The sequence below is a fragment of the Sprattus sprattus genome (genome assembly GCF_963457725.1).
Source record: "Sprattus sprattus genome assembly, chromosome: 3".
NCBI lineage: Eukaryota > Metazoa > Chordata > Actinopteri > Clupeiformes > Clupeidae > Sprattus > Sprattus sprattus.
Window position 1 is genome coordinate 34487009 of NC_137922.1, and position 72089 is coordinate 34559097.

The window sequence follows — 72089 nt, forward strand, 5'->3', positions numbered from 1 at the left end:
GGTGCGCCATACACTGCTAACAGTAGGGGGTAAATTGGAGCTTGGAGATGAATTATCAAACAATTACAAAGTCCAACCCGCGCCAAAAGGAGAAAAAAAAATAGAAAGCCAAACCACAGACATAAGTGGTTAGGTGAAAAAGATGGTCTTTTTTCCCCCTTGTATAAGCCTTAAGTTTGGTCTTTCAGTAATTTTCCCCTCTGGCTTCTTAAAGAATCTATTTGCTGCCAATTCACACATGATCTGAAGTTTAGTACAGAGCAGTTAAATTGCATTAGTTACCACCAGATGGGTGGAACTATAATGGTCCTTTCGGGCAATCTGAAGACAAAATATCAGCTTAGGGTTTGAAATTAGTATTGACTTCATTATTGTCATGTCTTTTGATGCCATCTGTTGGGAACGGTTAAGTTTGAGACCCACGCACACTCAAGCTTTTCTGGGGTTACGTACTGGGTTGTGCTTATTTGCTTTTCAATTAGAGAACTTGGGCTCCAACGCTGAAACTGCCTCCCTTTCTAATTAGCTCACACTGTATAAGTTTGAGAATGCAATTGTTTTTTTTTTTTTTTTTTCAGTCTCGGGTGCAGTTTCAATTTGGTGAACGAGGCACCCCATTTCATAGCTTTGATTGAATGAGGTTGCTAGCCAATTACAGTCTTTGTCCTGCAAATGGTTTTCTTATGCAGAAATGATGGAATGATATTTATTGTCTGTCATGTTGTCTTTTGAATATCTTGGCTACATTCCGATTGTAATTTGTTTGAAAGAGTGTGTGTGTGTGTGGTGAGTAAATGCAAAAGTGAATTCTTGCATTTGCCTGAGTGTGTGTATGTTTGTCTGTGTGAATGCATACAAACAGGTAGGAAAACAAACATTTGTGTTTGTGTGAGTCTACAGTGTATGTAGTATACAGTATATGGATACAGTATATGTAGTATATATATGCATACAGTGTATGCTACTGCTTGTGTATTTATGTTAGTAGGAGCCTTGACAAAAAAATGAAATCCTTTAAGGTGTAGACTTGATTTATAGTTTAGCCAATGTGTGTCAGACGATGGTGTAGTAGTTTCCTTTCTATGTCTGTGACTACAGTTCAGCCTTTGAAGAAGCCAACATCAGTACATCAGTATCTCATATATAGATGTTGCAAAACCTTGTTATTGTAGTTTGATATTTTTACATTTATACTGTAAAGTGACAACGGTAAACAAATCACAGGTATGTGGAGAGTCTGAGCTTGGGTGCCGGCGGTGTGTTTATGTGCGTGTATATTTGTGTTTGTGTGTGAGAGAGCGAGAGAGAGAGAATGAGAGACTGTGGGCACAAGCGAGTGACTGAGCTGTTGTTTTTTTTCTCCTCCTTCGTTCATTAGCTGCAGGTGGGCTTCTCCCCAGCGCTAATAAAGAGGTCAGGCAGACCAAGATCCATGGAGCTGCCGCTACTGCGGCCAGCTGGTCAATAATCTATTACAGCATATCCCTCTCCCTGGAGTGACTAATGCCTCACTCTGAGATGGGCCGTCAAGAGGTCAATGCTGGCCCACTGACCCCTCAAGTCACTTATGACAAATACCACCGCTGGGTACCGCTGCCCGACTCCCACAGACTGCAGAGTGATAGGTGGTGTGGGGGTGTGTGCCCAATGCCAGTGCTGTCCCTGCGGGCTGAAGGGAATGGCATTATGCTGAACAGAGAGGCCTGGCGGTTGTACAACACGATGCTTGGGATATTTTCTGTGGGTGCTGGGTGAAGTGAGGTCGGATTAATTTGTGGCTTTGCTTGGATTTCGAGTTATGGCTTATCTCTTTTGTTCAAGTTTGTCTTTTTGAGTCACAATGCTTTCATGCAAAGATAAAAGATAATTTGTTTTCCTTCATCAAGCATTATTGTTGTGAAGACTCCATAGGTAAGGAACAATCCGTATCAATGGCATAACTGTATATTTTGCCATGTGTCGAGCTGATCGTGCAATGCTGGTTTCACAGTAGAAATGAACAGGAGATGTGGGCATGACTGAATAGAGGAGTCCCACTTAGCATGGTGGGTGGCGCGCTATGGCACCATCGCGGTGATGAACAGTGCCTCCTTACTCGCCTCTGATTGGTATAACATGGTGTTATTCTGCCAGCGTGCCGCACCAATCAATTTATGCCGCAAATTCGAACTCGCCTCCACTCAAGCATTTCCTATAGCCCTGTTCCTCCACTTCCCCTCTCCACCGCGCTAACGGCTCTCGCTCTCCTTTGCTCACCCCCCCTCTCTTCCTGGCCGTCAGTTCGATAAACAGCACTCAACGTGACAAAAAATTTATCAGCCCACCTTTATCACCCCCTCGACAAATCAATCCGGAAATCAAGCACACCCACCATTTTTACGGCTTGGAGAATTTACATCTAAATCATGCCGGCTTGCTGTACGGCACTTCTCAAACTGTAAATAAAACTGTAAGTAAAAGGGAATTGCTGTGTGTGTAAAGCGGTTTTGTGCTCTGTGCCATCGAGGCAGTGGTGCCATCAGGAAGACATCTTTGGTGGCTGTTCATCCGCTACTAATCTTACGTTATCAACGTTTAGTTCAAATTTAAATGAAATATTGAAAATTGAAGGTAGAAATGAAGGCTCATTAGTGAGTCGTTGGGTGACTGGACTTCAGTGGTGGACGTTCTTTAATAACTGTTATGTGGCTACAGGAATCTAGCAACAGGCTGTCAATAGATTCCCTAATTGCTGTGACTCCAATGACAATTCATTGTGGGTATCTTGAGGTAACAGAGAATACGAATGGTGTATGCAGGAATTTGGACACTGAACTAATATAAATACAGATAAATGTTCTTTTTTGGATCCCTGTGACCATGAGGACCATAACTGATTCCTAACCTGCATGTTGCAAACCCCCCCCCCCAACACTAAGACTAACAGAACCCACCCCTAGCACTTAGACTTACAGTAATAGTATAGAAGCTATATCTAGGAAGAGAACAGCCCAGTACAACTCTAGGTGATATCTCAAGAGAACAGTTTGGGTCAGTCTCTTGGTCTTGTGTTTAAAGATATCATTTTGAAATCCGTGACAGAAAAGGAATATGGAATATGAAATGTGCATATGCATATGCATCAAAACAAAGTAAAAAAGTTGATTGGGGAAAAAAAGTAGTTGTATATGAATCATCATTGTATAGGTCTGAGTCCCTGAGCCCCTCTCTCTTAGACTCTTGTACCCCTCCCTATTTGACTCCCCCCACACGCACACACACAAACACTCTACCCCCAGCTGAGGGGCCAGCACCCGCATGTGTCACCCAGACGGAAATTAGCCGCACCTGAATGACAAGGCAGAAGCCCCCAGTGGGGCTGTGATCTGCGCGCAAACTCCCTTTTAATAGACTTACACCTCATTTGGCCTCTGAAGCTGGCTGAAGGGTCCCCCGAGGATGGAGGGGTGGGGGTGTAAGGGTGCGAGGGGGCGGTGGAGATGGATGGGGGGCCTCAGGAGGGTCGGTCGCAGCAACCCCACCCCGCTCCACCCTGCTGTAAAGCAGCTGTGTTGAAAAGGGGCTCGGCCTGATTAGACGCCTGCGCGCCACCAGAAGGGGACCGCTGGGGACAATACAGATTTTTCACCCCTTCTTCTGTTTAACCCTCCTCCTCTTCTCATCTCTCTGTCTTTCTTTTCCCACCCTTCTCTTTTTTTGGGGGGGGGGGGGGGGGGGGGGGGGATGTAGGAAGGGTAGACGACGCAAGCGTTTTGTTCAACCTGTCATAGACAATGTATGTCATGCCGACATCAGAGAATCCTGGAAACACCTCGCGGTTCTATAAGAGATGGCCAATCGCATTCGGAGCGTTTACCAGGGTGTAATTAGTCTGGGCACAGTCTCATTTATAATCCTTACAGTCCTGTCAATACAGACTAAGGGCCAAGCTACATGCGGGCTTCATGTCACTAATCACTGTAACGCCATGTGATGAGGGGGTTTTCAGTGTCTTTGAAATGCTGTTGGGCACAAGACAAGCAATTCATTCCCTACAAAACCTGCTACATGTTATGGTCAACGCAATAAAGGTCAACTGGGAATGGATTTAAATATAAGATGCTGTATGGAAGATGCGCCTTCAAGGAATAAGCCATAGCCTGCCCCCCCTGTCTGTTTTATCTCCGCGGGGGCAGTATGATCATGACATGATCTCACGTGTTTGTCTGGGACTGCTGAAGAAGGAAATCAGAGTCAGTGGGAAATCTATGTCTACGACTCCTGCCAACTGGTCCTGAGAGGTGCAGTTAAACATGCATTGTTATGATTGAACGTCCGGAATCCACGCACCCATTTGCTAAGAGTTTAATCAATCCTTAGCCTTGCAAAGACAAACAATAATTGATTTAGCTTTAATATTGCTGGGGAGACTGGCCTACATACAAACACGCCGTTCGCTCTACATATCTTGCTGTTATCATTGATGTGTTTGGCTGTTTAGTCCATTGTGAAACAGGCGGCACTCATCCATGTCCTCTTGTGCGGCGGCTCTTTCTGTGGAGAGACTTGATGCTACCCCACAAATCCTGGAGGAGGCCCTTCTTAATGGAGTCATTGTTTTTTCTCTCCCCCCCCCCCCCCCCCCTTCTCAGTCCATTCATTGACGCGCTGGCAGTTGATGGTTAATTATGTCTGAAGAAGTTCTTGTACCTCTCTTGTGTTGCTTGGCTTAATTCAGATGCATTCTCTCTCTCCTTCTATCTCTCTCTCCCTCTTCCCTTCTCTCTCTCTCTCTCTCTCTCTCTCTCTCTCTCTCTCTCTCTCTCTCTCTCCCTGCCTCCTCCACTCGTCCCCGTGGGTGCATGGTTTGCATTTCAAGTGAGGCCCCCCCGCCACCGATTTCCAGCCGCATCTTAACTTCCTGAGCTGGAGTGCGGTTGGGGTTAAGTGGTCCCCGAGCTCATGGCACCTATCGCTGCCCAAACATGACAGCTGGGGACCTCACTGTTGCTATGGAAACCAACCCCCTCCCCCCAATCCATCCCCCCACCCCACCCCACATACACCCCCCCCCCCCCCCCCCTCAACACACACAGCATGTAAATGCCCCCCAAAAGCACTCGTTTGAGACAATGCAATGCCCCTCTCCACTCTATCCTTAACAACTCTGCTTCTCTTTCTCTTTCCCCCTCTCCACAGTTGGTTTTATGGTGTGGATATGGAGAGTGGTGTGTAGAGGCAGCATGTTGGTGTTCGTCTCCCGTGGTGCCACAGCTGGGGGAATGTTGGGAGCCGATCCAGCGATGGATGAATCAAGGCATCTCTCCTCTCTCCCCACCACGGAACATCTTGCACTCACCGCTCTCTGTGCCTTCTTGTTAAATTGCATTTGAACACTAAAACCAAAAGAAAGTGCTGACTCTGGAACACATCTGGCTCTCTTGTGCCAAATCCGTGCCAAGTCCGTTCCAGGTTCGTGCCAGATGTGATGCACGGTTCTCTGCTGTCTTAAAAGGTTAGCACGTATGCACCTTCTTACAATCCCCTGGAAATCTGTTAGTATTTCTCCTAGGTAAGGCAGCAGCCCTGACATGTTCCACAGTGATCTCTGTGGGCTGGAACATAAGAACTGACCTTTCATCTGTGGTTCCACATGTTAGGTGATAAATGTAATGCCAGCGGAGACTGGAAGGACCAATGCTATGCCGTACCAGTTTTTTTTTCCTTCTCAGAAATGACAAAAAGGCTTTTGCCTGAATTGTTTTTATTCTCCATTGGACATGACTCAGGCTCAGTGCAGAATGGGAGTTAACATATATTCCTAATCCATACATGCAAGGATTGTTTGCCAACCGTCATCCAGTAAATAAAACATTTAAAAAGACTGTTAGCGCCATGCGATAAAAATGCGCTATTGCACATTGTGCAGTGCAGGACATTTTTCCTGGGTGATGACTGATCATACAGCTACCTTGCTGCAGGTGTGGTTTGGACATGGCTACATCTCTCTCTCTCTCTCTCTCTTTCTCTTTCTCAAGCCCTCATCGTAAATGAAGAACAATCTTACCCGGCACTAAACTGCAGCAAGGCTGATTATCTTTGCATTTATAAAACCCCTCCTGACTCCATTGTCACAGGGAGCCAGCTACCATTAATATGGCGTGCCACTGGTCAGTCGGCATCATCCCCCATAGTGATGGAGTGCGAGGTGCGGTGGAAAGTGCTGGAAGGAGCTCCATAAAAAGTTGTACATCAACTTAAATAATTACATTCCCGCCTATGCATTTCATCACCCTTACTCTCTCTTCCTGTCTCCATCAATCCTCCGCCCCCCAACCCCCCCCCGACAGAGTCTCGGCTTACTGCAGCAGATGACTGTCACTTGATGGATTAAAAGTCCCACTGTGGCACGTGACTGCCCTGTGTGTGTGTGTGACTGCAGGAGACTTCCTCCTTCTTCTCCTCCTCCTCTTTTGCCGTAAACGCAAGTGGCCGCTCTGACGGCAGTGCGGGGGCACGTTAGGATGGTCTGCGCACAAGTGTGCGATGATTTAGGTGCGAGCTATTCCGACAAAATATGCCAGCCGATGAGTTTGACACCCAAAAGCTCAGCTCAGAAGAGTTCACAGTGTTAAACGTCTTCTCCACTCTTGTTTGTTTAACGACTATCTGATTTATGACGAGTTGACTTCAACACCAGACATGTCATCATAGCCTGTGTGAAAGCACACATCTCTGTGAGATTCAAAGATATCGTGGGTTTTTTAGCAGATAAACTATTTCCGCGTAGGCCTTCTGCTGTGTCCTGTTTTGTCCCCTCCAGGGCTGTTGCTCCTCTCTGTTGTTGGCCGCCACCGGAGGCAGGCGGGGGGTCTATGGAACATGTAAATGTGTTGGCTGCATTTAGGGCTGGCCCGTGTGAAAGTGCCGATGAGGACAGGTGAGACTGAACATGTTGCAGACGCAGCGGGGGAGGCCGGGCTGCAGGAGCTGCAGGTGAGAGTTGGGGGAACAGGGGGAGGCGGGGGTGTATTTTGGGGGGGTTAGGGGGGGTTGTATCTTTGGTGCCAGCTTTTGTTTTTTCCGGAGCTTTCTGCGCACTGATGAGTAGCCACGGAGGCCCATGGACCGGCTGGAGACCCCGACGGCGCTACACCCCAACCCCCCCACACCAAAAAAATGCCAGCCCCCCCCATAGTACCCCCTGTCCATCATCCGGAGTGTTGGCACGATGAAGGCTAAACTGTGTTGATCTCTGTATAGAGAGAGAAAGGGAGGGAGGTAGAGAGAGAGAGGGAGAGAGAGGGAGATAGAGGGAGAGAGAACGACCGACACCTTCCCCACCGGAGACACAGACCAGCAGGCTCATATTAGGGGAAATTTGTTCCACAATATTGCCGCCTCCTGCCATCCAAGCCTGCGTAGCTGCACAGAAGGTGGAGGCAGAGTTTTGGGCGGGGGCCAAATGCTCTCCGTGGCGGATCCTCATTCGCACCATGCGCACGGTGGTCTGTCTCCGCCACCATCAGCCCCCACTCTCCCTCCCCCCCACCCACCCCGCTGACGTTCCTCGAAGCCCCCCCGCCTGACGGAACAAATGCTGCATCTTTGGGAAAATAAACTTATCTCATTCGAGTGACAACATGTGCCCTCAGGTTATGACGAGCGCGTGTGCCATCCTGGAAGAGACGCGGGCAGGGTCAATTGCTCATTTCCAGACGCAGGGAGGGAGTCTTTAGCCGTTTAAATATGGCTGCCAGTGCATCGCATGTCGCTCTGGACTGCAGTCTGCCAGACATTCTGGGAGAGTCTCGGGGAAGAGCTCAGAAATGACCAGAGAAAGGAAAAGAATATCTGTACGTCTACTTGATGCCTGTGTTTCATCCGTTTACTGTACATCTGAAGGCTTCAGTGCCAAAATTGGACGAATGCCAATTTGACACATTTCCATACATTTCCATTTTTCATGGGAAATGAATCCTTAGGGGTAGGTTATGCATTGTTTTTCTCTTCAAAAGGATTAATTGCAACATCTTTATTTCCTAAAATGCAGGACATCTCTATTATAGTGATTCAACCTCGGGAATCTCCAATAAGAAGCCGGCCACAATAGTGTCTATAAATTACTACTTCCACTAATGTCAGCAGCTGACCTTAAAGGCCAGCAAAATAGCCCAATTTGGAGCCAAAAATAGAACTAATTGTAAAAGAATTTTTTTCAGCATAGATCATTTCTATGAGGTGTCCAGAATCTGAGATGTGTGCTAATAATGCATGGCAAAAATACACCTCAAAAATGTAATTTTTTCCTTGACTCCTATCAAAATAAAACTTTACACAATGAAAGTACACATGAAAAGTAAAAATGTTTGTATTATACAAGTTTCTTTGAAAATTAATTTTAATATGCAAATGAGCTATACACTAATCGAAGTGCAAGTGAAATATACCTTGAAGGATGTAGGCATATAGGATAAGCTTTAAATCACCCATTTATTTCATATTTTACAGCTGCATGAATACAGTATGTTTAATTTAGAGAATATTAATTTTACTCTCCTCTCTACTCAACTTTTCTCCACTTTACTCTACTCTACTCTACTCTACCCTATCCTACTCTACTCTACTTTACTCTACTCTCTGCCCCTCCAGATCTAATGTTGAGCGACAGGTTAGGTCATATTTTGTTCAAGTATACTCACAAATCCGTAGCCTACTCCTGCATTCCCATCGCTTGCATTCGCTCCCATCGTTTGTTTTTTCTTCACATCATTTTGAGTTGATTAATAAGACTTGGGGCACATCTTGTGAAATTGTTCGTGCCTGTCACATGCTCTTTGCCTTGGACTGTTTGGGAACCATGCTGTGAGTGAGTGTGAGTGTGAGTGTAAGTGAGTGAATGTGAGTTAGTGAATGTAAGTGAATGAGTGTGAGTGAGTTTGAGCGAATGTGAGTTAGTGAATGTGAGTGAATGTGTGTGAGTGAATGAGTGTTAGAAAGTGAGTGAATGAGTGTGAGTGAGTTTGAGTGAATGTGAGTTAGTTAGTGAGTGAATATGTGTGAGCTCTAAAGCATTACTATATTTTGAGTTATAACTATTTGGGGTCTTCTGTTACAGTGAACGTAATGTTCTACACCTTTACTAAATATTCACCTTTAGGTGAAAGTTGACTATTGGAATGTATTTATGGTGAATCCAGCCTTAAATAAATAGGCTATTTTAGCCACAATAATTACATTTTGTAAAAAATATTCTTTTATTTAAAAAATTTAAATTGTACATTTTCATTCTGGAGCCGTCTTTACAGGCCAGTTTCTGCCAGATTAAACCACTTATGACCTTGATCGACAGGGATTCTGACAAAAGAGTGTTATAAAGTAAGATAATTAATATTAGTTGGATATTTTTCAATAACTCATGATGTAATCTGGAAAAAATGTGAATATATATGGCCTACTTTCCTTTTATTTTCTAAAAAATGTACCAGAATGTATATGTCCAGTTTTCAAGTGAAAACTCGTCTCTTACATCAATCTGAAATGCATTCATGTTTTTGTTCATTCTCACTTAACATACACTCAGCACTGCTGATTGTGTGATCAATCACAGTAGAGTAAGAATCTGTGCGTTTTTTATTTTTAAGGCAGAGTTCTGTGGTTTTTGTCCTGATGGTTCTTGTTCTGATGGTTCTTGTCCTGATGGTTCTCCAGTGTTGAGCATTAGTGCCACCTGAGGTGATTGATGACCTTGTCTTTACATCCAGCATGTCACCAGCCAATGAAAAAGCTGCTTTCCCCACCCATAATGATTCCCAATGATCTGAGATGAGGGTGTTATGATCTATAGAAAGGGTCACAGGAGGGACTGAATCACTCTGGAGTTTGGGTGGGCGGCATTAAACTGATGGCTCAGAAGTCAAAGTGACCATCTCCGGGTCCTTGAAAAGGCTGACAAATCATGAGGATTCATACAATTTCCATTCCTTTAAAACCCGTTGGGACAGGGACTGACCAATTATACAAACGGCAGGCAGATTTCATTGATCTCTAATGGAAGTTTACTCCTACACAGAAAAAGAACTCTGACCATTTTTAACACAAAATTTCCATTAACCTTAAACTCATGCTGGTAATATATATATATATATTTTTGTGCTTATATCCATGGCTACCTTCCTGAAGGCTGTTGCATTGTGATGTGTGGTACAGAGCCAGTCTATTAGGCCAGTTAAGCAGAGATCTCAGGTAATGCAGTGGTGGGTTATGGGTAATGACATGACCTTGCTCATCTCCATAACCTTCTCATTATTCCCTTCATGAACCGAGGCCTGCGGAATATCATTTTTCATTTGCAGCGTTGACGAAATGGCGGACGAGGGGAATTCTTTTTTTAATGGGGCCCACTATCCTATGATTTCCCTCTCAGAGAGGAGAATACATATTCTATGCTACTGGTCAAGCAGAGGTCAATATACATGTACTGCCCTGTAGATCTGTAGATTTATGATTTGTCACATGTGTTATGCATGTGAAATTATGTATAGGCGATTCATTTCTGATGTCATTGAGGTGAATTTATTACAGGTACTTAAACTGTTTAAATTGTTGCTTCCTGTTAAATCGAGGTGTCATTTCAGTTGATTTCACTGTTTGTAAAAAACATTTTTAATTCATCGGTCATATCATTTCACTTTGGTCAGCAGCGGTGTAATTGTATTGTTGGAGTACTACTCAACAGCTGGGCTTTGAATTCATCAATGTCTGTGTGTGGGTGTGGGGGGGTGAACAGAGGCTTGAGGAGGCCGGTATGCCGTCTAACATTCAGCTCCCCACTCTCACTCATTTCCAAATTGCCCTCCTAATAGACCTATCTGTCCACAGAGAGCCTATTAACTAAAGATCTGTTTTCATCTCCCAGACACTCAAAGACTGGAGGAGAGAAAGTGAGAGAGCAAGCGAGAAGGAGAGAGAGAGAAAAAAAGAACCTCAGCAAAGACCTGTTTGTCCGATCGCACACAGGAGTAAAAAGAGAAAAAAAAGACTGCAAAAAGAGCCATCTGACATAAAATGTGAATCAAAACGGCAACAAAAGGGACTTCATTATATAGGAGCTAATTGTCTCCTGGGCCTTGGCTGCCCTGTCCCTGGGCGAAAAATTAGAGGCCTCTAATTGCTTTTATCACCTAGCCCTGCAGTTTCCAACAGCCAGGCTGATTCCATTTAATTTAAGTGCCACGAGATGAGGAAAAACTCCACACTGCCACTAGCCCTGAAGCACAGTCAGAGAGAGAGTGAGTAAGAGACGAGGGGGGGAAGCGCTCCAAATTGGCAAACATGGAAGCTATGTGAATTAATGAAAATCAACAGCATCTGACTGTGATTGGGAAATCTTTTATTTTTTATTTTTCTGTTTACCCCAAGGTGTTTCTGGAAAGGGAGTCACTTCAGAGTCAGATGGCTGAGCGCTGATCCTCGTGATTGGCCGCTTGAAATAATTTCGCTGACCCCCCCGGAAAAAAATTGAAAAAAGAAAAACATATTTGGGAGCCCGGGGATTTGAAGGCAACAACTCGCTTTTGGATCAATTAACAACTTCCATACAACAGGGTCAGGGGCCAGCAGTATTGGGCGAAACACAATCACGATTAAAGGATATTTATTAATTAGAGGCGTGTTTCTTCATCAGGGCAATTGGATTAGCTCGCCTTGTTTGTAGAACTGTTTTACATTTTTTTGGTCTATAGGGAAATACCATAATATAGAACCCAAATGAGCATCCTTTGAAGTTAGTATGGGTCCTGTACAAAGGATGTACACACTTTATAGAGTATAACAGCAAGATGACCCAACACATTTGGAGCCTAATGAAGGTGTCTGTCAAAACGGATTGCTGTTATTCAATGTCTCACTTCTGACAAACTATCCATGATTTTGTAGATCCAACCAAGTTGTCTTAGCAAACATAAAGCTGTAGCATACTCTCTGTCTTCCTTTCCAGCTGCCGTCGATGAGATGGACTATGTTGTGTCCAGCAAAGGACTCAAGTCAGCGCTGAGTTGAAAATTCTGCACTTAAGAACTCTCAACCTGGAATGAACAATTGATCTCTCTTCGTCAGTCAATCCATTCGCTGCCCAACGACAATCCCCCTCCCCCACCTGCCCCCCTACCCCTGACGGGAAATCGCCCTGAGCCGACTCCTCATCCGACGTGCGTCCGATCACTCTAAACTCTTCCTCTGCACTTCTCTACCAGGTTAACGAGGACTAATTTAAATCCAAAATCCCTGACAGTACATTTTCTGTCTGCGCGGCTCGTATGTTCTGCATGGCTGTTTGGATCAAAGACTGGTTATCTCCTGTATTGAGCTGTTCTAACCTCTGTCCGCTCTGATTACGGGCCAGCTGATAGGAAGTTCCCTGGTTAATCAGGACCAGTGTTCAGGGACTGGTAATATAGACTGTGTCACTTTAAGGAGCGAAATGCAAAGCTAAGGACAAATTTCACCTGAGGAGAATAGGAGAAGGGGCTGTTATGAGTAAACCCACTGATACAGGCTCTCCATATGGCACTGAAGGGTGGGATGTCCTACCTAAGACATCATGTCATGGCATCCTTAGATAAAAAGCCTTCAAGCAGTGTTTCTTAGGTTCTAAATGCATGGAAGATTGTTGACCTCTAAAGGCAACTTAACACTTTAGCCATTAAAAATAAACGTCAGACTTGTCAAGTGTCCTACTTAGACAGTGAAGGTCCATTTGTATACTTTAAAACCTGCAAACTTCCACTGTGCAAACGTTTTTTTAAATGTATAAATAGAGCAAGGACAAACTGGCCTTTTTTCAGTTAAATAAATATTTGCTCATATTTTTAAAACATTAAGCTATTAAAAAACTGATTTAGAAGCTTATTTTAAAAGATTAATAAAGATTGAACAATGATGTATAAGTTTACGGAGAGGGAAAAAGAAAAGAAGACAGAAAGAAGAAGGGACAGAATCCAAGAAGGAGTGTGTGCTCAAGTGTGAATGTTTGCGTTGGTGTCTGTGTGTGTGTGTGTGTGTGTGTGTGTGTGTGTGTGTGTGTGTGTGTGTGTGTGTGTGTGTGTGTGTGTTTGTAGGGTGGGCCAGTTGATTGAAGGAATTTTGACAGTTTAAAGGCTAAGACTCCCCAGCTGTGTTTATAAACTCTCTGTGCACCTGCTGAGGTCATACGCACTGTGCACTCAAGGATTAAGCGCATAGCCGCGGACATACAAAACACTGGCCCTGGACAAGACCCGCTTCTTCTAGGGAACAAAAGCAGAGAATAAATCTCTTCCGAGACTTTTTTGTTTGCTAATAGTTTTTTTTTTTTTTTTTTTTAGAATTATTCTTTCTCCTTTTGAGGGATTATGAACTAGTTTTGAGATTACATAAACAGAACAGGATGTTTTTTCTTCAACTTTTCTACATGCAGTGTTTCGGAAGTACAAACCCTGTTTCATTCTTCATTTGCAACAGTGTTTACAGTAGTCAGCCATGTGTGTAGGAAGGACGCAGACCCTGTCAAAGTATTTTCGGTTCAAAGAAACACAAGAGGGTGTAGTTGATCATTTAAAAAAGGCTTCTAAATAACCTCCCCAAATAACCTGACAGACCAACTGCCATGTCAGCCACCTCACCATGTAGCTATTTTTCTTTTATGCTGGGGTTTGCTGGCCCTTGATTAAAACGTTGACATTTTTTTTTTCGCCGGGAATTAACCTGATTAATGTAATTGAATGCAAAAGCCCATAGCTCAGCGCTTCAAGTGTCGGCCGCAGATGGATTAAGAGAGAAAGCTTTCAAATTGAATACGCCTCTCTCTTCTCCTCTCCTCTCCTCTCCCGTCCAGACCTGCTAATTGTGCCTTTTACCACCACTTGAGTCACTGACCACTGCTATTTAGTCTGACTAATGATGATGCACAGTGTGAGGCATCCCAAGGATAATTAAAAAAAGAAGGAGAAAGGGGGAAAAAAGACGCTCACCCCACTCCATTTCTGGAGTCGCCGTTGAAGAGAGAGAGAGAGAGAGAGAAGGAGGGGTTGGAGGTGGGAGAGAGGGAGTGTTGGAGGAAAGGGTTGGACAGGCTAATTGACAAGATTCGCCCCCTCACAAAATATTGAACTGTCCATCACCTGTGTGTGTTCTAAATCATTGCTGGCACTGATTTGCCCGGGAAATAACTTGATTTTAAAATCTATTCACTTGTCAGTCATTATTGAGCGACCCCTTTCTTGGCGGTGTGGAAAAGTTTTCTAATTACAGATCGCTTGCAAATTTCGGGACCGGTTCTCTCTTGGAATGCTAAGTCTGGAATTTTTCTCCGAGTGTAGGACCGCCTTGCAGATCTTTTTTCATTAGCCACTACCAAGATCTATGATCACTGAGACATAACTAATGAATGACATGGTGATACCGTGCTACAATATGCTCAAATGAAAGAAACGCTGAGAAACATACACCCCACATAGCTGCTGTCACAAATCTAGATGTAGACCATGTTTTGAAACTTGTAATTACTGCTATTAAACAAGCGTTCTGTTCATAGTGAGGATTTGCATAGAAATAGGATGATGTACTGCGTGGTAACGTGTGTGTGTGTTTGTGCATGCATATGTGTGGTTACGTGTGTGTGTGTGTGTGTGTGTGTGTGTATGTGTATATGTGTGTTTCAGAAGGGATACACCACTGCAATGGCTGCGGTGACTCCAAATCTGTCCCAGGCTGTGACGTTAGCCGGCACATTTGTAAGGTGACAGCGCGCCACAGAGGGACCTTCTCCAGGCGCAGGCTCTCCCCGGGACATTCACGTAGGTAAATGAATAAATAGGCTGCTGCCGGATCCCTTTCCTAGCCTGCCAGCGCTCCCCTGCTTTGACACAAATAGGATCTGCAGCAATTCACTGTGCCGTTCTCCATCTCTCTCTCTCTCTCTCTCTCTCTCTGTCTGTTTCCCTCGCTATTTCCCAACCTCCCTCCCTTCCTTTCTCTCTCTCCCTCTCCAAACTGAAGTGTCTGTCACCTGTTATACAGGAGGCTTTGGTGGGTCACAAGGACTCATACACACACACACATACACACTCACACACACACTCACGCTCACACTCACACTCTCACACACACACACACACACACACACACACACACACACACACACACAGAGCAGTCCTGCTCTCCACTCTCTTTGCTATTCCGTTCACACAGCCTGAAGGCTAAGTTACATCAAACCTCATTATTGTCATCACATGCCACATTTGTAACCTGTTAGGGAGACAATTGTGATAAAATAGGCTGATGGCCCTTCGGAGCCTCGTTCACAGCCAGCTGGACTTTTCTGGTTCTAGCGGAGGGTGAGCTTTTTGTTTCTTGGTCAACGGTCCAGTTTTACTGAAATGTAAGGGTATGATAATGATGATGAGGAGGATGAGGAGGATAAGAATGGTGATGATGATGAAGACGGGGAGGAACAGGAAGAAAGGGATGGTCTCTTGTCCAAATGAACAGTGTGTGTTTTTAATTATCATTTTTGTCTAAGTATGAGTAAGTAACTGGACGTACCGCATAGCAGTGCATAATGTGACTGCCACATTAAGTGATAGAATGAGCCAGAATTAGGTTAAATCAAAATTAAGAGATGTTTTCCATTCCAGTAATGGAATCATCTTGAGTGATTATGTTTCTGGTACCAATAAACTAAAAAGTTTTATGTATACTTTATTCTGAGTGAAAATGTAATGAACTACAGTTTGTGGGTTTGGCAGCTGTACACTGATAGGGTGTGAAGCAGTTCCTGTGAGTTCTGCGTTTTTGAATATGAAGATGAGTGTGACTTTACGAATAGATATTCTCGTGCTAAATTTGAGCATTTTGTAAAATTGACATGTATACAGTACAGCTCCATTGTATAACGGTACTTTGTACTTACAAAGTTTGGAAAAATTGCAAGTCTATGTAAAATGTAGGTTTATTAGTTAAAAGCAGGAATATGTTTGAATACTATAGTAAATAAAGAGTTAATGCTACATATAGGCATACAAGTATCAACATTGATAACAGGACAGAGGTATACACGTAAGGGATAACAGCCGACGAGCTGTACAGTTCTACAAAGATAATGGACGATGCGGGGCAAAGAACTCCACACAACTGTCCATTATCTTTGTAGAACTGTACAGCTCGAAGGCCGTTATCCCGCTTATCTTACCGTTTACAACATCCAAATATGTTTTTATTATTATTGTTATCATTATTTAGAATTTCCTTTATCTTTAGGAAACTTAATATGCATATTAACCTGATGAATTCTTGATTTGAAGCCTAGTGCTCCCGTTAGAAAAAGTAGTGAGTTTTTTCAACAAAAAAAAAACGTTGCGTTGCTTGTCAATGGACAATCAATCTTCAAGAGCATTGATACGGAACAGCGATTTAACTTTTCTACTGGGACTACGTCCAAGGTGTCCGTCTATACGAACTTAATGTACACCCCTTTAGCCAATCAGAAAACAGTATTTCGTTCCAGAGGGAGATAATATCATAATTATAAGTATAAATATAGTCCTAGGTAGCGATCATCAGGGTTCAAGCAGAATGTGAGTGCTGCCCCAAGTAGTAAAAGGTTTAATGATTTGACCACTTCAGCAGGTGAAACAGAACCATTTGGATTTTGTAAATGTTACGTTAAGATTAAAAGACTAATTTAATAATTAAGATACACCAAATGATGTTAGAAGAACTGAAGCAAACATGCTGTAGCTTTATATAGCAACATCTTATGGCAGACTGAAATTGGGTGCTTCTATACAGAATGAATGCACCAACAAAATGTTATTAAGATTGGTCATTCGCACAGTCATGTATTTTGGCTGCCGAATTTTGTTGTTGGCAGCCATTTTGTGACGCAAGCCAAATGGAACTTTAGTAGATTTGAGCAAACGTAGCCAACTGAAAGCATACCAAATTTCAAATTTTAGCTTAAGCAGTTCTTGAAAGAGATATTGAAATGTGTCAGTTCAGCGCCCCCATGGATGAAGTTTCACGAAATTTGGCGTGCATCAAATGAATGTGGTAGTCATGCATGGTGGCAAAATGGTTAACAAGCTATTCCTTGAAAAGCCCTATGACCCTACCCAACTTCAGCTAGCATGAAGGGAAACACACACCAACACAACACAAACTTTCTATTATGTATCAGCCATGTAGGGCTACAACTATACCAAGTTGTATGTGGATTGGTGAAGTCATGATAACCAAAAATTACTTTGCAAAAATAGGTAGAAAATAAGAAGAGAAAAAAATGATAAAAACGGCATGCATTGCACGTCACAATTAGCTGTTAATGTAATGACAGAGTTAACCTTATGGGTACCTAAAGAGTTCATAATGAGTTCAGTTGCCTGAACATGATACAATGTTTAGTATTTTATGTTCAACAACCTTTTAAATAGCTGGTATAGTTGTAGCCATGCCATAGTGATAGCTGATGTTATGAATTGTAAAAATTAAGGTTTCTTAACTCATAAATACCACATAAACTGAAACTTTTGCAGTGTACTTTCATTGATCATTCCAACAGTGTGATAGTTAATAGTGTGATTTTGTATGCAAGTACATGCTTGATAGCTTAATAGCTATCTGTGGAACATGCTGATCAGTAGAGAATGGAAAACCTATCTACCTGTGCCCCCCCCCCCCCCTTTCATTTATCTTAGACTTAGTCTTGGAGTGAGGGAACCATCATTGAATTGAATCTTAAGGTGTCCTAACGTGCTACAAACTCTTTGCCCCTAGACGATTGATCTCTCTCACTTGTGATACCAAATAGTCTATCACACTGTTGATAGACTAACAAGCAAGTTAGCAACATGATGCCATGACTGCAATTTGTTTATGTCCTCTCCCTCCCTGTAGTGAATCAGTAGTTGACCTTTTCAAACGTCAAATTACTGATCACCCATCATCATCATCTCTGTGCTGTCACACATTGCCTCCTCACACACACACCGCGAGCGATCACCACATCTTCCTAGCTCTCCTCCTGCAAAAAAAATGCAGACAAATTCTAAGCATATGTCAAAATAATGAGTGGTGGCGAGGATCTGTCTCTTGCCTTAACTTCCAATCGGCAAAAGTGAAAAATCTGTCTCCCATAAGCCGGAAGCGACCCCCATGGCGTATGGGTCTCTGGTTTCTGTCATGCCTATTCCTTGGAGGTTTCAGATGACAAAATGCAGAAAGTTGTTTTTGTCCCTCTTGTTGTCACGCTGCACCCCCTTAACTGAGTTTTTTTCTTCTCTCTTCCTCCTCCCCCCCTTCTCTCACATCCCTCCTCTTTCCTCTGTCGTCTCGCTGTCTTTTCTGTCAGCCCATAGCCAGGCACCTGCTCTCATGTTCCTAATTAGTCTCATTTAATTAATTATATTCGGCAGCACATCTCCTTATCTCGTGTTTGTTTTTCTCTTTCTCTCTCTCTCCCTCCCTCTCTCTCCCTCTTTCTCCCTCCCTCTCTCTCCCTCTCACTCACTGTTGCTCTGTTTCTTCCTACCTCCTAGTGGAAAATAGAACTAGCTTGTTATCAGCATTTCAAAGGACATTGTACATGGCTTTGCAATGGATATTGTTTCATGTCATGGTCATTTACATGTGTCAGATCGTTGGAGGTCACCCTGATCATGTTCTGGTTGTACACTGGAGATGATTCTGGATCCGATTCATGCTTCTATCAGGACCATATCCAATCTTGTGTTCAGATGCTATCTTGGTCAATAGACATTCATTGTAGTTCCCTCATAAGATTATAAATCTTTGGAGCCAAAACGATTTTATTAATTGAATAATAAGAATAATGCTTCATTCCAGTATAGTGTAGTTTGTACCCTATACTGTATCAGTGTATATACTCATTCTTCACCGATCCATTCATACTGAATGTGTATGTTGTGTAAGCAAAGGGCATGTACAATCTCTGTGTCCATGTCTATTCGATGCACGTTTGGATGCATGTATGACATATGATTTTAACAATCTTTCACATCATCATTAAGCAAGCCCCTCTCTAGGCACCTCTTTGTGGGGCTTTTGCGATGTTCGGCCCTTTGAAGAACAACACGTACCCACCCAGCATCATTTTACGACTCGGCTCTTCTCAGCGACGGGGGCACAACGTGGATTTATCAGTCGCTGCGTGACGTTTCAACAATAGCGGGCGGCCTCGAGTTGCATCTCCTGATCCAGGTAAAGGAACACCCCGGGTTGGGCAGGGTTGAGCAGAGGCCCAGCTGCCACCCCATCCCTTTACGGCGGGATCCATCCCCCGCTTAAAGAAAAGACCCCATGAAATATTCACTCCCTGATCAGCGCAGCCACAAAGGGAAAGATCAAACTTTTGGCAGGACAGCAAGTCCAGGGGCCGTACAAGGTTTCCTACAAATGCTGCATTCACCATATGGTGGAGTACAAATAATTAGTGGGACCGGTATCAGCTTGTTATCGTTAGTGTTCCTCAACAAACCAGTTTCCACACCGCAACAAACATCGAGGCTTGTGAATGGTCATGCCCGATGCTAATATGCACGTTTATTAAAATGCAGTATAATGCATGTTTTTCATTAACATATTAATTTAATATTTCAATATGCAGTGTTTTTATTAAATGTGAATGCATTAAGAGCTTGCAGCAAGAGTGCTGTGTTTTTCTGCGAGCGAAATCTAATTATGCTGATTGAATATCTTATTATAATTAGCTGGGTAAAGTTGACCACTTAAGACACCCTCTAATCATTAAATGGCTTCTATGTTCTATGCAGCCTTAAATTCTCATTTTAATGAAGTGTTATGCAACGCATAAATTAGACATGTTTGCATGAAAAATCAGCCAGATTTGTATCAGTAATCTTCGATGAGGCCTACATTTAGGAAGAATTTAGAGCTGACGCCTCAAGCTTCTGAGTCCATAGTGTATCCCTGTTGAACCCATGCACCCTGTGCTCCTTGTGTTATAACTTGAGTGAAATGGAGACCTGTCCCCTTTTCTCATAAAGAATTAAATATTTTATGCAGCATTTTACACCTATCAGCCCCTGAGGATGCAGGGTCAACTGGTTGGATAATCTGCCTTTACTCCTACCAGTCCTCACACGATAGATGAGCACCACGTAATGAATAAAAGAGGAATAAATACACAGACAAAAAAAATCACCTCTTTTGGCCACATTTTTATATATTTGTTTCCGCCGATAGGTGGGTGGAAATGCGTTCCATTAACCTCTGTGCGGTGTTAAAGGATCTGTTTATGGAGAGGAAATGACAAGAAGTCAAGCTGACAGGCCTGGAGTGAGACAGTTAAAAAGCCCTTGCTGCTCGGGATAATTAATAAATAAAGTACCAGGGGAGCCCCTGCCATGCTTCCCCGTATGACAGGGCCTGTCTCCAGTGCGCCAAAGCATTAAATGACCAATTCCTGTCAGGCTAACTTCTACTGGGCTCCCTCGGCTCTGCCCCCCCCCACACACACACTCACCCCAACACTACCCCATTCCCCTCCTCAGCACCCCCCACCCCACCCCCCATCACAAACCCCAACAACCCCACCTTACCCTCCTCAGCAGCCCTCCCACAGAAACACACACACACACACACACTTCCTCCCCTTCCTCTCCTCCTCTCTGCTCTCTGCTCTCTTTCTTTCAGAGGAGGTCTACTTTGCTCGCTTTGCAGTGAGTTTTTCAGCGACTGATGGCTCTAGTTCATTTCTGCTGAATTAATTGGTCCCTGAATGAATTCTGTTGACAGGGCAATTCATCATGTGTTTGGCCTGACAGTGACTGGGTGCTTGGAACAGGGGAAAGGGGGAAGGAGAGGGAGAACGTGGAGAACGGGGGATGAGAGGGAGAGAGAGATAGTGAGAGAGGGAGTGTGGGAGAGAGAGAAAGAGAGCAAGAGTGTGAGAGAGAGATGGAGAGTGAGAGAGAGAGAGAGGGAGAGATACATAGTAAGTATGAGAGAGCCAGAGAGAGAACGTGGAGAACCGGGGATGAGAGGGAGAGAGAGGGAGAAAGAGAGATAGAGAGAGTGAGTGTGGGAGAGAGAGAAAGAGAGCAAGAGTGTGAGAGAGAGATGGAGAGGGAAAGAGAGAGGGAGAGATACAGAGTAAGTATGAGAGAGCCAGAGAGAATGAGGGGATGAGGTTGATGATTCTGCCTCTTTTATTTATTTATTCCTGCACCATCCCTGCTGCGTCCTCCTCAGTGGTCCCCCCCTGTTTAAACCCTCAACAGGAGAAGGTTAGCTCATGTCAGAAACCACCAGCCAGACATTTATGCGCAATTGTTCCAAGGTTCTTTGGCTTGCAAACAAACAGAACCTCCTCTGAGAGATTAGGCTGATCGCAAGTGACGCGGTTCTGCAGGGACAGAGAGAAAGCCCCCCCCCCCCCCCCCCACCACCTCCACCATCTTTATTCTGCAGTCAGGTCAGCCCGTAGCCGGTGCTTGGACCCCCCGATCCGTCCAGTGTGGTGCCTGACATAATCACTGACTGAGGCGTATTGCATTAGGCTTTAATTGCATCATGTATCACACAATAGCCATTAGGGGTAATTATTTAGCGGTGGAGGGAAAATGAGATTTGGCCGCGGCTGGACGTGCTAGAGTTCTGGCACTGGCTGCCCACCCAGACGACTCTCTTGCTCTCTCCCTCCTATTATGTTTCTCTCCATCTCTTTCTCTCTTTCTCTCTGTTTGTCTCTCCCTCTCTATAATCCCTCTCTTTCTCGCTCTGCTCTCTCCATTTCAGTGTCTGTCTTCAATCTTTCTATCTCTTTGTATTTGCTTCTCTCTCTATTCTATCTCTTTCACTCTCTCTCTTTGTGTGTTTGTCTCTTCCTCTGTCTCCATCTGTCTCTTTTTCTCTTTTTCTCCTTTTCTGTGTTTGCCTCTCCCTCTCTCTGTGGTTGGCTGGATGAGTGCAGTGCTCACCTGTAATGATAAATCTAATAACTGCTCATTTGTCCCATTTGGATATGTGTGCAGCCATTCTGACATGGCAGAATCTCTCTCTCTCTCCCTCTCTCTTGCTCTCTCCTTCACTCTCTCTCTCTCTCTTCGTCTCACTCTCTCTCTCTCTCCCTCTCTCTCCCTCTCTCCCTCTCTCTCTCTCACTCACTCTCTCTCTCTCACTCACTCTTTCTCTCTCTCTCTCTCTCTCTCTCTCTCTTCGTCTTGCTCTCCCTCCATATTCCTCACCACTCTCTCTTGTGCTGCCCCCTCACTCTCACTCAAGCAGAGCATTTATTATGTTCAATCAATCAATGTTCGTTCATTAGAAGCCTCCTCTGAAGTGTCTTCTGGCTGGCCCCTCGCAGCCAGAGTCAAAAAATTACCTCATAATTGCTGTTCAGGCATCATAACAAGCAGGGCAGCTCCACCGACACCCGCCACGCAAACAGGGGCGAATGCACAAAATGATGGATATGGGAGATTCTTATTATATATTGCCATATCCAATTAGACACAGCACATAAAGCAGCAGATAGATTTCCCCCTTTTTCCTAATGTCAGACCACAGCTCGTCTGATATAAAGACATGAAATCCATTTCAGCGTTTCTCCCTTTTGCGGGCGGCACAGTGGCAAATGAGATCATCTGCAGGATTAGTTATGAAGTTGTGCCAATAACCAAATCATAATTGTATTGCGAGGGCATCTTATTTTAAACAACCCCACAGACCGAGGACGCTTAACTGCCTGCTCACTGTACCATGAGTTTTTAGCGAAACCGCTACATCTTACAGGATAAGCCTCCGCAGCTGTGAATCTGCTCTGATGACAGATGAAAAAAAAACAACAACAACAGTTTGAATCACGGAAAGCATAAGTTATTCCATCAAATAAAATGATTACACTCCCGAGGCAATGAGATTCTGAATTACTCACAATTACATGTAAATATCAAGTGGATTGCCCCGAACCACAGCTCTATCAGCCGGTTAAAAGAGGCATTTACCATTGCAAAGCTATCAGATGTATTAGTATGTAGGAGAAGATGTTCAAATCCACGTTCTAGTGATCAGGGGTATTCACAATACAGAAATCAACCCCACCATTGTAAAAGCAGACAGTAATAATTGTGTCATATGGTTTGGAAGTTTACGTTTGTTGTGATTAGAAACATATTTATTTCACTGTCAGTAACCTCCTTCAAAAGATGGTGGGTTATGGCCTCAGTTCTAGAATCAGTGTATGGCTTCCCTAAGGCTTGAAATGCATCTATGAAGGACAGAGATTCATCAGGGGTTCATCGTGGTTCAGAGTTGCCAGGAACCCATCACTACACAATTTATTTCATTCAAACAAACAAACAACTTTTCACCCAACAAACTTTAATTATTAGCGAGCGGTATTACCATGAAGGTACATGAACACATGAAGAACAACAACTGATATATTTTGGTAGTAAATAATTCTAATTGAAGAAATGCTGTTCTTCACTGCTTCCCACTGTCCTGACTCTCATTGTGTTATGTGCTCCTTAAACATTGTACCTATGCCATAAGCATCAATCCGTGCAGTGTTGGTTTAAGATAATGTTTGCAGTGTTTGTTTAGGCAGTGTTTGTTTCAGGTTGTGTTTGCAGTGTTTGTTTCAGGTAGTGTTTGCTGTGTTTGTTTCAGATTGTGTTTGCAGTGTTTGTTTCAGGCAGCGATGGTTCTTGTTTTGTCGTATGCAATTGAGAGGTGAAATTTGATACTAGCGTTCTGAAGGCCAGCATCACATTATATGTCTAGAACACACAGAACCAGTACTTGTCTGGAACACACAGAACCAGTACTCGTCTGGTCACAGCTTAGAACACACAGAACCAGTACTCGTCTGGTCACAGTTTAGAACACACAGAACCAGTACTCGTTTGGTCACAGCTTAGAACACACAGAACCAGTACTCGTCTGGTCACAGTTTAGAACACACAGAACCAGTACTCGTCTGGTCACAGTTTAGAACACACAGAACCAGTACTCGTCTGGTCACAGTTTAGAACACACAGAACCAGTACTCGCCTCGGACACAGCTTGGCATGTTGGCTATTAGTTTAAGTATTGAACAGAGAAGGATCCGAAGTCAATGGGCCCCTGGGCCTAAGAATATCTCAGGGTCCACCCTTCACACACTGTAGTGGGCTGGTGGTTTGGGGGACTGCCACAGCAATGTGGGCACAGGAGAGTGAGCCCTGTTGCTGTAGTGAGAGCCCTAGTTGCTGTAGTGGCCAGAGGCATCAATACCTTTCTTGGGTTGTTGATAGATAAACAAACACTGAATATTTTAGATATTTTGGATCAGGGACCTCCACTCTTCCCCACCCCAACCTTTCTGGTACCATCCGTTATATTGAACTGGGGCAACTTCTTGCAAACTACAACTCAATAATATTGAGTAATAATGTCCTTTCCCCTCAAGGTACAAGGTTACACAGGATTTTCAGGGTTTTGCTCACATTTAGATGCTGTGCATCAGTTCCTGAAGTTGTAGTTTGTTTCAAGAGGATTTTGTTGAAGCAAGCTAGAAAGTGTAAATTCACTCATCGAGTACCTTAACAACCTTAACACCTAATGTCCATGTTTCATAAAGAAGTGTTAAAATGTTGGATTGGGACTGCAGAATTTTTTAGGTACATTTCTTCCATTTAGTAAAGCATCTAAAAATGCTTGGAAAGAGAATTACATGATAGCCATTTTTGCATGATGTAAGTAATCCTACTTCATAATAGCTTGCACTATATGGAATGCAGAATATATTCTACGTATATGAAACAGCAAGAACAGCAAGTTTCAACTGACGCAGGAAGCACAGTACTGGAACTCAGTTTGTGTCAGATTATCTACCAACAGTATCGTGTCACTACAGTATAAAGAGGCAATGGGAATGGCAGGCAACAGCATCTGGTGATTTGTATGATTACTAGAGGCCTTATTAAAAGACGGATTCTGTCACACAGTCGGCTGCCGCTGCTCATTTGTGAAACGCTAAATGCAACATTTAACTGTGGCTAGAGCGCTCTGCATCTGACTTGCGTTAAATGGGGAATATTTGTCATGCATACAGGACAAGTGAAACCAAAAGTGAACTTCAATCAGTGGTTTTGGAGGTTCACTTCTATCACTCCACAGCACGTAGGTTCTAAACACGGGCACAACTCGACTGTGTTCAACGTAATTACAGATGTGGTTTAATCTAATACATCTGCATGAAAGGGCTACAATCCATCCCTTTTGCCACCAAATGCCACTGATACCCAGTGGCATTTATCAGCTGGTAGTAAATTCTCCCCAATCACTCACACTAAATCTAATTCTTAGGATGTTAGCAATAAAACGGCGCTCATTACCAAATTTTGTTAATTTAGAATGTGATTCAGAGCAATTCACAGAGCATTGACAGCCACAAACTGTCAGCATGATGTTCTGAATGGGCTTTAACTCTGACCCTGGGGATGGTAGCACCATGCTATCACCACCCCCTCAGCTTCAGAAATACTCTTGTGTTTTTTGTTGTTGTTTAAATACAATCCCATCTAATGGCCGGCCCTGACGACTGTTTGAAGAGCTCTGACAGTGGCAGGTGCCTTCTGTAATGCCTAGCTGATGAGGACCAATCAGCTCTCTCCGTCTCTGTTTGTTTTCTCCCCTCCTTTTTAGATGTCATCTGGCACGCTGAAGGAAAGATGAGCTTGACTGACAGATGCATCCGAGATTCACAGTTTATTGGTTTCAGCAAAAGAGCCAGATATGCCAATTTAGACAGGGGAGCGACAAAGAAGGAGAGAGAGGGAGAAAAAAAAAAGTTTCCACCTAAATGGAATAATTTTACCGCTGGGAATTCTCAGCTGGTGGAAGGAAGAGTCAAGTGCTTTCTCTCTCTCTCTCTTTCTCCCTCTCTCTCTCTGTCTCTCTCTCTCCCTCTCCCTGGTTTCCCTTTAACAAGGCCTGAATGACAAACATCCACGACAGTTCGAGGCTGACAGAAACCTCCCCTTTCTTGATGCCACGCAGGGGATCCATGAAATAAACAACAGGCAGAGAAATTGAATTACAATCAAAGCGAGCACTGGGAAAGCGCTGTGGGGGGATAGAGAGTGACAGAGAGAGAGAGGGGGAGAGAGAGAGAGATGGAGTCAGAGAGAGAGAGAGATAGAGGGGGGGGAAGCGGTTCGTCAGGGCCTTACTCCACCAGCCGCATATCCACCCGGTGTCTGGCGGCACATCGCCTTCAGCACACCCACGTATTCTCCCTGGTGTCTCGGTGGGCTTAGAGCACTGTTGTGGAAACGGCAGCACATTCTGTGCAAAGCTCCCTTCCTCTCTTCTGTGGTGCAGCCGGGAAAGAACCCAGAAAAAAAACACACATTACAGAGTTCTTGGATTTGATTTCTGTTAAATCCCGGCATAGATACTCTCCCCCAAAAAACCTAATGAGCGTTTTGAAGTCAAACACTGTTATGAGTGAAGGTGTTGGTAGGGGAAGATTGAAGTCCATTGAGTACGAGGAGAGAGGGAAAAAACTATAGAAACAATATGGATGCTTTGCTTGAGGTTCACTCCGCCACTGAAATCCATGGTAAATCTTTGCCATGCTAATCTGTCTGTTCAGCTCACAGTGTTAATCAATGGTGATGTTAAAGCGGGATCTCCAGTTAGGAGGTGGTGGTGGAAGAAAAAGGATTAAGCCAAGAAAGAAAGAAAGTCACAAGAATGAAAAATGGGTCCTGTGAAGGATTTCCTGCATAAATGACTCTCTCTTTTTTGTGTGTGTGAGCAATCGCTAATTGAATTCAACCACATCTCTTGAAATAATATTTCTGCCTTCTAAAGCACGAGAGGTTAAACACTTTATGTGCTCAGTGATCCAAATCATGAAGAAAACATTCTGTGGCATTCTCAGAGTCTTTCTCTCCTTCTCTCTCTCTCTCTATGGCATAATGTGCCCCATAGCCCTCGAAAAAGGAGTTCATTTATTTAGCGTGAGATTTTCTAATTACATTTTCCCCAAAACGAATTGTGTGAGTTAAGTACAAATCTGTTTATACAGCCCTAGGGGCAGATTCAACCAGTCTATGAAATTATTTGTCATCTTAAACCCTAGAATTCATTAGAAGGAGAGGAAAAAAGGCAAGGCTCAAGTGTTTTGGACTGTGGAAATCACACCACTCTATGTAATGCTTGAAGAATCTGCTTGGCGATAATTACAGTTAGCGTGGTAACTGGTGACTATAGTGTCCCTCAGTTCTGTTACTTGGTTTTAGGATGTAAATATCTTTATATCTTACAGTCTGAGTTAATGCTAATTGTGCCTTGTGTCTAAGTTTTTTTTACCAATGAGTAGTTAGACATCTTATACATTCTCAGTATTATTTGTTCCTTTTAACTTTCTGTAAACACACATTTTGTAATGAAATTCATTGACTCAAGCCACTAATATGACATACAAAATTTATTTCTTATGTGCACAAGAATTGAAACATAAATTGAACCATGATTGCATCCACTCGGTCTTAGTCCTTGACCATCAAATCCAAAGTTTACAGTAGATCCATGACTCTTTGCATTTTCACATTTACATTTTCGACTGGATTGGACCCCTTTACTTCACACAGTTAACCATGTGCCTCTAGTGGGAACCTCTCGTTTGGGATCAGAAATTAGTCCTGTCATTAACCATATCATGTAATTCTCAAGGAAAGGTCTGATGGTTAATGATGAATATCCCAGTGGTGTATCGTGTTGAAACTTTCTGCAAGGAGCTGAGGGTGCAGTCCTTTTTAGCAGTCCTTCTGATTGTGTTTTTGTGTCTAAACTGGTTGTTAGTCTATCAGAATATCGTCTCGTGAGAACTGGAATCTTGGCTATTGCCATGGACACTGATGATGCTGACTTCCACCCTGTGTAAACTGTCTGAATGAAAGCATGCTAATGGACCACAATTACATAGGTTGAGGGTCCGTCTCTTTGAACATTTATTAATCAGAAAGTAGGTATGCTGAATATGTCCAAAGAAGTGACTCGAAGTGTCCAACTCGCGTTCTCACTGCGAGTCCTTGGGTGTAGTTCACCATGGATGTGACAAAAAGAATGCTCCTGTCAGGGCTATGTTACAGTGGCCTTGTATTTCACGTTGGAGGTTTCATTTTTTTTTTCTCGATAAAGATCTTTCTACTGGGTGATGAAATGTCTCAGTCTTCGGGGATGGGCACAGCTGTAAGGGCCCATCCAGTTATGGTTTGCATAGCGACTGTAAAATAACTTTGGACGGACAGAGGATGGAAAGCAAAAAAAAAAAACAGATTTAGAGCAGATTATCACAACAAAGGAGAAGAGCTGAGCCTATGTGTTGTTTGTTTTACAGTGACCACATATCGCCAGTCTGTAAGACACTGGAGGACACAAAAGATCGGAGGAAGTTTTAGAAGGACGCCAACTGTCTTTGCTCTCCTGCATCCTTACGGTAGGTACATCTACGAAAGAGACCAATACGTGAGCGAAAGACAGGATGCGTTTTTTTTTCTTCTTTCATTTTTTTTCAGAACTGTATTTACAGGGAAGAACGATTCACATTTCACACAAAAAAAAATAATTCTACAAAGCAGCAAACTGTCACAAAAAAAACATAAAATAACATTTAAATAGTTGTAAGAATTCACCTGCCAGTAGTCTTACAGTTAAATATGCATATGATGCCCATTTTCCTCTGCATAGAATTTATACACATTTTAACTCTGAAAAGGTCTGTTGCCATAATACTGTTAAAAATGCATAAGACTGTAAATAATACATTAACACAACTAAAGTCTTTGGCAAAAGTGGTAAAAATACATTCTCTCAACTGTTAAATAATAGTACACTCAATGTAAGTTTCATGATCAGATGTTAAAGAAAGGGAAATTAATTCGAGGCATGGTTGTCAGGAAGAAATGTGCGAAATTTCACATATACAGCGAGTGTTGGGAAAAATCCTGTAATAATCTCCTTCATTTAATGTTACATTGGACAGGCTTGATAATTATTAACTGAATACACTGGATTGAATAAAAAATGTCAATACATTTATCAGTAGTTTAAAAAAATCTACAAAAGGAAACAAACTAGTTTGGGTTGAAAATGAACTGTAAACATATTCGGAGCGATAAGTGCCATACAACTGTTACTGTTGGCTATTTCATATTCTTGGAGAAATGGTCTATGTGTTTGTAAAATAGAAAAAAAGAAAGAAACCAATGTTATGTTTGCTTGGAACAGTACCACCTTATTTGGTCCGACCCTTCATATAGTGCAAAAATAAGAACACAAAATCAGAGGTTGCCTGATCATTCACTGCATCCCAGTTATATAAACAACACCATAAACAAAATGTATAGCGAAGCAAAAATACATCAAGCAATCTGCAGTACCCAGTAAATTGCCAATAATATTAATTTTACATTAAAGAAAATAATATAAAAGGAAAAATAATTTAGGGATATGTTTCTTTTTCTTTTTTTTTTAACTGCTCCACAGGTGCCTGTGATGTGTTGTTTCCGTTAGTTCTTGTCAATCGTTTTTTGTTTAATGTTTGAAGTGTCCTCTTGTTAAAAAAAAAAATGAAAAACAGAAAACGAACGTCTTGATTGTGTTTCACAGAAATCAGGTCCTAATAATCTTCTCATGGCATAATGATAAAAGTAGTACTTGTCATGCTGCAGGTTTGGGTTTTGCTTGATGCTGTTTGGGCGGAAAGATGCACCGAGCCACTGCCCAAGGTAAAGCCTCTGCCCCTGCCCCTGCCCCAGAATGCCCACACATGGTCGGGTCGGGCCAGTAGCAACGATGGGGCCAGGTTTGGGGACAAAAACGGCTGAATAGGGGGCAGGGGGGGCTGCTGTCATGCTTAACACTTGCCTTTGCTCCTCCAGGAAGTGAAATCAGTCAAGTAAAGGAATGTATTCATCCATAAAAAAAAACGAAAATGAAAAGAATTGTATGGAAAAAAAAAACAATGAACCAGAGGCATCAGGAAAAAAAATGTAGCTTTTTTGTTTAACTTTCACCAACAAAACTTTCTTTGCATTATTATTATCATTTTCATAATATATATTTATATAGTGTCTTTACAGTCTTGCAGGTTTAGAAGCAAGGTGGTGGACTGTGAAGTTTGCAATGGAATCCCAACATGTCCCTCCTCTTTCTGTGAGTACTGAGGAAATCTCGGAGCTGCCTGCTTGTCCAAAAGGCCACGCCCATTCACACTGGCACAATATGGAGCCCATAGCCCCGATCCGGTTGCTTGATTGGGTTTCCATGGTAACTAGTGACGGTCATAGGCAGTGGCAGCAGTGGGAGGGCCGGAGCCTCTTGATGCCGCACTATAATAATAAGGGGAACCTGAAAGTTAACGGGAGAAGAATGGACTGTTTGAAAACACATTAGGCATGTACTGTATGTCTTTAACTTGTTAACCTCTGTCTTAGATAATAAATAACATTAGACAATGAAATTGTGCCATAGACCATTCTGCCCATCATAGAAATACTCACTTAGTAATGCTGGGTTGCTGAACCTCCAGGCTTCATTGTATGTTGTGTACTGTGGATGGCTGTAGGGGTTCCCTGAAAACTCGCTCCCTGAAAACAAGTAACAAACGTATTAGTTCCTTTTGTCATCTTTTAGGCCATATCCCAGTTCCCCCTAATAAGACGATTGGAAGTTTTGTTTACACCTCGTCCTCCTAGACCGCTCAATGTACCCGTAACACCTTCAAAACTCATACCGTAACAAGCCATGGTCGCTTGTGTATTGGAATACAATTTATTTTACCACTTTTATCTTTTATCAGCACTCTCTATTTGTTCAAGTCTACTAGAGGTGGTTCTGGCGTCAAATCTCAGGGGGAGATTCCAGTTGGTCTTCCACCCTCGTGTAGGTTTTATCCTCCCCACAGTTCTTTGTGTCATGGAATGCCATTGTGTGGAGAAGTAACTCAGCCCGTGTCAGTTAGTGGTGCTGTTGGTCTAGGTGGTTTCTGTCTTTATGAGACAATAAAAGGTGGGATTTTATATGAAGCCGGTGAGGAATGGCTTCTGGTTTAACGGTGTTTGGGGCCTGTCACTAAATCTTAGTCGGCAGGGCGCAGATGAATGGGAAAAGGCACAGGAAACAGCGCCGAAAGGGATTATGAGGAATTTTCACCCTTTGTCCAGTTCTTTGTGCCCAATGAAAATGAAGGAGACAGTATTCTGCCAAACAGAAGGAGCTTTGTGTTTTTCCATGCAAACTAATTTTGTTACTGTACAGTGCAACACACACACACAAAAATGAATAAATAATTGATGAGTTGTTGCTTCTCTGTAAACTCGACAGTGAAAACTGTAACTCTACGCTATACAGCGTACAGGATAGGGAGTACACTGTCTGCGAGACTCTGCTTCATGCCCTCATCACACAGAGGCAAGGGATAGTGTTCATATGATGCTTGCAGAAAGTGTAAAGATCATTCGCTCACTTGCTACTGGATAGTACTCTACCGCAAGAAAGGGATGATGTTACAATCCTTGTTGTGAGTAGCGGACAAAAGACACACACACTCGACCCACCCCTACACTCAAACACACACTGACACGCACCGCACAGATGACAGAGAAACACTATCCCCATCCCTCAGAGATGAGGGATTTAAATATTTACAGGCCTCCCAATGGCTCCCAAGTTTGGTGACCCCCGACTATTTGCGGTGAACCTGAACTGCAGGTTAAGTACCAGGGGAACGGGATCCACTGGCGAGGGCAGGAGCTCGCCGATTGGGGAGGACCAGATATGTGTATCATCAGACCGGGAGATTACTCAGGCAGAGGCATGAGACTAGGGACAAGGACTTACAGGGGCTGGGGACATGCGACTAGGGACAAGGACTTACAGGGGCTGGGGACATGCGACTAGGGACAAGTATTGAGAGAACTGTGCCGAGTCCCACGCTTTCATGACGGCTATTGAGTGCTTGAATCTCCTTTCACATAGATTTGACATCCACCCACCCCACCCACACAGTATGCACACACATTGATCCAAGTCCATGAGACAGCCAGTTCATGTGTGTGGGTAAATCTAGTTAATCTGTAAATGCAAATTATTTATTACTTATCCTCCTGCCAATGTCAACCTTGATTTTTAGAAAGAAAGGAACCCAAATTTGAGCGATCTATCCATTTAACGCTGAGGTTTAAGGGTACAGAGCATATGAGCTTTCTTAAGTGCCGAGAGAGGGATGGAGAAGTTAAGAGATATGAGTACGTACCAGGAACCATTCCAGCAAGTGTTGATGTTGGGTAGCTGCCTTGGCCGGTGGGGGGTACGTGAGGGGGGTACCCAGGTAGGGTTGTGTTGGCCATATCTCGACCTGGTGGGCGAAACAACAAAAACAGAGACAGGCGTGAGTCAAAAGGAAACTCAATTTCAGCGTACTCACCCTGCTTTGAGAGAGAAAATTGAATCACTTAATAAAGCAAAGGCAATTTTAAGTGTAAGTGAAGTTTCATTTATCTTGCTTGCTCAGTTTTGAACTCTATTTCTTCTTACACCACATCTTATTAAACTATTATTGAAAAAATAATATCTAATTATACATGTACACAATAATTATTTCTTCATTTACTTAAACCAAACAAGCCTTTTTGTAGCCTGTCGAGAAACTTCAAAATGCTATTGTGGCCTTCAGCTTCCAGACTTGTGACTCAAGACTTTAAAATAAAAAAAAAATAAAAAACACATACTGGGCTATTTGGAAAATATGCTTCAACATGGCCCCAGCACAAAGGGCCTTGACTAAAGCAGAACACCCTCACTTCACTATACATGTGGGGAAACCCAAACGCTGATTCACACTGGACCCCATTCACCCCGGTGCGGACCTCCGCATTCATCTCCGTAATTGGGGATGACAGTTGGCTATTCTAACTAGACACATGTAGCCCCTGCTAAGCCACTCTTCTGGAGGATGAGGCCCCTTGATGCATTGTTAGCTGTGAGGGACACTGTAATTTATTTTTTTTGTGAGGGGGTGAAGAGGATTATGGAGGAATCAAACACTAATGAGCAGGCTGATAGCCGTAAGGCCTGGTCATACTGCAGGACAAACTTTGCGTAAGCCTCGGATAACAATGTAATAAGCATTAAGCTTTTTAACCAAACCATTTTTTTTTTGGTTCAAATGCAAATAATGAAGTGTTACACAACATCAGAATGTTATCATTGCTTTTCAGTGAAAAATAACCTTTTAAAAGAAATGTTAGTGAATGCCTTTCCCCGCATACTGTATGCAGATAAATAACAATATGCAAAATTCCAAAGACAATCAACCATACCATCAATTTCTATTCTATTACTTCAGTTAATTTCATTGTTAAATCTAGAGTAGTGAATGCAGGATTCACTCCCACTACTCCTAACAGTTTTCCATAAAATGTATTAAATGTCTTAAACTGTATTGTGTGGAGTATTTCAAGTTTGCTAGAATTGTGAGGCTTGAATTTTGTGCCTAAAAGCAGTCTACACGTTGGGGAAAAACCCTAACGGTCTTTGTCTGAGTCATAACACTGAGTAGCGCCAACTGGTCGAAATAGTCAGTTGTAGCCAAGTCAAAACACAAAGGCAAAAGAGTATGGTGTGTGTGTGTGTGTGTGTGTGTGTGTGCGCGCGCGCGTGTGTGTGTGTGTGTGTATGTGTGTGTGGCTGTGAGTAAATGCTTGTTTATGTATGAGTGGCCGTGGGTGTGTGTGTGTCATGGTAGAGGGGAGGAGACGGTTGGAGGGTCAGAGCATATGGACAAGTACACACTCACACACACTCACACCAAAGGCAGACACATAGTGAGCGATACAGAGCCACGGACAATGCCTGCAAGGCCACTGTTTCCACAAGAACCTTAAGGCCTGATCTCTTAGTCTCTCATCAAGACCAGTCGCTTTAGCTCACTTGAAGGGAAATCAACCTGTCAATATCCACATGCACTCCAACCATGCATATCTGTCAGTGGAAGTGATGCGGTTTCACCTCAAGAGTCACATACAAGGTATAAGCCAGCTTCTATCTTTAAGATCTATGCCACAGATAAGAGGCGTTAAACATTTAATTACAAAAAGCTTTTCCGGACAGTAAGTGGAGTCAATCAAGAACACTTTTACCCACAAAACATGATTTCTGTTACTAATAATTCCCAATGAGTGACAAACCGTAGTACTGTTAGCGTGATTTATAGGTACAAAATCGTGGTTAGCCAGTAATTGCTATGCAACTTCATGCAGAGCCTGACATGTTGTTCCCTTAAAAAAATATTTATAAACACGCATCAAAGCAGAACAATGAAAGAGACGTTGAGCGTGGCTGCCTGTCCCCCTGTTTAAATCTCCTGGTGGAGGGAAACGCTTGGGAGATCTCTCAGTAGTGCATGATAGCCTCATTAGCTGTCTCCGAGCCAGTGTTGTTTTATAGCGGAGATGTGTGTGTGGAGAATCCTCATTAAAATAAAAAGAGGCTTCTTTAGATCGGCTGCTGCACTGACAGCCCTTGTTGGATTTAAAGCAGAGAGAATCTTTATCAATGTGTGCACACACACACACACGACCACACACACACACAGTCTGCACACATACATGCACTTTAAAAAAAACGATTTCTGCAATAATAAGTCCTTAATGTAATTATATATTGACTAGTAAGTACTCAAGGAGGTTGCATTGTGTGGAAACAGCTCAGTTGCACTTAAATCCTGCATTCAGTACAACAGTCTTGCGTACTCCCCATTTTGTCTGGCTTGAAGGAGCCCATGTTGCATGGTGGAGTTCTGTGCTGCATCAGATTCTGTATTTACCTAAGAGCAAAGGGTACCTGACCCCAGTGATGGTTCCATGATCACTAAACACTGGAGCCACTAAGCTGAGAGTGTTTACTTACAACTAAGCAAGACAAGTTTGCTACCTCCTGCCAACAAACCTGTCAGCCTTTAATTATCATGGTGAGAGACAAACAGGTCTCTTTCTTTCTCTATTTCTCTTCCCCTGCCTGTCTCTCAGTCCCTCCATTCCCTGTCACAGCAGATGGAGAGACCACAAAGCTGTTTACCTCAGAATTTGCTTCAGTGCGCTAGCCGGGAGGAGGAAAAAAAAAAGAAAACCCTCGGCAAGAATGTACCCCACTCCTATGGATGACCTTCCTCTCCGCTGGCATTGGGAAACAAAGTCATGAGCAAATGACTCTTTTGCTGCCGCGTGCATTAAATTCACCACGACAGGGACACCTTCGTGTTCACAACGCCTCCGACTGAAGTCTTTTGACCTCCATTTTCTATATTCGGAACGTGGCCATTTATCACCGGCCCCAAAAACTACTTCACCCTAATTAATTACAACTTAGCAAAAGGATGTTTGGAGAGCCAAATTGCTGTAATTCCCCCAACACCCCGGTGAAAGTCATTCATTATCAAATGTGTGCTCAAAGGTTAGTTTGCTTTTGTGAAGACAAAATAAGCATTAATTTTGGAGCCTAAGCATACAGGCTCCCTCGTGACCACAACAGACGAGGGGCTCTGTCAAACTGCCACTTGTCTCGCATGGTGCTTCGCTCTTCCTGAATTTCACAGATAGTTTTTTTTTAATTCATGATCAAACAAGAGTATATTTGACTACAGGTCTCATGTATTAACCCTGTGCTTCATGATATGCTTCATGCTTCATGCCTTTATCTCAACTTGCTGGTAGCAATGTAAGCTTCAAAAGAAATGCTACTCAACTCAGAAGGACGGAAACTCTTAGAAGGAAATCGCTAGTGTAAAACATTAGACCCACCATCTTGATCTTAGCAAAAACTCAACAAGATGATGGTTCCTCCATCAAATTCATCTGGCACAGCACACACCAGGTTATGTAGAACAGCACGGATTCCAGAGCATCTGTCATCTAAGCCACCTCAAAGTTCCCAGTCACCTTGTTCACAACCAGGACAGCCATCACTCCTCAAACTCCCTCTGACGTGAGCCCTGGCAACGCCTCTCATTTCGCCCACCAACAGCATAAAAGACTTCAGTTAATGGGTCAGTGAGATGGAATTGAAAATGTTTGAATGAGAAAAAGAAAAAAATCCATCAAAATATCAAATCCATCAAAATACCAAAAATTCTTCTGCTGTGAATAAAGCCATGGCTTCACAATGGGCCTTATCCTATGGCCTCCCATTCAGGAGAAGCCTTTTGGTAGGCTTTGCATTTGGAAGCGAAAGGGTGGGGGTGGGGGGGGTTGGCGATTGAGCTATTTAATTGTATATGAGCTTTTTAATGTAATATACTATTAACAGGGCTGAGAAAGAGAGCTGGCTTCTATGGAAGGCAGCCGGCTGAATTTCGATGAAATTTCAATGCTTTAAATCCCGCTCCCAATCGAGCTGCCTTTTCGCAGGTACTTTTGAGCACTAATAGGATAAGCAAAGGACACAAAAGATTTCTATCTTTCAGGCATTACACTGTGAGTGCAAGAGAGAAATTCCAATCTCTTCTGGCAATGAAGAGTCCATGAATCATTCATTTTTAATAGATTATGCAAATTCCAGGACATAAAATCAACAAGATCAATAACGGCGGGTGTTTTTAATTGGCGCTCGAAAACATTTTAAGGATGAGCATAATCTCCACTTCGCGCAACCCCCCCGTAAAGGCGCTATTAATTTGAAATTGGATCTCGGCCTAAACGCAGAAGATAATTTAGCACCCTTTGCATGGCTTGAAACCCTATCTGCAAGGTTTATCATACGCCTGTAAACTATAATACCCAGCCATTACCCCAACCCCAAACGCTACACCTGATTAAAACGCATTGAGGTTATTAGCGCAGGCAGTCACTTGGGGAACATCAAGCCAGTGAAATACCCACTCAACGCAGAACAAACTAGAGTATATCTCGATGTGAGTGTGATGTAAAAATCATCCTGGAGGGTTAAGTCTAGCGTTAACGAAAATAGAGGCTGTTTTTTTCCCCCCTCCCTCTCTCCCTATCATCTCAATAACTTTTTTTTCTCTCTTAATAATCCATCTGAGGGAAAACTTTCTTTCAAATCGCCAGGGACACACTCTGATGCACATGCCCCCGCACATGATTAAGTTCAAAATTGAATAAAAAAAAATTAAGTTAGGAGAGGGGATAATCAAAACAAACATAGAATTACTGAATGCATTTTTTGGGGGGGGGGGGAGTACAAAAAAAAAAGTCTCCTGTCAGACTAGCTAGAATGTTTTAGCTGTGTTGGGGAGGCCGGTGTCTCACGACAGGCTCTTATTCACACACGTGTTTCCTCAGCGTTCCTACGTTGTGTTTGCCCCTAATGCCTCCAGATTCGCTTCAGCCGGGTCTATCAGGTCTGAGGGGGGCCTCCAGTAGGGGTGAAATGCATCCCCTGGCCTATCGCAGGTGCACACAAAGCCAGTTTCCTCAGCCTCCGCTCACCCTCTCCTCTCCTCCACTCCCCCTCTCCTCTCCTCCACTCCCCCTCTCCTCTACCCCACTTCTCTCCCCTGCCCAGGTGCCCCGCTCACACAAGCGCCCCACCGCACAAAGGACAAACACACACCTTTCTTCTCACGAGGCCTGACTTACAACGGATATCTACCTCCCACATATTAATGAGAGAAAGACCTCTATTCTTTTCCAGTGCAGAGAGAAGGGGAGAGAAAGAGAGAGGAAAAACAGCAAAGGATAGAGGAAGGAGGTGGAGAGAGCGAGAACGAGAGAGGGCCACAGACAAACGGACAGAGAGAAAAGAAGAAGAGAGATAGACAGATGGAGGCAGATGTAGAGAGAGCGAGATGACATAAAAAGAACAGAGACAGAAAGAGGAGGGGAAAACAGAGTAAAGAAGTGGGAAGTCAGAGGACAGGAGAGAGATTGGCAGAGAAGACAAGAGAGAGAGATAGAGCACAGAGGAGAGTGAGGGAGGAGAGGACAGGAGAAGGCTCTGCCATTTTCAATCATTCTGACCTCCTCCTCCGCCACCTCCTCCTCCTCCTCCTCCCAGCAGAATCCATTGCCTTTGATGGCTGCTGCATAATTATATGAATTTTAATAAAAGCTCCGTATATTAATCTCAGGCCTGACAGTAATCGTAAACTATCAGTAAACTTAACCTTCTTCGAGGTAATAACAGTGGCAACAATGAAACAATATTTCAATTAGTGAGGCAGTCATTAATTATGACAGGCACATGAACGGAACACAGCAAGGGTGTGAGAGAGAGAGAAAAAGACAGAGGAGGCAACGAAAGAGCGAGGGACGAGAGGGCAAAAGGAAACACCGGCTCAGTGAACAGACTGAAGATACGGATCTCAAACACACTCATTCTCCGACTTGAGCCAATGAACACTTTCAAATCTTATATTATATGATACTCTATGCCAATAGTGCCATTGAAAAGTACTTAGGACTTAGTGACCCCCTCACAATAAGGTAGGCTAGCGGGTAGCACTGGTTCACTTTTGAAAACAGCAGAGCTTTTGTTTTGAGTCTCCTTACTGAGCCGAGAGAAATGGAGGAGGCCAATAGCATTTCACCACCTTTTCAGCTCAGAGTAAAGAATTATAAAGGAAAATAAAATAATTCACAGTTGTGGTTTTATTTTTTTTATTTTTGACTTTTGTTTTTTCAAATGCCATAATTAGACACGGTATAACTTGTGTATAACTACAGTTGGGGTAGTAGTGTTTTCTGGATTTCCCCTTAGCTGAATCTGTGGCTTGGGAACATGGGCAGATAGAGCACTCGATCTTACCTACAGGGTAGCTTTGTGACACACTGGGTCCCAGCTCTGCATTGGAGTTGGAGGACAAGCTTGGCTTCACGTCGTCCAGTCCAGCGTTCAGTGACGGTAGGGAGTATTCATGCGCCTGAAAAAAGAGAATAGAAAATGAAAACACTGGGACTTTTTTTTAGGTTTCTCTAAACCCCCCCCTCAAAGCAGCATCTCTGTGAACCTCTCTATCTTTATCGTTCATTCCTGTCTTTCTTTCTCTCTCTCTCTCTCTCTCTCTCTTTCTCTCTGTGGGTTGTTGGGTGCTAAAAGTGTGAGAATGTGTGTGTGATCGCTTGGCGGCGCGGCAGGGGGACAGTTGAAGCATATCATGAATGTATTTGGGGTATTGTCTGGGAGGAAGTGGGGTTTTGAGTGCAGAGAAAAGCCAAGGCGTCAGCTGGCCCTTTGTTCCTGACTGCAGTCATCCTCCTGATCAGCCAAGTGAGGAAGCAGCACAGGCGCTTTGTTACACACACACACACACACACACAGACACACAGACACACACACACACACACACACACACACACACACACACACACACACACACACACAGGCAACCACATGCAAACATACACACACACATTCACAGTGTAGCCAACATTTACCTCCCTTTCTTTTAAGTACACAATCCAAGCCAGCAGTAAAATCTTCCACTTTCTAACTGCACTGTTCCTTCACTGAAGTTCTCCATGTACCAGTGAAATACTGGGCGCTATTCTTTAAGCAGAACTTTGTTCTCCAGCCCTGAATGCTTCTTTCATTTTCATTACTGGTAGATAAATGCGAGATCCCTAATCTGATCTCATCCCACCGTATGGCAAGGCTTGCTTAGCATTTCTTTCTCGTTACTGGAGAGATGGAAACACGTTGTGGCGTTAATGGTAGATCTAATCTTTTTTTTTTCCTGCTCTTTTAATGAGATGTGACTTCCGGAGTATGTCTGTTGACAAAGCATGTCCAAAGCCTTCTCCCTCTGTGTACGTGTGTGGGTGTGTGTGTGTGTGTCTTCTCTCTCTCCCACACATACACACACACACACACACACACACACACACACACACACACACACACACACACACACAGAGGAGCACACAGAGCCTCTGTGGGTTGCGGTCCCACAGGGGAAGCCTGTGACCCCAGACTTGTCTGCCTCTATCACAGATAAACTCTAATTGTCTGCTACAACTGTTCCTTGGCGCATTTGTGGATGTTTTCCTCTTTTTTGAAAGCCTCAGACGCAGAACGGGCGTTTTATCATGCAGATAAAGCCAGGGGAAGGGAAAACAACTGAATGGGGTGGTGGGGGGGTGGCTTTGAAAAGGATGACCAAATGGCTGGCAGAAGTGTGGGAGTGGTGATTCCATTGAGTTTTGCATCTCCAGAATGGCTATTTAATGCCCCTCAACAGAAGCCAGACGTTGGCTAATAGGACTGCGTCTTTAGCGGTGGGGTTGAGAAGAAAAAGAGGAAAAAAGGAAGAGGAGAGAGGGAAAAAAAGAAAAGACAAGGGATCCTCTAAAGAGGGGAGAATGGTCTGAGTAATATTGCATTAAATTAAAACTGATTTTTCTGGACCAGTCTGAGCTCTTTTTTTCCCCCCACGCAATTCTTTATTTTTCCCTCCCCTCCTCTCATGGCCTTCATTTAAAAAAACCCTACCTCAGTTCTTCACTCCCCCTTTTTTCAATAGCCTCCCTCTCTCCCTCTCTCTTTGTGATTGCAAGTCATTTCCAATTCGTTTTGGTATTGATCTTGCAGTAGAAATCAGTTTGGTAATTAGCTGCAAATTAGGCCTTCTTCTGGAGGTGAGGCCTGTCCCCCTGATTTATCACCTGCGTAATTCGCCGCGATTGCAGAGAAATTAAAATGAACTCAATTAGGGCGATTACTCTGGCTTTATGGCGCCGACTTGTAGTTCCAAGGGAGAAATTAATAGTTGCTTGTTGTTTAATAGTCAAATGAAAGTAAATAAAGGTTATCCATTGTAATAAGTCCAAAGCTTTTAATCACAAGGTTGGACCAAGCTAGGGTTTCACATTGTTGTTCTGTAGTGCTGGGGGATTTGAGAAGGTCTCTTAATTTTTTCTCTAAATGATGATGGATAGAAGGTGTTGGCTGGCTTAATGTCACATGGAACTGGTTGGCTGCTGAAAATGGCTTGTGGCTTTGTGTTATAAATCTGCCATGCAGATTAGAAGGAGCCAGACAGCGTAAAGCACCCTGAATTAACAATGGCGTTGTAGAAATATGAATCTAAACTGCGCATTCTAACACACAGAAGGAAAAACAGCACATTCTCAAGCTGAATAACACAACAAAAGCTTGAGATGAAACAAACCACCACTGATAGGGATTCTTTATATGTTGCTCCTCTCCTCCTTGCCTCGCCCTCTTTTCTGCTATTCTCAATTACAGTGTTCCAGGGAATGTTTATTTATTTCCATCACAAAATCAATAATACGTGGGATATTTTTTCTCTTTCTTTCCAAGAGATCCCTACAGCATTGTCCAGGCGCTTTTTATAATGCCGGGCAATTACTGTTAAACCATCTCTGCTCCTTGCTACACCATTTCGACATTCAGCCATTTCTTTATAGTACAGGCCTATGAGCTGGATTGCAGCGGTATCCCGTCGCAGTAGCCGGGCCCCAAAGGATTACATGCAGTAATATAACCCTCTCTGCCTACTGCTAAAGGAGGAGGATAAAGTAAGTGTATTAATGCTCACTCAGGTCCTTTAGTATAAATGACTTCTCTGTGCTGACGGTGCAAGGGTTTCTGTTACTTAAAACGGTGCCAAACTAATTTATGAGCCAATATCAACGGACTGATGGCAACTAATGTTTTAGGTCCCAGTAAACATGCATGCACACACACACACACACACACACACACACACACACACAAACATAAACAGTCCTCAAATTATTTACTCAACCTGCCTGGTTTGGTCACATGGGACTTTGAAAAAAAATGGATCCTTAATTAGCTGTTTTTCTTCTCTAGTCTAGCTGTCTTTTAATTTTACAAAACCTACACAAAACCATCTGCCAAATCAAAGACTAAAATGTACAGTAAATACAGCTTAATTTGGAGGAATCATCGACTCCTTGCCTCCATGAATACACACATGCACACACACACACCACAAACACACACACAGACACACACGCACAACAAGACATAGAAGTAAGTGTGTAGTTACCTGCTCAGGCTTGATGTGCTCCGAGGACTGGAAGACGTCGGGGTAGGCCGGCCGCTCGAAGACCCGGTCCAGGGCCTCTAGCTGCTGCTGCGTGAAGGCGTCGGCGCGCAGGTGCTTCCGCAAGCTCTCCACACTACCCTGAGAATCACTGTGTGGGCCAGAGCCATCTGAGCCATCTACAGGGACAGGACAGAGAGAGCAACATGCTGTTTCCACATCTGAGAGGGGGCCACCTGCGTGGAAGTACCACGTGAAGCGTGAGGCTCACTCACATACACTCTCTCGCTCTCTCTATATATATGCCAACTGAGCCACACAGCCTCTACCTCCCTCTCTCTGTCTGTCTGTCTGTCTGTCTGTCTGTCTCTCTCTCTCTCTCTCTCTCTCTCTCTCTCTGTCCTGGTCATTAGCATGGGCCTTAGCAGAGAAGGGGCACTGAGGGAAACAGATGCATTGTAAATGCAACCGCGGAGCCGTAATGGCTGCTGCTGTGAGCCAGCTAGAGCCCCAATGGCGGACGGCGGGCCAGCCTCCTGCTGCATTAGCGGCATCATGATGTGAGAGGCTGGGCGGTAATTGATGGATTACCGTCAGCGCAAGCTTCCACTTCAAAGGAGAGGCCATGAGTTTTAATGAAAGTGGCGGCGGTAGCAGCAGCGGTAGCGGCAGTAGCTCTGGCAGCAGAAAACCGCCAGACAGCAAATGAGTGGTGATCGCGATGGCCATTTCAATCCTGTGTGAAACACTCCGGGGTTTTTTTTTTCTGCTTGTTTGTTTTCTTTTTTTTCTCATTCTTCCCTGGGAGCGTGTGTGAGAGAATGCGAACACCATTACATTACACAGTGTTTAAAAACAAGGCAAGGAAACAAAATCAAGGGAAGGAAATAGTGCTTTTAAACCACTGTTTTTTTTTTTTGCCACCTCTTTTTTCTCCCTCTCTCCTTCTCTGCCTCTTTTTTTTTTGTGTGTCGGGTGTGTAGGGGGAGGGGGGGGGTGCAACGACAGGAGGCCTGCCCCTTTCTTTCGATTCCCCCTCTGAATAAAACTCTGCGGTCTTGTTCAATCGTTTCCCTGTGAAGCTCCAAACAGGCGCGGGCGCGTGTGGCCCCCCGCTCTCCCCTCCCGACTCCCCCTGACCTGATTACGCTGCTGCCGGTCGGGAGAGGGATGTCTTCGCTTTTCCCTTTTGTCACTCTGTGTGCGCGACGCGTTAAACCCCCCCCCCCCCCCCTTTTTACAGCACCCACCACCACTATCCCCCTCCTCACCAAACCACAGAGGCAAGGGAGAGGCTTGTGTGTGGTTTGGTGGTGGTGGGGGGGGGGGGGTTGGATAGAGAGGAGGGGTTGAGGCTGGGGGCTCGTTCCTTCTCATCTTCCCTCACCGTCTTCCTCCGAGTCTCGGCTCCCTGGCGAATCTGTCATTCTAAATTTGCAGCAGATTATGTCCTCTCCACTGCGATGGGGGTGGGGTGGGGGGGCCTGGGTGATGTATGATATGCACGGCCCCTATTGATTGCCTGATCTGGTGGCGAGGAGGGGAGCCGAAATGAACTTGAAATGAACATCATGCCTCAACTCATTGTGCGTATAATACTCCGCTTAATCCCACATTTTTCTCTGCCACGGAATTCAATTGATCAATCATGTCTCGCTGATGGTACCATTTCAGGGCCGTTATTGCCTCTCCATCCCCTCCGCCTGACCTTTTTTCTCTGCAGTGGCTGGGACCACGGAGAGGATGAACCTGACTCCCATGATGAACAAAATGTATCTGTAGACCTGACAGAAGGGGTCAGGGGATGTGTGTGTGTGTGCGTGTCTGTGTGTGTGTGTGTGTGTGTGTGTATGTATGCGCACGCAGGTTTTCGCTTGCGTTACAGAGAGACTATCTGTGTGTATGTGTGTATGTGTGTATGTGAGTAAATAGATAGAATTATTTTGCATCTCTGACATTTTGCTGTGCTGGTGACAAATATGAGTGTACAGCGGGTTACAGATATTGTATATGGAATACTATTACAATACAAGCTGTTTAAATATAATGCAATTTCATTTTATGTAATAACAAAGCACAGGGAACATATTTTAGTCCCTTTTTCTTCTGACATATATTTGAACAGGCACCTTCTCTGGACAGCCCCCTTGGGGCCTTTTCAAAACACTGCTTGTTTTTGCTGCTTTATCAAACTCAATTGCTCTCTTTGGAGCTGGCGTAAATAGTCATTAATTACTCCCCATCAGTGAGGTGGGGCATCAAACTGATCAATAATCCCACGTTTGCCATTAACTGTGCTGGAACACATACTGCCCACCCAAATGAAAGCCATTTTGTTCCAAGACATATACCGTTGACTTATGCTTTGAATTTGAACTTGTGTGGTTCTTTTTATACATAATACGTTTTCTCTGTGGTAGGAAGAATAGGTCATACGATCTTTATGAGTTGCATGTGTCAATTTAGCTCCAGTTAGTTTGTATCTCAAAAAAAAAAACTTCCAAAAACACACTTCCTCAAGTCATGTTTTCATCTGTGAGCAATTTGAAAGTCATTAAGAAATCCAAAATAAAAACCGCATTGGCCATCAAAACGCCTTTCCATTACAGGTCTCAGAATGCCTCACACTCTTAGTCAACCTGGTCCCGACCACGGGCTAGAATGTTGGTGATTGTTGGCCTCTCTCACTTCTGCGGTGTCCTGGTGCCATTTTATTGATCGATGACACAGTTGAGTGTATTCATTTTGACATGGCTCTGTATTAACACTCTGGTAACGAGGGACCAGACTCCATCAGATCAGATAACCAGCTCTATAAAACTGGCTTCTCTCCATGGGTTTGGCACCAAGAGGTCACGACCCCTTGCAGGAGATTGAGCTGACGCTATTCGGTGCTGGAAGGGAGGAGGAGGAGGAGGAGGGAAAAAAAGGAGAGAAAGAAGCCTTGGCCGTTCTACCTGTGAAGCTCACCAAAAATAGAACACTAAAATGGGCAGTCATGGGAGGATTGATTATTAAGGCAAGAAATGTATATATTTCAGGACAAAATGTCACTAAATTGCCTTATCTGATAATGGCTTTTGAGATAAATGCCCTTGGTAAGATATGTGCTCTATATTTCACTTGTTCCTCCAGGTTTGACACCTAGACTGAAGGGGTAAAGCACCCATGACTCAAGGTAAGCAATTTGTGTTTGAAATGTACACTTTTCATTAATGGTTTGAATATGCGTTCTTTTTTTTGTACTGTGTGTTTTTTGATGGGGATTTGTGTCCTTTCAAACAAAGGAGCTATGCAAACAGTACATAAAGCAGAGCACAATTGTATTTTGACTAGTCTAATGTATAGATGCCCAGGGATGGAGGACTCTGCAATGAAACATGATCACTGAGGTATGCATTCTTCAACGATTATCTTTCATTCCAATGGCAGTGTACTACAATAAGCGTAAATCAAACACTACTAGTGGGGAGGAGGTCCCATCCCCCTTAGCTTGGCTCGGCATATGTACGGTACACAAACACACACACATAAACAAACACACACACACACACACACTTATGAATCACAACCTTCTAGTCTATTGGTAGCTGGCTTGGCTTATTGTGGAAATATCTGAGTGTATGTCAAGTCCCTGGTGAGGAAATAGGGGTGGAAAATCAGCGGGTACTGTGTGGGGAAGCGATGCGACCAGCGCCATTCGTTTCCTGCAATGCTCCTGTATGTTTAGAGCTTCATTCATTTAACTTAGTCTGGGGGATTGCTGGGGGGGGGGGGGGGGGGGGGAGGGGGGGCGGCAGGGCTGCCCAATAATGTGCCCAATGACAACGGATTCCAGGAATATGTCTGCTGTTGTTTTTGTTCTGGCGCTTGTTGTTTCCTTGATAGCTTTTCTGTAGGAGGCTAAGTATGATTATCCAGGATTAATGTGTTGTTCACCCCTCTGCCTAGACAGTATGAGAGTATGGCCTTTTATTACTGGAGGTTCTGACTATCTCTTCATTGTCAATATCTGGCACATTTCAGTCATTACAACTGAAAGGCCTTATGTAACGTACAGTTGACAGTAAAAATCAGTTAGCCACCCATATGTGTTGCCAAACAGTCCTTGCAAATATAATTAGACATCTGTAGCCAAAGAAAGGAAGTAACTTACAGTGAATACTAAGGTTCATAATTTTGACCTTGCAGTCAATAGAAAGACAGAGCCAGTGGGCATATATTAAGAATTCATCCAAAACAGCAAACGTGTTATTACTCTTGGGATTATTTCAGAACTTAAGACTTCATCATGGCTGCTAGTGTGATACAGAGTGACAGAGAACAGTGTTTTGAATTGGTCTATGTAACACTTACATTTTTTAATTTCCTACAACCCCTCAAAAATGCTCATAGTGTCCCTACAGGTAGTGTAGTCATCCATCAGTCACAAATAATTGGTTTGTCTGTGCCCTGTGCTACCAGTTGTATCTCATCATCTCATAGATATGGCTGAAGCCTGGACCCCCAAGCTATTGCTTTTGTCTTTCTAATAGCCTGCCTATCTGCGGGAGCGAGGGGCTGGGGGTGTAATAGGGTGGTGGGGTGAGAGGGAAGGGTTGGGGGGGGGGGGGGGGGGGTTCTTGGGGTGAGGAGGGGGGGGGGGGGGGGTTGGATGTTAATTTGTGAAGTAATAGCTTCCCTCAGCGGAATTGCAAATTCTCTTAAATGTCACTATGTGCGCCGCACACAAGCGGACAGTGGTGGTCACCTCCACCTCGCTGTCTAAGGGGGAGCACCCTCCCCCCCCCCCCACCCCCCCCCCCCCCCTCTGTCTCCCTCCTTCCCTCTCTTCCTCTCTCTTTCTCCCCTTCAAACAATGGCTGCCAAGTGTAACGTGCTACTTTTAATTTGCAGTAACACATGACAGTGGCAGATTAATGGCTCTTATGACACCTGTGTCCCTGAAGTCTCTCGCACCGAGCCCCAGTGTACATAACACGTGTCACACTACATTATCGCCACGGCGCCCATGTAATGGGGGACCTTTTTTAAGGGCACTGCTGACTTCGGAACTTACTGTAAGAGCTGTCTGTCGCCTTGGCAAAGAGCCATGCTCCGCCAAAAAAACTAAAACAAATACCTGAAGATGCCTGGGCCATCCATTATCCTGCCGCCGAGCGGACCTTGCAAAGCTCGTCTTTTGCCAGGTTTGTTTTCCTTTCTTTTTTCTCCCCCTCTCTGTTCATCTCGCTCTCTGCATATAGAGCTGTGAGTTTGGTTGGGTGTTAGGATGGGTCTCTGTGTTAAGGATGGTGGCTCTCTGTGAGATCTAGTGAGCCCTGGATGACTGTACAGGACAGAGCATTTCATCCTGCCAATAAGTGCACCTAGCAGGCAGAAATGAAGCCTTAGTAAAGAAAATGTACGTCGATTTTTTTAAATGTTGGCAAAAACTCACCACGATTATTTTCAAAAACACTCCTATGTGCGGCTACATTACAGAGAAATACTTAACTGAAGGTAACTTAATTACACAATACGTAATACGCAATGGCGTAATACGTAAGTTAATTACACAATATTACTAACTCTCTACTCTGCTTCTCTGAGCCACTTCTTATATTGATAACCTAGTAACCTTAGTTACCATAGTAACCTTCAGAGATAACTGTCGATATGTACTTAGTCATGCAAACCCTTCCACCATCTTTAAGGAAAGGAAATTGATGCTCAACACGCAGCATTACGAGCTATGCATCTTGGGTCAAGAGGCACCAAGGCACCCACCACAAATGATGTCAGATATGATACACCATGCTATTTTTGCCCAACTCTAGCTGGAGGGGAGACATTGTTTTTAAAGCACCTCTTGATGGGAGCGCATGTGACCACGGCCCGAGGTTTTATCTCTTTCTCAGATGAACTATCTTCCAACCCTGGTTCCAGGTGGGTACAGTCTGACTGTGGCGGACGAGAGGGGTATATAAAAACCACAGGCTACACCCCCCCACCACCACCACCCCGCACACACACACACACACCCCACTATCCCCCCCCCCCCATCCCCCTGCCCTCTCCCAGAACAGGCCAAGCACTTAAATCACTGAAATGGCTGCACATCAGAGGGATCATTTGAGACCGAAAGGGGGAGAAAAGAGCGAGTGAGTGAGAGGGGGAGAGAAAAAGAGAGAGAGAGAGAGCATGGGAGAGAGAGAGAGAAAGACAGAGAGAAGAAAAAGCCCACAGACACATGGTCTGTCACTGAGAGGAGCGTGAGCCTCACACAGACATAATTCTGCTGAATGTCCTCCAGAGCACCTCCATGCCCTTGCCTGTGCCCGTGCGATGTGCCTTCTGTCACCAAATGACTGAGCCTTTAACTGTCTCTAATCACGGAGAAGGCACATTGTGGAATGCTGGAATGTCCCCGGTAACGGAACGTGCAGGCGATGCAGCACACGACGTGCGGTGGCCCCCGTGTGTTTCCTTTTTTTTTTTTTGCGCTTCCAGCGAATACATATGCTCCTGCGCCATGCTGCTTTTTTACATCGTTGCCGGGGTAATGTCTCCCGACGCATCATAAGTCATCAACCCCCTGCACGCTCCGGCAAAGTGCATCAATTCTGCCGCTACGTGGAGAAGCCTTGCATCTCCGACAGATCTATTGCACGGCCACCCACCGAACAAAGGGAAAGAGCTCGCAGACCTATTGCTGTGGTGCCTCCACCTTGGGTCAGACTGCTCTTTGAGGCCTTTTACTGTTTAACATCAAATGTGTGCTTTAGCAAATAAATATGTGTCAAATAAATACATTACATTAGCTAAACACCCAAGCTATTTCCAATCCACTCTGTGTATGTATAAAAACCAGCAGAAACAAAATATATTTCAATGTATCCATTGCTCGAGTAGAAACAGGCCTATTTCAATCCAGTGCTGCCTTGCTACAATTTGGCAGTGGGATTCGCTATGATGATGTAGATTACCTCCAACGACAAGAGGGAAATGCAAGCTCTGCCTCGGCCCAGCTTGTGATGACGGGCTAAATCATCTCCAACACACACACCACACCCCTCCTCTCCCCACTAAATCCATCGTCTGCCAGAGCACCTGCTCAGTCTCTCTCTCTGTCTTTTTTCTTTCAAGGGAGATGCGTTGATTTAACATAATTTAAAAGTGAGGAGAAAAAAGGATCTGTGATTACAATGTCAATAATCGAATAAACGCCCCCAAAAACCAGAAAGACAGAGAGAAGGAGACAAGGTCCTTGACTTGAAATGTCTGCTAAGGCTGCCGTGCTTCTTTGACTGACCTGGGTGGCTGGCTACATCATCTTGACATGTAATTATCTTAGCCAGCTTAATCACTTCAGAAAAGATTAATTGCAGAAGACAACAGTGGAGGTCATGTCTTCAAATCAAAAGCCTCTCTTTTCTCCCCTAACTCGTACACCTGTCCAAAAACACGCTGAGTATCTGTGAGATCATTCATAGCCACCAATAATGCTTGAAAACATGGCAAGAATGTTGAGAAGCTGAGATGAAGAACAAAGTCTTGTGTGTTGCAAAATTGGGACAGTCGCTTGTGTTCTGTCCTTTAAAAATTGGCAAAACGTTTTCTATTGTTGAAATGTAAAGGCTTGTCATATAAAATATAGAACTTAATCTGTTTGGGTCTTGAGTTGATTTTTAGTGATTGAAACAATTAATATTGTGGCAACTTATTCAGAGTTCAGAAAAACATTGAGATCATCAACTAGTAACTCAGTTACTCTTGTAAGTCAATCCTGAAAATGAGTGATCAGAGAGTCATAGAAAAGTTTGCCACCATCTCTTAAAAGGACACTAGGTTTACATCAGCATTAAGCCTCACTTGCTCGTAAAACCACACAGCACAGTACAGCCCTCTCAACAGAGGATGTGTTTAAAAAAGAAAAAAAAAGAAATTGCCTCCCTTACCCTCATCTCGTTTCCTCTTTTCTCCATTTGAGCGGGGAATACCCAGAATGCCGTTGATGGAGTAAGACCCCACTGGGTCATTGGAAGCACTAGACACAGGCGGGGAGGCTGTACTTGGAACTAAGAGAAGGGGGGAGCTTGTGTTACTGAACAAAGAATCACTCAGAGTGCTGGAATAGTTATTCTTTGTGTGGACTTTCTAAGGTGGCGTTGAACTGACAAAGGTAAATTAACTGGGTACAGTCTGGCCCATATGCATAAAAGTAGGGTCAATTAAGGTCAAGTTAGGTTGAGCATGCCGACAAGCTCTCATGGGCATATGCTATTTAATTTATATGTAAGTGACACAAAACACATTCAAATGATTCATATTATGTTTTGTTCGCACCTTGTTGCATTTTACTAGCAACATGTAAACCTAAAGCAAACTTCAGAAACATAAATATATTTAAAGGTGTAAGACATTGTATGAACTGGCGTGATCTAAAATTGTTGAATTGTATTGTAGGGGTGAGTGTAAGAAATGCTCTTACCTATGGTGTGTCCTGGATTGGAGAGGGAAGTCCCATCGGGGGAGGGGTGGAACGGCTGCTGGACTTTGGTCCGAATGATCCTGCGATGTGAACAGAGCTTGGTTAACAACAAAAACAGAAAGGATTTGGATGCATGTCTACTTTCGTCTAACCAAAGAAAAAAAGAAACCCCATGTTTTGTTGCTGGCCACTCAAGCCAAAATAATCATCAGACAGAAGTCGGGTATGTGTGAGTCGGAGCGAGGGAGAGTGGAAAGTTCTGTCTGGCACTGTGCGGACCCAATCAAACGAGACTCGGAGATATAGAGATATATTTATACGTGTGATAGAGTCACTAGGCCTTAAGAGGTAAGATATAAAGAAAAGTCTTCATTGCACTTTTGGTCTGAGTGATCTTGCAAACAAAGCATGAAATCACATCAATTCACCTCAATGATCAGCTTCACTGCTTCTACCTGGCCAACACTAATCAGCCTTTCTCTCTCTCCTTCTCTCTCCCTCCCTCTCTCTTTTTCTTCCCCTCTCTCTCTCTCTGCTTTGGCTCAGGTTTAGTAAGGTGTTGGGGTCTCCTAGCTGCTTGCGCCTGTTGGATCTAACGGGTCCTGTAGACCCAAGCGCCTCCTGTGCCGGTGCTGTGGATGAGGCCATATTGATCAGTGCTAGCGGATAAAAAGTTGTGGATTAGTCACTCAGGCAAAAGGATGCAAATAGAAAGCTATAAATTATATGTGACAGGAAAGCGATAGTTCCTTATTGCCTTGCACAAGCTTACGGCAGCATTAGATTCCTTTAATCTGAGTGGCACTCGGGGAAAAAAGGGGAGCTGTCACCATAATTTGTAAACTTAGGAGCAATTCATCACACGTGACACCGAGCCCATTTTGGAACAGACGTGTGCGAAAGTCGTTGAAGGAGTCTACAGCTTGTGTACAATGCTGTGCGCAGGCAGCTGAATTACTTAGCAAACGCTTTGGAGCAGTTTCACGCAATAATGTAATATGTACACACAAGTTGTATAATGCTGTACTATAAGCTTAGAGTCCAATGTTATCCCAATATGGATTCAGGAGGGTATTGATTGTAATGATTCTAAACACATCGTCTTGGGGAGTTAAAGTGCATGTTTGTGTTGCCGTCATCAAATTTCAAAGGGCAAATGTGTATTCATTTTAATTATTGTGCTATTGATATTGGAAGAAAAAGAGGACAAGCCTGGGGATTATCCAAACTGTCCTTGGGGCAAACCATCAAAAACAGCACACACGTCTGGTGCAGCGACCGCCTATCAATATTTTATTCAAATTTTTCCCCTCTCACTGCTCTCTATAACAGTTACTTGACCCCCTGACTTTTGGAGAGTGACATAAATCCAGGGACTTTATTTGGAATCCATGTTCTTGATATTGAATAAGCAATTTGGATGGGTGAATTAATGACTTAGCTGTTGTTGAAAATCCCCTCAAGAAATATTAAAATTGCTTTACATCTGAATCAATAGTATTGAGTTCCTTTGGGGGCTCTTTTTTTATGTCTCCTGGCTGGTGTGGCTGATACTTGTTGGCAAATTCCTCTCACCAGTCCAGACGCCCAACAACAGCATCTCTGTAACATTTAATAATGCATGCAGGCGAAAAGTGTTTAAAGCAAGAACATCCGCCTTTCTCAGCCTTTGCCAGGTCGTTTTTTCTGTACACATGAGTACCTGTGGACAAGCCTGGGTCTTTCTCTCTTTTTTTTAGCTATGTGGTAGGAAATAAATGTTGCCTCGTGAACTGCGAAAAATAAATAAAATGGGCAAATAAAAGACGGTGTTTATTTTTTTGTTGGACACTTATAGGCATTCCTGGAGGAAAAAAAACACTGGTATTTTAAAGTCATTATTTGTGCAGAGTACTTTTTTGACACCACTGAAGAGAAAGTTTGTGGTACTGTAAAGTCATACATCAGACAGAGGAAAGACTTTGTATACTACATGTAGTAAAAAAAAAATAAGACTCTGTAGTTGGCCTTTCAGAAAACATTGCTTTTAAAATTATTCTTGACTATAAAATTGACTAAATGCTTACATTTATTAAAATCTCATGATCTACACAACAATTCATTTTATGAACGATACACATCCAGTCACGTGTAAATATTTGTATTTTAATGTAGTATAGGCAGGTAAATCAGAATGTGAAAATACACCGGCAGAAGATGCCACAAAATATGCTGAGATACTTGAAATCCATTCTACACCATGTCAATTCAATCATTACCCCTCTTTACTGTACTTGTGCCATATCAGTGCTCTGTAAATTATAGAGCGGCCCTGGATTAAAAGGGTTAATAAAGCCCCATCCATTCCAAAATTCCCCCCTTCACTGGCAAATATGTTCAGAATGTCTAATGAAAAGAAACCCAAAATACTATAGCTATCATCTCTTGGTAGCAGAATTATATTTCTTTGTATTCACATTTCAATTTATTACATAAACAAAGAAGGCATAGTGTCCAATTTCAAAAACGGCTGCTGAGAATTTAATTAAAGGCTGAGTTTGCTGGGCCTCTTTAATGATATTAATGTATATTTTGAGTTTATCTCATACATGTGTTTGAACCCGCTCAAATGGGCCTTTTTAGGCGACCACGGGGCATGAAATGAATTTTTTCAGCCTCTTTCTCCCCCCTTTTCTTATGTGAAGCGGCCCATGCTCATTAAAATGTAATGCTTATTCTGCCTGTGTGGAAGACTGCCTCTTAACCAAAGTTCATCGCCTGCGTTCTCGGCGAGGAGGGGTGAGTATGAGTGTGTCTGGCGGGGGTGTGTGTGGGGGGGGGGTGCTCTTTCTTTTTCTCTCGTCTATATCCCTCACCCCACCTATTGGCATTCTTCATCAAGCACCTTGTTTGCGCATCCCCGTAAAGAGGTGGCTTGCTTATTGGACAGCAGGTATGGCAGTGCACTTGTCACGGTTAAATGGCCCACGTTTGCGCGCTGCGTAATAAAGTCAATTTAATCGTTTCATCTGTTGTAAGGCCAGTAGAGTTTTTTTCTTTTACTTATCACAACTATGAAAGAAAAAGCGCAACACACGAAACACTGACTTGCACATATTTTACAAGTGGACAGGTATATTTCAGTTCGTTAGTTAAGACAACTGCCCATATCACAAATTAATAGGGGCTAAGGCCCTACTTATGGTTTATAATTTTGTTTTTAAATATACTGAGGCTTTGCACAAATTGTACTACTTGTACCTCTTCAGGTTATGTCTTTCACGACACGTTCAAAGGCCAGACATCTTTCTACATATTTTCTCTTTGCGAGCCTGGGTATCACATTCATTTGAGCCCAGTCTAACGCATTAGATCTGGTATTGAACGATTGTGGTGCTCCGTACTTCCCAAAGCCACAGAATCTGGTCACCGGCTATTGATCCGTTTTTAACCAGACAGATGCGCTTTTGGCGCTCCCAGACCAAGATACACCGCTGATTGTTGTGGGAGTTGAGCACTGAAAGGATTAAATTGCGATACTGAGACCACCCTCAGCGGGGGAAAGTTGAGGATCTTCAAGAAATATACGCAATTTAATATTAAAACGCCAGCTAACCTTCCTACCTTTTCAGACAACATGTGGTCTAGATAACACTCTCACAACATGACACTCATTTTCATTGACATTACATCCTACTTGAATTAGTTTTTGCCATCTATCAAAAAATTCTGCGCCACAACAGACGTTCCTTTTTGGTTCAACCCAGCTCAAGATATGATAAAACAAATCCTACCTGTTAATTGATGAAACGCTGGGAACAGTGTCGTTGTCGCAGACCCCCTCAGCTAACAGTCTATCCCTGATCTCCCAAGCGAACATGGTGGGATTTTGTCTCTTGTAGTCGGCGATTTTATCCACAACCTTTGGAGTAGCAACCTTTGGCTTCGATCCGCCAATAACTCCCGGTTTGATGCTGCCCGTCTCGTAGTATCTGCAACAACAACATACCGCGAGGCAATCAGGACATTCGCCAGCACAATATTTGCTTATTAAGTTTTCTGTTTAACGGTTATTGTGAACACATCAAGTTTTGACAAATAGTTGCGAATGGAATGTAGGCCTACTTCAGGAATTAATCTTCACACTGACAGCCTATAATGTTTTGCTATTCAGGCGGTCAAAGCCCCTCATAATTGCTGAATAGCCGTGTAAATAAAAGGGAATATATATTATTTAAACAATGATAGGCATGCACTCAATAAGTACAACAATCATGCTAACAGTTAACTGTCCGTTTTGACATTCCAAGTGCATAAACAATGTACCTTATCAAGTCCTTTTGATAGCTGAAAAAATATTTCAAGAAAATTCAAATGTCTTACTGACATGAATCCTGCACACATCTTTTGTGTATGTAGTCTATAGGGTGTTGGCTTTTCTCTACAAAGTGCTTCAAATGTTTATTTAACAGCCGAACTTAATGCTCCGTTCACATTTCATATGGTATAACTGGAGCATTATCTGATGTGTTTTAGGAATTAAAGCTAATTGCTACTGTTGGCGCGCTTGCCTATCAGTCTTATTTTGTTGTTGTTTCAGGCATCTTTATTGCTGTCTATTGCTATTTCGTGAAGTGTGGGTTGTCACAGTTTTTTCTCTTTAAATGCGTCTGAGAGGGGTAATTCTCCTAGGATATCCGGTTTAAGGCACCACGCACTTGTTTGCTCTCTTACCTGCCTAAGATTTTGCTGACGCAGCCGTGACTGACCCGTAGTTGTCTAGAGATGTCACAGGGTCGTACTCCTTGGTGCGCCAGCTCCACGATCCTCTGTCTCACAACGTCAGGAAGGGGTCTGCCGTTCACAAACACCCCGCCTAGCTGGTTCACACCCCCGTGCCCTATATGGGAGTCAACAATGCAGACAGTACCATAAACATACATACCTGGAGCCATGTTATGGAGGAAAACACCAGTCTTAAAATCTATGGCAAAGCCTACTAAAAACAATGCATTTCTTCATAATAAAATATCTATGAAATTACAGCCACTAGCAATTTTAACAAACATTAGTTCCACTGTGGTGCGTGGTGATAAAGCAGGGTGCAACTGATCACTGTATTACTTCTTACCAGTGGTAGAGTAAAATATGCCGCCAAATTGCATATGGTGTAACGCTTTATCATGCAAATAGGCTACATATTGTATAAAACCTATCAATGTAGGCGAAATTCAGCCATATTTGTTATATGTTGGTTAAGACTTTACACAATGTAGCCTTTCACTGTTGAACTGCAAAAGTAAGGTAATCTATTCTTTGGTAGGCCAAAACTTTCCATAAAATAGCCTAGCCTACACTTTGTTTAATACGATCTCAATTATCATACTTTAAAACTAATTTCTAGTGTCTACTTGCAGAAGCCTGCATTATTAACATTATTTCCCCACTACAAAACTTGTGTAGCCTAACACATGGTTGGTATTTTGGTGTATGCTGTATTTTTATCCGCAACTCGGCATCTGCTATTAAATTACATGCTCATTCATTGTCTTTGTTCAGTAATGATAAATAATTTAAAAGACCTTTGATTACTCACATTACATATTATTCAGTAAATGAAGAATAATTCAATTATTTAAACATGTGACTATGTGACCTGTAAAATAGGCCTAATAACATATTCAATATGCCTGCAATGCTTTCGCCTCCTCTGCATTGTTGTTTCAATGCTTATTAGATCATGAGGATATAATTCGCAAAACTGTATTCATTCATTTATTTTTAAGTGGTTATTTAAAGATAACGTAATTTCATAATGAATTGTTCATCACTTATTTCATTTCACATTTAGCCAATATTAAAAACATATTGTCTTTTTTGAAAGAATTAGCATGTCAAAATGAGTAGCTTTATATCAGGTGCATTTTCAATGTTAACAAAAGCTAGCACGAGAAAATATGACCAGGTCTTTAGATATGAATTCCAAAATTTTGTATTCACAGAAATCCCCCAAACGCTACTGTATTACATGATGAGCATCAACATCTTCACGCGTTTATTTAGTCTACGTCGAAGTTCATGCAGGGATTCGTCGGACTAGTTATTTTGTGTGTGTTGTCTTTTGGTTATTTGTTGTGTGTTTGCATCTATGGGAATTACTGATCAATGTAAGCAAAAAAAACATTGTTAATAGCCTATAACAGAAAAATATATATTTTAGGCTGCGTTTTCTCCCCGTACTCCCATGATACTTACGGTGCATCGCTGAGAACGGGTCTGCTTTGCAGTGAATATCCATTGGATAGCACAGAAAAGACAGATAATCAACTGAAGTCGCCGTGGCGCGTTTGTAATGCAGATAAAAAACTGCGAAGAAATGGTGAAAATGTTTTCTGACAAAGTGAGCCTCTCCCCTCGTATCCAAACGACCGAAGGGGCAACTTCAAAAAGTTGTCGTCCGTTTAACAGTCCGTTCAACGAAAATTCACCGTAGGGGTTTGTCAAGTGTCGAGCATGACCGAAGCTCGTCTCCAAAATTTTCGAACGGAAATCAATATCTCTTTCGACAACAAACAGGATGCTAGGATGGTTTCACATAAACACCATCAGGAGAAAACGCTGTGTTTCTTCAAAGTGTCCTGTCCTGTGGTTATGCTTGTATTTCCCAGATCCTGGTGGCCTTGCGTCGCTCAAGCCGCGGGTTTGTTCAACCACACACACACCGCGTACACACACCGATGACAGGAGTAACATGGACACACTGGGGGTGCCTTGTGACTTCCTCTGCCTCTACAATTGAATGTGTTGCCTGAGTCTTGGTTCAGGAATGAAGTCGGTCTCCCCGTGTGTGCGTTTCTAAAAGCAGTCGCCCCCCTCTACGCAGCAGATCCCCTTGCTTATATGGATGACTTGTCAGACAAAGGCAGTAGATTCCAACACTTTGTGATTCGCCAACGTAAAAGCCCAGAGCCCAAATGAGGAGGTCCCTACGTCTGACACTCCGAAAGGGGAGGGAAATAAGGAAGCCATCGATTTAGAGTTGGAGGTAAGAGTTGAGTAAATGTTAAATAGGACATGTTAAAATGTATATATTTTTCTTTATGCAATAAAAATAATATGCATGTTGCTGCTCCACAAAATGAAGCGGCCTAAATCATCCCGGCATAGCCTACCAGTTCATAAATGGAAACAAACACGGACCTAATATTGTATAGATTTTCTTTTGTGTACGTGCAGCATTTTTTAACTCCTGAAGATGATCGACATTAACAGTAAGATAAAAGTAGGCTAATAGGCCTGCACCTGCTTGCTGACAACAACATGCTGTATCCTACATTGGGCCCAAGTAAACAACCTCTTGTGCGAGTGATTCAAGATGGTGTAAAACATTTAATTTTCATCTCTTTCTGTCGACATTTGATTCTGTCTAGATTCTTATGTCATTACTATCTTCCTGTGATTCATGTCCTGTAAAGGCACAGGTAGCGTACCTCGCCAGCGCGTGGTGCTCAGTGTTTGTCGGTAGTATTCCATAGATGGCGCTCTATCGTTTCAATTCTTATGCCGTGTGAGGGGGCGATTCATCACAACTCTATATAAACCTTGAAAAAAACTCTAGTGCAAAACAAAAATCATGAACAGAATGAACGTAAAGGTTTAAGTCATAAACATTATGTGAATGAACAAAAATTAGAACACACATGGACATTTTAAAACAGTGATAAACTTGGTGCGTGTGTCGTACGCATAACACCCATGACATGAACGCGGTCGACCACAGATTCATTAGTTATCCAAAGAGAACTCACCGATTGATTATATTATAACTTAACTTTATCGGAGGGCTTCTTGAATCTTTTGACTTGACACAGGAAAAAAATACACCCAACCTCACATGCTTTTGTCAATGCACTTGAATATGAACCAATGATATAGCCCCCCTAACACCAAGAACAGCAGTAGCAACAACAATAACAACAACAACAATAATAATAATAATGCTAATAATAATAATGATATAGAATTGCAATTAATTAAACATCTCAGTTGGACTGCACAGAACGATATTAAGTACAAGCAATGAGTGCCTGTCTACGTATTTCAAGCAAATCAATTATGGAATGTCATTAGTTTCTAAACGATGCATTCCTAGACTAATGTCTTTTCACTGGACACCAAGCCTGACACCCCACGCAGCCGAGATCCACTCAGCGTTCAGGTGCAAATCTCAAGGAACCGGACTGGGCTTGGCCGGTGCAAAAACCTCCTGGTCAGGTTAGAGGATGGTTTTCCTTTTTGTACTGTTTTTGGAGCGAGCTTCTGGTACAATATGTAGCACCATGGGCAGTAATTTCACACTCCGTTGCACTCTTCCCTTAAGCTACGTTATATTTCCCCCTGTAAGACCCCCCAATTCTTTTCTCCCCTGCGCCTGTCCCTATGCACAACGCGATTTGGTCTCCCAGTGAAATGTGTCTGAGTGATTGTAAACAGATAATGTTCGGCATCAATATGGAATTCCGCATTGTTTACTTGGCTTGGCTGCGGCCTGAGTTGAATGTGAATAGCGCACGTGCATCGTGTTCTCGGCCCTGTTCGGCTCCTGGGTCGCTAACCCCTCTCTTTAGTCAGGGCCCGACCCCATTCAGCCGTTACACAAGGTCAAATCCTCCTCAAAAGTCCTTCAGTAGAAATTAAACAACAGAAAGCGTTGTGCATGACCCGAACCTTTTTAAAGATATTTGTTTTCTACCAATATAGAGCTTATTGAGTGATTCCAATGGCTAGTTTGTCGGCGCCCATTGGCAGTCAGTGCATAACACTCACCTAACGAATCCCCAAACTAATGCGCTACTCATGGTAAGGATATCAGCCAGTGCTCTCATTAGGACAGGTATTTAAAGATTAACTAACTGGGTCAGGACTAAGTGTTTTTTTTTCCAAGTGGTGTCCGGCAATACAATGAAAACACATGTAGGCCTATTGTTTTTATATTTTTGTAATAGGTTTACTATTTGCATTTTACAAGCGCTAAAATTGGTATTTTACTTCTCTATAAGGCAGTGGAACACAATGCAGAATGTTTGATTTGACAAAGCGACATAATGCAATCCATTTTAGCTCCCATTTGCTAATGGAAAAGTGAAAGGGATTGAACGTGCTTGAGATTTACTTGTATCAGTTACGTACAGAAACCGTGCGTTTCGGTAACTTCACCACAAACAAGAAGATCTGGTTCATATTTCTTTCCGCGAGTTTTTAATATACTTTACAGAATAGAGGGAGGTGTTTCTTTCTCTCAACGCGGTTTCTAACAGTGTAGGCTATGCTGGTGCGCACCGATAGGGTCTGGATGCGAGCTAACGTCACCAATCGATATGCTTTTCCCCAACAGACCTGACGACTGCTCTTCATTCGGAAGCAGACATCACTGGGTGTAAGTTGATCATTGAACCTTAAAGACAGGCTATTCGGAGCGACTTTTCTAGACTGAAATTGTAGTGTACATTTTTCCTTTTCTGCACGGAATAGCTTTGTTTGTAGCGTACCCTATCTGTTTAATTTCAGTAGGCTAGTATTTTGTCGTTGATGAGAATAGCCTATACTGGCGCATATATTCGTTTCGTTAATCGTGAATTAATTGATGGTTTGCATTTTATATCTTAAAATGATCTTATATCTTTATTAGCTCAATGCGTCATGGCTCATTTTAATATATTTTTTCCTCAGCAGAATGAATTAATGCACAAGTGAATCGAACTGATTCAAGGATTTTAATGTAGCCTAGTATTGTCACAAATGCTGATATTAGCCTATGGAGTATTTGGTGTAAATACAACAGAAAATACTTCGACTAAAGGGTTGTTATTTCATTTTGACATTTGGCTCTTGCATTCCCATATTTTGCACATTATCACAAAAATCTAGAACACTGGCTTGATTAAATTAAAGTTCGTTTATAGATTAAACCTCATCTGAGGCTAAAGGTTCAACTTGGTTTTGACAGTAATTCCTTTCCTGATGTTAACCAACATAATTGTTAATCAGTGGTCTGTATTTGTAATGTTTATTTTACTGGCTGCAGAATACATTCCAAATAAAACTGCAGTCAACTTATCACTGACTAGAACTATTTAATTCTTCTCTGTAAATCGGCTGTCTTATAGACTCCGGGTGACCAAAGGGGGATATTGCAGGGTGTCTTCTTCACCGTGCTTCGGAGAGTCAGCTCCGGCAGCTTATTCATGCGCACGAACAGATGGGACAGCCATTTGATTTCATCCAGGACACCTTCAGAGATTGATTTTGCCCTGGCTTTTAATTCTGACCTAATTAATTACATCATTACAACTGTTTTCCATTGATCTGGTCATTTAAACCCAATACCAAATGCTAAATGAGCTGAATGTGTTATTTCTGTTTCTAATTGCAAGGAATAAAACAATACAATTACAGTTTTTCTGTAAGTAGTCCCCCACTTCGACTTTGCGGTCTTAAAACCCGAGCATACAGGCCTAATACTGAAAAGGCCTAATGTTACCTGGACACATCACTACCATTAGCAGCAGCAGCAGCAGCAGCAAACGGAAACACAAACACACACACACACACACACACACACACACACACACACACACACACACACACACACACACACACACACACACACACACACACACAGAGGGAGAGAGAGAGAGAGACTTAAACACACATAGGCTACACCCAAGCAGACATCTCTTTGAGCAGAAACGAAGCACTTATAAGATGGTTCTTTCGAATAACGGAAAACAGAATAAGAGTGAAAGACAATGCAAGATTAAGAAGGAATAACAGACACTATGGACACCAAATAGGTCCACGGCCCAGCCGTGTAGTGTTTCGGTGAATTTCAGTAAGCCTACATGTCAAACAGTGATCAAAATCTGCGCCACTCTGAATAAATCACTTTAAAAATATGTTTGATTCCTGTGAAGGCTGTACTGTTCTGCCTGTGGCGCGTTCAAGCGGACTCAAACTTCATCTGCTGTTTGGACAGCCCAAAAGGCGCAAATTGCTCAGCCTACAAACACCACATGGACATATGTAAGGTATAACGCTCATGGCATTTATTCCTACATGTTAATCACATGTGACCAGTTATAACTGACTGGTGAGAATGATGGAAAATATTCCTCCAAAATGACACGCTGTCGTCCCAACATCATGTTTTTAAAAGTAGCATGTCACAGCTCGCCTCGCAGAAGGCGTACTGATTTCTCCTGGCGCAAGCATTAGATCACTTGCAGTTTCATGTTCCTTTCAAAATATTCAACGGAATGTCACAAGTTAGCCATGGCTGACGATAGTACATTTAAACTTACTGTCTTTCATGAAAAACCATCAAAAATTAAGATTGGGAGTAAAATTTACACTTAAACTTTTACGGCTGTTATGGGCCCATATTTGAGACCCATACAGCAGAAATATGCTACTCTGAGTGCAGCTGTAAAACGGTAGTGCCTTTAGACTATTTATTAAGAATTCAAATGAACGACATTTTGATGACAGCTGGCAGCTAATAACTCTCTATCTCTCTCTCTCTCTTTCTCCCTCTCTCTCTCTCTCACTCACACACACACACACACACACACACACACACACACACCTACACACACACGCACAAAGTAACAAATAAGGAAAGGAAATGGCAAAGATTCAGATGAGCACCACTGGGCTACACGAGAGATGAAATGGCGAGCAAATGCATTCGGGTTTAATGACTTTGATTGGTATTGTCTCAGTTAAATTACTTTTCTAACCCTAAGCACTAAACTAGTCAGTCTGTACCACTTTCGAAATTCTGCCTGCCTCCGGTACAACAAATGATTTAGTAAAATTAACATCTAATTAGCATTTTAAGCAAAGGGAATATTAATTAATGTGAAGTTCTTATCTCGTATTATGGCGATATAAGATTATTATTAAGGTATTATCATCAAATTATCATTATTAACGAGTCGTTACCAGGTTGTGTATTATCCTCAACATTATTATTATTATTATTAGGCCTATTATAATTATTATACAATCATCCAACTATAGTATAAATGATGATTGCCTATATTTGCAGACATTTTTAATGTAGGCTTACATATGCCTCTTCACTTATTTTTTTAAAAGCCTCGTGGAATCTAACGACCTTCTCTGATAACCATAATCCCACCACTTTTACACCAATATAGTTAAAGCACAAAGGAATACGAAGTCGTTATAGACCTAAGAGGTGATTTTCGCAGTTCATACAATATGCAGATTTGAGGGTAATTGTTAAATGTGCCCCGAAGTGCTGGATTAACAGTGGGATTTTTGGATTGGAGAAAAGATTTTTATATCATGGCCTTCTGGGAAAATATAAGTCCCCCCACTTCAACCCCTCCAAACTTTCCACATGAATAGTCAAACGTGTGCCACAGTCGATGGGACCTCAGCCCCTTCAGCCCACGCCCGGTGGCAGGCACCGGCCCACTGTTATTGCAACACACTTAACAGCTGTGTGACGAATGACTCGCCTCCATTAAAAAAAAAAGCAAAAAAGACAGTGAAACATAATTTATTAACGATGCGCACGTCTCATAATTAAAGCAATCGTTGGACTGTTCTATTGCTTAGCATACAGTGCGACCTATTCCTTTCAGAATTCTTTGCGTTGAAAGTCGAACGTACATGGTTTGTTGGGCCCTTTAAATTAATCAAATGATAAAATGCTTGAATTGGTAGCCTTCATTAAAATATCAATTTCATTCTTCAATATTAGTGAGTTAACATTTTTTTTTTTTTTTGCTTATTTAAAACATTTTATTAATTAATATTGCAATGTAGTCCCCTATTCTGTAATTTAGTCTTCTCCAGCGGCAAGTTAATATACATTTATGTTTTACTCATGTGAAATGGAATATAACCCATTTGTGCAGAGATTGCAGCTTTCTGCTGGTCATTTGATTTCAGTTCTCTTCCTGATGTGACTAAATGTGTCTAAATGTGTTAGTGTGCCAAAACTCTTGTGTCTGTGCTTGTCTTTTTGGATGTATGTGTGTTTGAGTCTCTCTGTGTGTGTGTGAGTGTGAGTGTGAGTGTGAGTGTGTGTGTGTGTGTGTGTGTGTGTGTGTGTGTGTGTGTGATGAAAGAGAGAGAGTGTGCACACGCCACTGCCCTGAAGCAGAGCAGGAGTGTCCCAACCAGCTGCTTTCCTCTTAAGCCGACACGAAACAGCTTCCCATCACATGGCTACAATATGGGAAACAGCACTGCTGGCCTGGTTACCCTGGGGCTACTTCAGCAATGGGACTCCCTCCTGGCCTCCTCCGGTGTCATGACATATTGCCCATAGTAATGCAAATACTGGTGTCATGTGTTATGATTCCCATTTCATAATGTCTTTCTCTGTCATCACCTCCCAGTAAGTGTTTGTTATGATGCATTTTGATGATGCAACATATGAAGAATGATGCATGTCATTTCAGGCCTTGTGTGGAGGTGTCTGCATGTGGCCAAATTGCCCCTTGTATCTTCATTATTGGCCTTTATTTAAAAACATTTGTCATTAGGCCCCTGTTGGTGTTTTATTTTGAAAGCTGGCGAAGTTGTTTATGCAGTAAAGTATGAGTGCAGTTGTCTGTGTATGTGTGTGTGAGATTGTGTATTCATGTATATGTATATATATAATATTTGGGTATGTCTATGCATAGACCTGTTAGAGATAGTGTATTTGGTTTTGTGCATTTGCATATCAGAGAGAAAAATAGAAAATATGTGTGTGTTTGTTTATGGGGTGGATGTTGATCAACAATAATTTCTCAGTTTAAAAGCAAAGACTCCCTAGCTGTGTTTATAGAGGGAGAGGACAATGCACACGCCTGAATATACTGTATGTGTATGTGGATGTGTGTGTCAGTGCATGTGTGTGTTTGTCTCTGTGTATGTGTGTGTGGCCAGCTACCACACACACACTTGTGTCCGCCTGTGTGTATTTCTCGTATATTGCTCTCCTCCAAAACCCACGGATGAGCAGTTTCCACATAAGCCCCTGATCACTTCCGTAAATGCTTCCTGTCACCTTCCGTGCTGTAATGATCATGAAAATTGTGACCTTGATCTGTGGAGGGAGCCGTAACGCGGGTCCCGTCTCCTCCTCCCACTCCCTCCCCCGGCCCGCTGCTGCCGAGGCTGGGGAACGACGGGGAGAGAGCGTGGGTCCGGGGAGGGACCCTCTGGCTTAGTTTGTTTAGGGTTATAGATAAGAGAGTTTTTAAATGTGTCGGTCAAGGTCTGTGTGCTTGGTTGTAGTGGTTGTAGTGGCTACTCTTAAAGCCTTGAGTTTGGATCCAGTGCCTTCATGTGATAATGTTCCTTTTGTGTTGAGAGCTAGCACATTCATTTATGTAACAGCAGGTTGAGTGATGGAGGCTCTGATGGTTGTGGGAAGAGAGACTGAGCCCTGAGATGCAGGTCAGTGGGTCTGACACTGTGACACGTAGAGGATGCTGAAGACACCAGTGTTAGGTTGAGCTTAGATTTGTTAAGTTAAATAGAACCTATTTTATATTTTTTTATACATAAAACCTCAACTGAGTAGTGCAATTGATTTTTTTGATTCTCAGAAATTGACAATAAACCGTTCTTCCGTGCTTAGTCGTGCCTTCTTTCGTATTCTCGCTACACGTCATGCACAACACATTGGTTCTCTCCATGCCGTCTTCCGAACTCCCTTTGGTTTTGCCGTGTGTGCAACAGTGTTGATGACACCCTCGCCAGCTTTTCATATTTAAACGAGCAAAGGTTTAATTACCAAATGATGACAGAGTCATATGGCGCCATGATGGGACCGGCTGCCTAATGACTGCCAAAGAGCAGGGGAAGAGAGCGAGACACTGAGTGACAGAGAGCGAGAGAAAGAGAGAGAGATAGAGAGAAAGGAGGGAGGAATGGAGAGAGGGAGAAGTGAGAGAGAGAAAGGAGAGAGAGGGAGGGAAGTGGTAAGAGATGATGATTAGAGATACACAGATGAACATACGCAGGGCCAGAATGGCAGTGTAGAGGGAGAAGGAAGGAGGTAGAAAGATAAGAACTAGAGATATATTTATGAACATATGCAGAGGCAAGGAGGGAGGAATGTAGTAAAGGAAAGACATGCATTGACTGAGAAGGGAAGAGGAGAAAGACAAAGACAGAGGGAGAGAAGAGGGAGGGGAAAAAAGTGAGATCAAAAACATCTGCAATTCGTAATTTGAGGATGTTCCCTCACTTGCAAATGGATTAAAAATTTGAAGACATTGTCTGGCAGATGGAAGAAAGAGAGAGAGAGAAAGAAAAAGAGAAAGAGAGAGAGAGAGAGATGGGAGGCGAAGTGTGGATCGCGGGCTGTTTACATCTGTACATCAACACAAGGGTGGATAATCAGGCAGGAGAAAAATCACACTCCTCCATTAACACTCAAGGCCATGCATCCATTACCCATTTCTCTAGGAGCGCCAGGCACATTAAAGCGCAGAACCCTGCCATTTTTTAAAGCATATTTAGGATGTGTCGGGGACAGCTTGATGAGTGTATGTGTGTGCGTGTGTGTGCGTGTGTGTTTGTGTGTGTATGTGTGTGTGTGTGTGTGTGTGTGTGTGCGTGTGTGTTTGTGTGCGTATGTGTGTGTGTGTGTGTGTGTGTAAGTTTGTGTATATGCATGTGTATGTGGCGGCGGGGGCTTTTTAGCTGTGCTCTCAATCCATCTCCACGTAATCAGAAAGTAGTTGGACCCAGAATACCTTGCCTTCTCGTCTGAGTCTATTCCGGCACTGGGTTTCTGCTCTGCGCTGGGAAACTGTGCTGAAGTCAGCTTGCTTAGCGCACTGCTAGCCGCTTAACACACCATGACAGCACGACAGAAAACGATATGGACTCTCGCCTGATGTGTGTGTCATTGTTAATATTCCATATCTCACTACATTGTCACATACGGATCATGAAGGAGGTGTCTGTTCTAAAATGTCCATTTTTGTGTCATTAGCTTTAGTAAATGTGTAGCTTTGTCATGTATATCATGTTGGATGCCATATCTATCTATTGCAGGTTTTACCAAGGCCTGTTGCAGGTAAAATATGTTTAAAAAGTGGTAAAAAAAAAAGCTTGATCAATTGTCTGTACCCATTCGACCCAACATAGATGAAACAATTGCCGTCACCTGTTTTATCTGTAGACAAATTTGTTTGCCATCAGTAAACCAAACCAGACGTTTAAACTCCAAGCGGCTGATGTGCCCACAGCTGTCTCATCTCTAATGTCTGCATAACCCTTTCTCCCCGGACGTGGCCTGTATGTCCAGGGGATGGGCCTGAGCCGCACTCAGCAAATGGAGGCTTCACCTCATCATTAGTAATTAAGTGCTGTTGTCAGACAGTGATGTAATGACTGCAGCCCTGCCCATCCATCCTATGACATGGAGATCAGTGGCAGCAGCGACCTCTCGTAAATCACAACCCCCCCGCCCCTTAAACTCTCACATGCTCAGTCAACAAACAAACAAACAAATAAATGGATGCATAAACAAAGCTGTTGTTACATATCAATCCTCTCCACTTGGGTGCACTGTTCAACATTCAACTTTTTCCTGGTGGTTGGTACAAATCCATACTCAAAGACACTTAAAGAGATCTCCGAATTGTCTGAATATATTTGCTATATCACTTATTATCTCAGTTTAAAAAAAATAAATGTTGGATAGTCAATTGCCATTTTGATAAACAATTCATCTTGTGTTCATGAAGTCAGTGTATGTGTACCTTTCAAGTTATTCCAAAACGAAACATCCTTCTCATCAGAGTGTTTTTCTTAGCCATAACACCAGGCAGGGCCTTGCTTTAGCACGAGGGTGTGATGCAGGAAGACAGACGGCGTAGCCCTCGTCCCCAGCTATACTTCCAGGCCCTCTGACCATACGTGTCCCCGGTGGGCCGGTCTCCGCACGTGGCCAAACATCTGTTGGCTGGGCTGCCTGGGCTGACTGGGTGCTCGCTGGTCAGGGCACCAGGTGAAAGTGCTGCCCGCTCGCCTGCCGACATGGCACACATGGGTACCCATGACAACAGTGCTCATTAACAGGCAAATGGAGCATGGGGGCCTCGTCGTGGCCGCCGCTGCTGCTGCTGCTACTGCCACTGCTGCCACAGCCATCACCACGCCAACGGCCGGCGGCGGCGCCAGGCTAGTCGCTCGTGAATGAGTGCAACAGCAGAGTGAGGGAGGGAGAGACAGCCCATTGCAATCATGCACCAACATGTGTGGGTACACGCTTGCACACACACACACACACACGCTTGCACACACATTCACACAAACACACGCGCGCATACACACAAAAGTAAAACACACATTTGCTCACTCACACAGACACACTCATACATGAACACAAACATATGAACATTGGGCCTCATTCTCGACCTTTTTCTGTAATTCTTCAGAAATGTTTCTTACACGACTTCGCAAAAACAACGTAAGAGAAACGCTTCCGCTGCATTCCCGCACGCTTGAAAATGTGTTCATAAGCAGCCGAAGTCTTCTCAGCTGGGTTCCTTCCGATTAGCTTCTTAGATTGATGCGCGTTCTCGTGAAAGTGGATTTGCATACATACACGCCCTGCCAGCTCCTTATTAGGAGACGCAATTTTAGAAACGTGTGCTGTCGCAATCTCCCGAATCCACCTCGTAACAGGTGTTCATTAATAAGGTGGAGATATTGTATAACGTTGAACGTCCGAAGTCCTTAAAACACATTTAAGCAGTCACTTTTTTTTTTTAAATCGAAAAATAGGCACCATAGGTGTGAAGACCGGTCCCAAGTACGAGTATAAATTGTAGTCCGTCTTGTTGTTCAAAATGGACACTATAGGGGTGAAGACTGGCCACCAGTAGTAGTATAAATCGCAATAAATTCATGCCGTAGTTCGTAGATATTGAGCTTAGTGTTTATTTATTTATTCACTTACATTTGCAGTGTTCATGTCATTCACAATCAGTCTCTTAGCAGACGCGGCCTTTGTCCAAAGTGACGTACAAGGGAGAGAACAGTCAAGCTACGAGCCATATAGACCTAGTGTAACAATAAACACTACCTCGTATAATTATGACTATAAATGTGAAACGTAATTGTTAATGATACAAATATTCTCGTATTTATTATTATCATAATTATTTTAATCCGAGGATGTCTGTAGAGTTGACGTGAACGCAATCACCAACGGGTTCTCACAAATTCGCCCGTTAACCCTTTTACTGTAATACGGAGTTTTTTCAAATGTCATTCCTCAACGCGATTCCTGAAATAACCACAAGATGGCCCGTGGAATCGCATTTGAGAAGATTACGGCAGAGTTACGACTGCTATTTCGAGTTCTGAAAGTTGTCTGAAGTTCAGAAGAAATCACAGAAGAAAAAAATAACGAGAATGCAAATGTTTTCATAAATGTTTCCGAAGTGGAGTTCCTTCTGAAATCCTTCGGAAAGTCTTCCCAACTGCTGTCGAGAATGAGGCCCATTGAGTCTAACACACAGCTCTTCTCACCAAGTGCACAGATACATACACACACACACACAAACAACTCACATCTATACTACACATATGCTCACTCATACATGCACACACACACACACACATCTATACTAACACATATGCTCACTCATACATGCACACACACACACACACACACACACACACACATCTTTACTAACACATATGCTCACTCATACATACACACACACACACACACACGCACACACACACACACACACACACACCTTAAAAAAGACAAACACTGCCTTCATTATCTGGCAGATTAAACCCTTTTCTTCCTGATGCAGCCCAGCCCAGCCAGCCATGCTGGCCCTGCCCTCTCTCTCTAGCCCAGTGGCAGAGGCAGTCAGGGCTGGACTGATAGCTGGGCTGGCCATGCCATATCCCTCAGAGTCAAATAAATAAATAAAATAAGCAATAGGGAATTGATTCAAAAATCATTGCCCATGAGGGGCTTAAAGGAAACTCAGTGCGTGAGGGTGGAAGATAGCAAGCATTTTTGATGGAGTGTGTGTGCATATATGTGTGTGTGTGTGTGTGTGTTAGCGTGTGCATGTGTGTGTGTTTGTGTGTGTGTGTGTGTGTATGTGTGTGTGTTTGTGGGTGTGTGTGTGTGTGTGTGTATTTGTGTAGGCATGTGTGTGTGTGTGTGTGTGTGTGTGTGTGTGTGTGTGTGTGTGTGTGCATGTTTGTGTGTGTATGTATGTGTGTGTGCATGTGTGTGTATCTGTGTGTGCGCGTGTGTGGTAGGTATGGTGTGTGACAGAGAGAAAGAGGGAGTTGGAACACCAGGGTGACATGTGGAGGGAACATATTGTTTCCAAAACAATACTTAACAATAAAAACACACATGTCTATAAACATCCAGAGATCTCCTTCACAAAACAGCTTCAGCTGTTTGAACCTGATGAAGAAGTATAAATAAGACCTACCAGCATATGTGTGTCTCAGGCATCTCCTTGTGCTGAAGGGCTTTGGGTGTCTGGTGGGGAGATGTTCTCCATCATCCTCTATGGAGTGGTAATAGACTCTTTAACAGGAGCACAGAGTGAAGTGGAGAAGGCTCACTGGGGGTGGGTTGGGGGGGGGGATGTTGGAGGAGAGGTGATGGGACCCAGAGGCTTGGCAGATTGGATTAATTACCGCATATTAGAATGTTTGTTTACAGAAATGAACGGCTACAAGAGGTCTGATGTTAATTAATTTAAAATCCAGCACACACACACACATACTCTCTCTCGCTCTCTCTCCCTCATAAAAAACACTCACACACTCGTAGGCACATACACACACACAAACAAACTCACACATTCCGAGACTTTCTAACGCACACACATACACATCTTTCTCCCATTTCTCATGTTGTGTTGATAGCTGGAGAGGTAGCTCTCTACTGGCAGGTAAACCCGTGTCTCTCCAGGTTTACGTCAACTGCTTTGAGGAATGGGCCTTGCTAACACACCCAAACACACAAACACACTCACATACACACAAAAACAGACACCTACACTCACACAGAAACTCGCACATAGACACATACACAGACACACTCACTTTACTATACACACATACACACAGACAGGCACACACATACACACGCACAGGAACACACACTCGGGTAAATGTTAACATGATTGCTTATTAATAATATTCCTAATTAGCATGCCGTGTAAAGGGTGAAAGAATGAATTGATTTACTGTGATATGATGCATACTTGGATGGATGCCCACTCGAGTGTCAGTAACTCCCACCCGTCTGGTTCATGTGTCTGAGAGATAAATGGATGCCGTGATAAGGAGTGAAAATGAGACCTCAATGAGATGACTGGGAAAACTTCACAAATAAAACAGGTCAGGTGGAGGATTCTGTTGAGGAAATAAACAGGCAAAGAAAGGGGCTAGCAACGCCAAGGTCATGATATACCTAGAGAGTTCACACACTGGTAAAACGTTGATTGCGTCGGTAAAAGTATCTGCTACTGAAACAAATTTGACCACACATTGCATTTAACTTTAACTACTTTCAAGCACAGTGTTATATACAAAGTAACAAAGAATAAGAGCATTGGGATAATTGGTAATTTAATTAAATAATAATTTGGTAGACTGGAAGATTTCAAGAAATTGTCGGAGCTAATCTTTCAATATACAAATTCTAAAGTCATAGTGTTTGGTATGAACATCCATGAGCTACAGATAGAAGGCTGTTTTACTTTTAAGCATTGCCTGTGAACCTGATTACTGGGCAACAAACATTAACAAACGTTTTATCTTTCTCACAAAACATGTAAAACAAGCCCGTCTTGAATAGTTTTTGTTCCGTGGACAAACACCTTCACCAGGCGCTGTGTATCAGGCAGAGTGACTTTGGACTTCATTCACTCACACTCACACACACACACACTAAACTGCAGTCTCAGGAGGTCTCGCTCGGACAATGATGTATTTAAACCCCTCCAGAGGTCAGATGGACCCTGTCCAGAACATCACCTGCAATCAATAGTGTTGGTAAACCAGGCTCCACCGAGCAGCCGTGAAGGCCTGGCTCCTGCTCGCACACGCTCAGAAGGAACCACATGGCCCATTGCACAGCTAAAACTGCAAGAAGAATGACTCCCTGCCTCCTTGATGTTGGAAGTTTCTGTGGGTGTGCAGGCCTGTGTGTGTGTGTGTGTGTGTGTGTGTGTGTGTGTGTGTGTGTGTGTGTGTGTGTGTGTGTGTGTGTGTGTGTGTGTGTGTGTGTGTGTGTGTGTGTGTGTGTGTGTGTGTGTGTGTGTGTGTGTGTGTGTGTGTGTGTGTGTGTGTGTGTGTGTGTGTGCAGTTCTGTGTATGTGAGAGAGAGAGAGTGAGACTCTGTAATGAGTCAGACAATCTATAATTCAAGCTCTGGAAGTTGGAGTGTAGTGTCATGAAGAATGTTTTCAGAAATGATCGGAAGGCATATGCTCATATATGGTTGTGTCAAGTGGTTGATATCAGTATTAATATGGTTGATATCATTGT

At 43.1% G+C, this 72089-nt stretch overlaps 1 protein-coding gene across 4 annotated transcripts; it reads right to left on the bottom strand.

Moving 5' to 3' along the window:
• Positions 1-30261: 30261 nt before the first annotated feature.
• pax2b (paired box 2b) lies at positions 30262-56799 on the bottom strand (the record flags this gene model as incomplete). 4 transcript variants are annotated; one of them, XM_080834142.1, is made up of 10 exons in its annotated part: positions 30262-30383; positions 30555-30641; positions 32309-32410; positions 38818-38932; positions 42047-42222; positions 49984-50103; positions 50517-50596; positions 54290-54487; positions 55230-55395; positions 56751-56793. In XM_080834142.1, 10 exons carry the CDS (start codon positions 56791-56793, stop codon positions 30262-30264), a joined length of 1209 nt encoding a protein of 402 aa, XP_080690268.1. The 4 variants fall into 4 exon arrangements, with proteins under 4 accessions (XP_080690268.1, XP_080690266.1, XP_080690269.1 ...); XM_080834140.1 differs by having other exon boundaries at positions 42047-42309; XM_080834143.1 differs by having other exon boundaries at positions 30326-30402; positions 56751-56799.
• Between the last annotated feature and the right edge of the window lie 15290 nt (positions 56800-72089).